The sequence below is a fragment of the Phascolarctos cinereus genome, unplaced genomic scaffold, assembly GCF_003287225.1.
Source record: "Phascolarctos cinereus isolate Bilbo 61053 unplaced genomic scaffold, phaCin_HiC Scaffold_4;HRSCAF=312, whole genome shotgun sequence".
NCBI classification, from domain to species: domain Eukaryota; kingdom Metazoa; phylum Chordata; class Mammalia; order Diprotodontia; family Phascolarctidae; genus Phascolarctos; species Phascolarctos cinereus.
In genome coordinates, this window is record NW_027555847.1 from 484,050,020 (window position 1) to 484,122,108 (window position 72,089).

The 72,089-nt window shown below is 35.1% G+C and overlaps 1 pseudogene; it reads left to right on the forward strand.

Moving 5' to 3' along the window:
* The first annotated feature begins 3,096 nt into the window (after positions 1-3,096).
* LOC144456566 (interferon-inducible protein AIM2-like) lies at positions 3,097-44,503 on the forward strand (annotated as a pseudogene).
* Positions 44,504-72,089: the final 27,586 nt, after the last annotated feature.

The following is a 72,089-nucleotide window of genomic DNA, read 5'->3' on the forward strand; positions in this document are numbered from 1 at the left end:
TCCCAGGCCATGGAAGAGCTCAAAGAGAATTTTAAGAAGCAAGTAATATTATACCCAAATTCCAGAGTTCCCAGGTGAAGGAGAAAATATTGCAAGCAGCCAGAAAGAAACAATTCACGTATTGTGGAAACACAATCAAGATAACATAAGGTTTAGCAGCTTCTACACTAAGGGGTTGGAGGACTTGGAATATGATATTCCAGAAGTCAAAGGAGCTAGGATTAAAAGCAATAATCAGCTCCAGCAAAACTGAGTATAATCCTTCAGGGGAAAATGGACATTCAGCAAAATAGAGGATTTTCAAGAATTCTTGATGAAAAGATCAGTGTTGAATAGAAAATTTGACTTTAATATACAAGACTCCAGAGAAGCATGAAAAGGTAAACAGGAAACAGAAATCACAAGAGACTTATTAAGGTTGGAATGTTTACATTCCTGCATGGAAAGATGATATTTGTAACTCCTGAGACCTTTCTCAGCATTAGGGTAGTTGGAGGGAATACATATATAGACAGAAGGCACAGGGTGAGTTGAATATGAAGTGATGATATCTAAAAAATAAAATTAAGGGGTGAGAGAGCATTGTACTATCAGAAGGAGAAAGGGAGAAGTAGAATGGGGTAAATTATCTCACATAAAAAAGGGAATAAAAACCTTTTACCATGGAAGGGAAGAGGGGGGAGGTAAGAGGAAATGAGTGAATCTTACTCTCATTAGATTTGGCTTAAAGAGGGAATGACATACATGCTCAAATGGGTATGGAAATCTATCTTGCCCTACAGAAAAAAAAAAGGCATAAAAGAAGGGGGATGGTAAAAGAGAGGACAGATTGGGGGATGGGTTAATCAGAAGCAAACACTTTTGAGAAGGGACATGTTAAAAGGAGAGAATAGAATAAATGAGTGTGGTGGTGTAGGGGAAAGGGAAGTATAGTTAGTTTTCCACAACATGTGTATTATGGAAGTGTTTTGCATGTCTACACATGTATAGCCTGTATCTACTTGCTTGCCTTCTCAATGAGGGTGGGTGGGGAAGGAGGAGAAGAGAGAATTTGGAACCCAAAGTTTTAAAAACAAGTGTTAAAAATTGTTTTTACACACAACTGGGAAATAAGATATACAGGCAATGGGGTATAGAAATCTATCCTGCCCTACAGAAAAATAGAAAGGGATGTGGATAAGAAAAGGAGGGGATGATAGAAGGGAGGTCAGATCAGGGGAGGGGGTATTCAGAATTCACACTGTCTTTGGGCAAGGGGAGGAGACAGGGTGACAATTCGGTACTCAAAATCTTGTGGAAGTGAATGCTGAAAACTAAGAATAAATTAATTAAATGAAAAAAAGGAGCTATAATAAAGAGAGCACTTGCTTTTCCATGTAACTAGAAGATGGAGCTGATTTGTATCTGTATTTTAAATGCATTAATTGTGATTCACATTGCAAAAACATTAAGCATTTCTTTAATGAATTGTCAAAAGATTATGAAATTAACAAGCAAACCACTGTCACTGTCAATACTGTTGGGTCATAAGTGAGTTTATTTTGTTTTTCTGTGTATTTGTTTCTTATATTTGCTTCATATATTTAGTATACCTTTCATAAATGGTTGTTCAAAACAAAAAAAAATGTGGAAATGACTGAATGGAAAATATAACTGAAGAAAATAATTCCTTAAAAATTAGAATTTGGAAAGTGGAAACTAATTACTCTATGAGACATCAAGAATCAGTAAAAAAAAAAAAAAACCCAACAAAATAATAAAACAATACAAGAAAATGTAAAAAACTTCATTGGAAAAACAACTGAACTGGAAAATAGATCAAGGAGGGATAATTTAAGAATTATTGGACTACCTGAAAGCCATGATCCAAAAAAAGTACCTGGACAACATCTTTCAAAAACTAATCAAGAAAAACTACCCAGATAGCCTAGAACCAGAGGTTACAATAGTCATGAAAAGAATCTACTAATCACCTGCTGAAAGAGATCCCAAAATGGAAACTGCAGGAATATTGTAGCCAAATTAGAAAATTATCAGGTAAAGGAGAAAATACTTCAATTAGCCAGAAAGTAGCAATTTAAATACCAAGGAGCCACAGTCAGGATTACACAGCACTGAGCAGCTTCTACATTAGAGCATCAGAATGTTTTTCTGGATGGCAAAGGAGTTTGGATTATAACCAAGAATCAACTACCAAGAAAAAGTGAGTATAATCTTTCAGCTGAAAAGATGGATATTCAATGAAATGGGGGAATTTTGAACTTTCCTGTTCAAAAGACTAGAGTGGAACAGGAATGACCAACTAAAAATAGAAGAATACACTGAAGCAATCCATTCAGCTTCTATTCATTGGGTCACTGTTGAAAATACATGCTGCAACAGTTGACAAGTTAGGCTCTTATCAAAAGGAGAGGGTTATTCAACCTTCAATTCTGACGAGTAGCTACCTGATAATTAGTAAGTTATCTAACTCCTTTCAGCCTGTGGTTCTTATCTTTAAAAAGAGAATAATAATACTTGAAATATCTACGTCATGGGGTTTTGAAAGCAAAGTGCTTTAGAAACATAACTCTTTACACATATATTGCTTACATAATTAGGGAATTGTGCTAGACAATTACAAAGTATAGCACACATTGATCTCTCCTCTGAAAGACAGCAGGGATTTAGAGTTAGGAAGATCTTGACTTTCACCCTTATTCTGATCCTGTGTAAATCATTGCACCTTTCTAATACTCTCTTAACTGATCTGTAAAAACAGATGGTAATAATGTTTTAGGTATTGGACTTTTGTGAAGATTAAACTAGATGAGCATAAAGATCTTGCAAAGCTTAAAATACTAATTAAACCTCAGTTATATGCCTGTCATGTAAAAATCATATTCAAGGCTAGAGTAATCTCTAGGCAGAATAAATCAACTAGTAAAAATCTAATGCATGTCAACCTGTCTTCCAGGGCTTGACATTGTCTCCTTTAGAGTTATTAATGGGTTATTGATAATTACCGGTTCCTAAGTCCAATTCTACAAGTACAAATTGGAGCATGAATTATTTTATTTCAACCTTTTTTTTTCAGATTAGTACCAAGTTGATAACATGAGAAATGAAAGGACGAAAGAGATCTCAGGTAAGTATTAGTCATTGCAGAATTGGGCAGCACAATACCATGACTAAGCATAACATAGGTTATAAATCAAGGAAGTCAATCTTAAGGTTTTAGGTTACCTGGAGGAGATCTTATGGGTATGCAATAAACGCCAACTTTCTTTCCTTAATGGTTTTACCTAGGACTGGTTCTGTTTACAGGCACTGATGAACTGTCTCAAGGACTGCAGATTGCATTTTTGATACAACTCTTCTGTCCAAATAAGTGAGTCTTAGAATCCCTAGTGTCAAAAGTGGATTCTGTATATGAGTCTCTATAAGCCCCATTGTCAAAACAAAGGGCACAGCTGAAAGTACTGAATACTCCTTTGCTGAAGTTAATGACAGTACTTCTTCACATGTATCTTAACCCTACTGTTAATAGTAACACTTTCCCAGCTTGCTTCATGCACTCACAGGTAAAGTTTATTCCAACTACCCTCTGAGATTATGATAGGTAAGGTTAATGTTATCTCTATTAGAGAAGGAAAGTCAGAAAGGTTTTCTGATTTGCCTAAGGTCATAATAACTCAGAACCACAGCTAGGACTGAAGTTCAGGTATCCAGACTAGCTCATTATTCTTTGATGACCCCATATGCCAAATGCAAGGAAAGTTCATTAGTTTTATCATGGGCAGGGCCTCACATCAGAAATTAATCTGATCCTGAAGAATCACCTGCTAACACCACTTCTTATGTATTTCTCACATGCAATAGGTGCTGGATATGAAGTAATCAATTAAAGTGCTGGCCAGTCTTCTTTCTCTTGAAATTATCTGCTTCTGCTTGGCTGATGGCTGTTAACTCTACCTATACTTGAGCTGTTAACAATATTCTCTGGGATATGTTAATGATGACTTTTTAATCAGATTACACAGTATGATGTAGTAGATATAGCACTGGATTGGAGTTGGGAGGTCTGATTTTAAATTCTGCCTCATGCTATTATTACTTATATGATTACTGTGGGAGTGGAATTACTTTTTAGCATCTAGATGGTACAATGGATAAAGAGCTGTACCTGGAGTCAGAAAGATCTATCTGCCTGAGTTCAAATTTGGCCTTAGATATTTACTACCTGTGTGATCCTCAACAAGAGGTTGGGCTGGGAAAAGAATATATGTCTGTGTGTATCTATATGTGTACATACACACAGGTGTAAATGTACACATATGTGTATATATATATATATATATATATATATATATATATATATATATATATATATATACACATGTGTTTATCTTTACATAATATTTAGAACTGGATACTCTAGGCTGATCCATTTAGCTTATAAATGAAGGGGGAAAAAAAACACAGAAATGTCAAGTGACTTGTCCAAAATCACTCTTGGGTTAAGTAGGAGAGCTGAGATTTAAAGTCATTGTCTTCTATTACCAAACCTGGGCATTTCCACTATATGTCAGAACCTTTGTTACTCTAAAGAGCACAACTATATCAGGCAGAAGAACATTTATTCCCTGTATTTATACTCAATATATTTACTCCAGTATCCAGAGTTCCTGAATTACATATAAAAATCCAAATTGCTCTAATAATCTTTGCAGAGATCTCCTATGATGCCATTGGAAAAGATAAAACTATCATGTATTGAAAGACTAACATGATTACAAATTTCTATTTATTACATCTTAATACTCACCTGATGCATTTGAATAGAGAGCTGAGAAAAGTACCAGATGCAATAAAAAGTAAGGAGAGCCAGGGATATGCATGCATAGAAGAGTTAGAGAGAGATGTGGTTTCCTATAACTATCTACAGCACACCTATACACACCTCTCATTTCTCTCTCTTGTTACATACTTTTCACAAGTTCTTGGCTTCTGAATAGTTACATTAAAAGGAAAAGGATGACACAAGAGAAAGATGGGTGATAAAAAGGGCTGGTGTTGTTCAATTCTTTATCATGTTGGTTTATTAATTTAGCCTTTTGAAGCGGGTAGAAGTCACTTGAAGACAGTAACATTTTCCAAGCCCAAAGGGATAAATACTTTATCAAAACTGGTGATGACTCTAATCTTTTAAATTTGTCTATAGACAAGCCCTAGAAGAAGAAGAAATTAAGCTTCCTCTTTCTTTTCTCAACTCCTGGTCTGGAAAAAGTCCCATTATCCTCAAGCAAGGTTAGAGTTGCTCCAGCCTAAAATACTTGAATATGCTTAAAGGAAGCTATTATAGTAGATTGAATGTCAGCCTGGAAGCCAGAAAGACCTGAGTTTAAATGCCTTTTTAGACTCTTACTCTCCATGTGATTGTGAGCAAGTCATTTAATCGTTATTAACCTTAATTTCCTCACCTATAAAATAGGAAATAACACCTACTTCACAGAATAATAAAGAGAATCAAAGGAGATAATATATGTAAAACACACCACAAATCTTAAAGTTCTGTATAAAATTAGCTATTACAGTTATATAAATGTTAGCCACTGTTAAAAGAGTTGTGGCTGATTAAGGTCTTGTTAATTTAACAATGTGTATTCTGAATACATGTTCTATCACCCTGAGGTAGAAGGTAAGTATAGGTGACACTACTATATTTTGAGAAATAGACTTCATTTAAAATTCCTGGAAAAAAAAAAAAACAGAGATCACATCAAAGAATCAGTGAGGTGCTGTCAAATCTGTTTCTAAATCACCTGGATAGAAAAGGGAACTCCTGAGTGCCAAGTCATGAATGTCATCTCTTTTTTGGCTTAAATATTTTATTGCCAAACTCAGTATCTTACATCCAAGTAGCATTTTTAGAAATATATGCCACTGGCCATAAGGGAAACCGGGCAAGAAATGCTAGGATAAGAACAAATTCAACAGCCCTACCAGGGGAAAAACAAAACCAACCAAACAAAAAACTGATAGTAAGTCCAACTGGTAATAAGAAACATATCAAGAATGTTAACTCTCTGCACATGTACAAACTTAGTGTGAAAACAAGGGATAGGGATGAGGACTGGACCTGTGAGCTCACGGATATAGAGAATTTCCAGGTGAAGTGATTCTCTCTTTGAAAGAAGTTCAGTGGCATATGTAAATTTCAAAAGCATAATCTAGAGTGATTAGACTATGTCATTCTTTTATGTATAAACTAATGATTATGTAGAATCCCATGTCCATTGGAAGTCTTTATCAAAGCAGAAAACATTCCATCATATGTTACTCTTCACATTTCAGGAAAGCATTGTTCATATTCATATAGCAAGAGTGTCCCATGCTTCTTTAGTAAGTAATTGAAAACCATGTGCTTGATAATATAATTATCTTACATCAATATATTAAATTTATATAATTTTTGTAGGGCAGAGATAGAATGGAGAGATGTAGCCCAAGGGAGGATCGGAGTAGAGACTGCTTAAGTCTAGGTAAAAAAGAGCATTTTTTCCCACCTATTTTTTTTCTTTAAGAACACTGAAAATGGTGGGGCTATAGTTTAAAATAATTACTTATGTTCTAGCTTTTCAAAACAGAGCTTTTGTTAGAAATGAGAGAAAATATGACGTGTGTGTTAATCTATACATAAAATACATATATCTGCATGGATTTTCTCATTTTAAGGGCTACTAAGATAATTCATATTGCTATAATCACAAACTGTGCATATCTATTTATTTTTGTTATTGAAAACATGTAAGGATGATAAATTTGAAAAAAAAATCTAAGCCAGAAGATTTATTTACTGGTTAATCAGGCAGACAAAGGGTATAGTGAGTAATTTAAAAAACCCTTTGAGGAAGAACTGCTCAATTTCTTCAAAGTGTGCTCTACCATAGAGAAACTAGTCATCTTGACAAAATTAAAGACTCAAGAAGCATATTCTTTATTATTTCCCTCTTACCTTGACTACTCTAAAACCAAGCAGTTCTCAAAAAAAATCATCACTAAAACATACCCAAGCTTCCAGAAGTCATAACCTGGCAATAATTCTTCCTACAAATGTGTTTTTTTGGTAATATATGCAAATCAGTTTTGATTCTCATGATTTTGAAAAGGATCATTTGTTAACAAAAAATAAATTATTGGACTCATCTGCAAGTGAAAAGTGTTCAATATAACTCCCACAATGAGTAATCTACTTGACTAGACCCTGGGGATACACAGAAAAAAAATAGCCTCTGATGCTGAGGAACTCATATTCTCTTGGTGACATATAACCTGTGCACGGAAAGGCCAACCAAAGCCATTTCAGGAAGGATAGGTCACTGACACATAAGAGGATTAGGAAAAGTTTCACAGAGGAGGTGGCACCACAAATGAACCTTTAAAGGAGTTAATCATTCTAAGACCCCTTCTCATTAGGGAATACATTCCAGTAACAGACGTCTAGATGGGGAAGAGAGTAAATAGAGATTTCTTATAAAGGCATGAAAATGGATAATACATTGTGGACTGGGTGAGAAATTAGTAGGCTATTTTGGTGGGAATGTATGAAGAGGAGTAATATACATGAGAAAGTGGTAGAAATTTTTTTGAGAACTTTAAATTCCAAATAGAAGAGTTTAGGAGGGAATAAATAAGATTATGGTTTGGAAGTTAGAAGTATCTTAGAGATCACAGACAACGACTTCCTCATTTTTAAAATGAATAAACTGTGGTTTATGACGGTTAGCTGACTTTCTCTGGTTCACATAGCTAGTAAGTGGTGGAGGTAGGATTTGAATCCATATCATCCTGCTTCCAAACCCAGTTTTCTTTTCAGTTCACTATTCTATGCTGCTTCTGGGCTATTAGTTGCTATTCATTTTTTTTCTGCAGATCTTTCCTCATTGGGGTTAGTGGACAGTATATTTTCTTTAAAGTTTCATCTCTTTATCACTGTTCTTACATTTTCCTTCTCAACACAACTTTTATCGAAACCAAGGAATTCTGCAGTCTAAAATGAAGTACATATTGGTCCTATAATGTTCTGTCTCTACCTCAATCATCCTGCATTTTCTTTTGGTAGCTTTGGTAACAATTCTGAAGTGATTATATTTGCTAACATTCTGTGCTGCAGAGAGGGAAAAAGATACAAGGATCATTATTTTTCTCCTCACTTTGAATCAACATTTTAATAAGTGATTTTTTTCCCCTTTTTGACTGTGTAGATAGATCAGTGAAACTGCAGCAGAAGCATCAGATAAACTAATATCATCACATATTTTATAATACAATCCTTTATCTTAAATAAGCTATACACATTTCAAAATGACTCAGATAAGAATCCAGAGACCTTCAAAACAGGAGAACACTAGGGTAATATATATCAGACACATGAATACATCATATTTCAAAGCAGACATTCATTTTCAATATATGTACTTTTATGTATTCATTCTTCTTATCTAATTATCATCCCAAATCTACTCTCTACATGTACATTGGGCCCCTCTTTCTCATGCAGAATTCCAATCTTAATGTCTTTATTGCTACTTTTTTCTTTCATGTTCCCCTGGACATTTACCTCCCATTGTTTCAGTGTTATTTTGCCATGCAAAATACTCAGGACTATATTATATCAATTAAGTAAACCACAAGCCCATGTTGAGAAGCCTTTCTACCCCTTAGGTCTCTTTTTTTTTTCTTCCAGGAAATATTTTATATCAAAAAGTTGTGATTTTATTTGTGTAGGAGTTCTCTTTATCCATGTATCAATTAGAATTCATTTATTAAGTTCCTTCTGTGTGCCAGGCACTGTGCTAGCTGCTGAGGAAAAAACAGGGCATGAAACTTTCCCTACTCTCAAGATACTTTCATTTTAATGAAAGATTCAACAAATGTATATGTGTACACATACATATATGCATAAATATATACAGAGGCACACAAATTATATATGATTTACTTCTCCTCCTAGAATTCTAGTGAGTCCCCATTGTTGTCTTTGCCACTAAGAATTAGCAAGTAGAATTAATTAGTTTGCAGAGATTGTGTTTATTAAGATGTTATTTTAATATTTTAATATTTAATATTTTAATAATGATATTTATTACACATCTCCCTTTCCCTCCCCATCTTACCCAAAGACTGGGACATATTCTACAAATTTACACAGGCAGGTCTCTTGAAAGAGTCGGCCCAAATGTAGAGTACAAGGTTAATGACAGAAGTGAATGTGTGTTGAACTCTTGGTTATTTAAAGTCCATTTCTACCTTTGTAAGGTCCTTACTAGATTGCTCTTAGATGTAACATTCATTTAGGGTGCAAGGGTTTATGTCTTTTAAGTGTAGGGCTGGCATTTCTTTCTGCCACAATCAGGTCATGCTCCCTGAAGCTAACTTCCCTTGGGTGGCTGTAGTTTTTGGATGGCCATGTTGTCTGCTACTAATCCAGTTTCTCTGATCTCAGCTAGGTGCATTGTCTGATACTGATCCAATCTTTCTGATGACATGGTTAATAGCAGTGATTACTTTTAAGAGCTTGGCTGTTATTATCCACTTGGTGTGATTAGAACTATTTTAACTCCGGGCTAGTTTACTACTTCGCCAAGCACTATTTTTATACATTGGCCCAAGAGAATGCTTAATTCAGTCAATCACAAGACATTTTCTGCCTGGTATTATCTATTTTCATCACAATGGCCATATCACAATAATCTTTTAACATACATTAAGGACTTCACATATTTATAGGATGATTTTTAATACCTAGTAGTCTGTTGGTTGAATAAATAATCAATGAAGGTTCAGGAGAGGTGTCTGAGACCTCTGTGATTACACAAATTGTGACAGGAAGAACTGCACATTTGTGCATGTACTATAATGTAAAGAAAATAATTTAAAATAAAATGAAGTAGTTAACTACAAGACAGTCTAGTTTGGAGATTACCAGAAGGTGATGTAGATCATAAAACACTTATAATTTATAAGGTAAATCTCAGAGATGCCTGAGTCTTAGAGATGTTAAATGACTTCTCCATAATGCCAGAGGCTAATAGCTGGCACAAGAATTTGAATAATCTTCCTAATTCCAAGTTCAACACCTTTTTATTAGTCATGCTACTCTGGCACGTATATGTGCTTTCTGAGGATGACTTTCTGATTTTAATGCCTTCATTTTTATTATTTAAATGCAAAAATGTAATATTAATTTTAAGAATACCTGTCTCTGTATGAATGAAGAACAATAGCATTATGGACAGTGTTGGTGTTATTGTTGAGGACTCTATGGAGTACTTCCATATTTGTCAGAGTTGTGGAAGAATAATCAGATCAAAAGGAAATAAAACCATGAGAAAGAATAAAGTGAGTGAAAAAAAAGTCTTGATATGCATTCTGAGCCCATCATTTCTTTACCTGGATGTGGATAGCATTTTTTTTTCAAGAGTCCTTTGTCCTTATCTCAGACCATTATGTTGCTGAGAAGAGCTAAATCAGTCATATTTGATTATCACAAAATGCTGCTGATTACTGTGTGCAATGTTTTCCTGGTCTGAATGGTGCTGGAATGATCCAGGGGGGTGATAGTCACCTTAGGTTCAATTGGGAGGTGTTGAACTAAAAAAAAAACAGGTGGTGGAAGCATAAGGAAAAAAGAGAAGATGACTTTGAAAAAGCATTCATACATGTTTTTTCTGTTGTGTAACAGAGTTAAATAGTGAATACATTATTTTCCAAATAAACACACAATATGAAAGCTATAACCAAACAATGGTCATGTCTGTCAACAGATCTTCACAAGCAAGTGTTGGCAGGTGAGCATGTTGAGCTGGGAAGTCCAGCATGCATCAACAGGAATATATACATGTAAAGCCCTGTTTACAATACAATACTATATGATTGCCTAACATAATATTGCATCATCAAAATGTCAATGCAAGGAAATGCCCCGCAAATTTACAACAAATTACTAAATTTCAGATGCATCTTTTTTTAAAAATTATTTTTGAATGATGCAAAGTTCAAAAAAAGTTAAGTGGTTTAGGATTTCAAGGCAAGCACTGAGTAATTTTTTTTTAAAGGTGTAGTAGGCCAAATAAGTTTGGTAATCTCTGCACAATAGTATTCCATTACATTGCTACTCTACAAGTTTTTCAGCCATTCCCCAATTGATAAGCATCTCCCCAATTTCCAGTTGTTTGCCACTACAAAAAGATTTGCTATATTTTTGTACATATAGGGTCTTTTCCCTTTTTTATTATCTCTTTGGGATATAGATCTAGTAGTGGTATTGTTGGATCAAAGGGTATGCACAGTTTTATACTCATTTAGGCATACTTCTAAATTGCTCTCCAGAATGGTTGAATCAGTTCACAATTTCAGCAACCATGTATTAGTGTTGTAATTTTCCCACATCTTCTCCAACGCTTATCATTTTCTTTTTTTCTCATATTAGCCAAACTGATTCAGAATTGTTTTATTTTGCAATTCTCTAATCAAAAGTGACTTAGAGCATTTCTTAATATGTCTATTGATTTCTTTCATTTCTTCATCTTAAAACTGCCTGTTCATATCCATTGACCATTTATCAATTGCAGAATAGCTTGTATTCCCATAAATTTGAATCAGTTCTTTATATATTTGAAAAATGAGGCATTTTATAAGAGTTACTTGCTGTAAAGATCGTTTCGCAGCTTTCTGTTTTCCTTCTAATCTTGGTTGCATTGGTTTGTTTGTACAAAGGTTTTCAGGTTTAATATGATCAAAATTATTTATTCTATATCCTATTCATCTTCCTGTTTGTCCTCTCTCTCCTTTTACCCTTTCCTACCTCACCACTGTTTTGCTTCTATCTAGTGCTTCCCCTGATCTGCCCTCCCTTTTGTCAGCCCCTCCCCCTTTACTTAATTCCTTCCCCTTCTGCTTCCCTATCAGGTAAGATAGATTTCTAAATTCAATTGTATTTTAATTCTTTTGAACCAATACTGATGAGAGTAAAGTTCAAGTGGTGCATATTGTACACCCTCCCATCTTCCCCTTTATTGTAATAGATCTTTCTCACCTCTTCCTGTGAGATAATTTACCCAATTCTACCCCTCTCTTCCTTTTGCACCCATTGTAGCCTTTTTTCTCATCCCTTAATTTTTTAAAATGTCATTCACACAAATACACATTATACCCACACCCTCTATCTATGTATATTCCTTTTATCTGTACTGTTAGTGATACCATTTTTTTCTTTCTTTTTTTTTTTGCTTTGCTAGGTGATAGGGTTAAGTGACTTGCCCAGGGTCACACAGCTGGTAAGTGTTATGTGTCTGAGGCTGGATTTGAACTCAGGTACTCCTGACTTCAGGGCCAATGCTCTATCCACCGTGCCACCTAGCTGACCCTAGTGATACCATTTTTAAGAGTTAATTAATTATGTTATTATTTTTAGTGGAACTTTGCTCTATTGAATCCTTTATATTGTCTTTTCCCTTTTTACCTGGCTATGCTTCTCTTGGATCTTGATATTGGGGGTCAAATTTTTGGTTTAGTTCTGGTCTTCTCCATATGAAGCCTTGTAAGCCTTCTATTTTGTTGAATGACCATTTTCCCTTTATATATTATATTTAATTTTGCTGGGTAAGTGATTCTTGGTTGTAGTCCTAGCTCCTTTGCCCTCTGGAATGTCATGTTCCATGACCTCCTGTATTTTCATGTTGCAGTTGCCAGGTCCTGTGTGATCCTGACTGGGACTCCCTGACACTTGAATTGTTTCTTTATGGCTGCTTATAGTATTTTTTCCTTGACATTATACTTCTGAAATTTGGCCATAATATTCTTTGAAGTTTTTATTTTGGAAGATCTTTCCTAAAGTGATCGGCGGGCTATTTCAATGCCTATTTTGCCCTCTGGTTCCAGGCTATCAGGACAGTTTTCCTTGATAATTTCTTGAATGATACTGTCCATGTCTTTTTTTAAATTATGGCTTCCAGGTAGTCCAGTAATTCTGATATTGTCTCTCCTGGATCTCTTTTCCAGGTTGGTTGTTTTTCCCATGAGATATTTTACATTTTCTCCCATGTTTTCATTCTTTTGAATCCATTTTATTGATTCATGATATCTCATAGAGTCATGAGCTTCCAGTTGTTCAATTCTAACACTTAAGGCATTGTTTTCCTTGACTAGATTTTGTACTTTCTTTTTCATTTGGTCAATTATACTTTTCAAGGAGTTGTTTTCTTCTGCGGATTTTTGTATCTCCTTTTCCATTTGTCCAGTTCTATTTTCAAGCAGTTTTCCAGGCTGTTGACCCTTTTCCCCATAATTCTCTTGCATCACTCTCATTTATTTTCCCATTTTTTCTTCTACCTCTCTTATATGATTTTTAAGCTCCTTTGTGAGCTCTTCTATGAGATTTTTCTGGGCTTGAGACCACTTCCCTTCTTTTTTTCTTCGGGGTTTTACATAGGTATTTTGACATTATTGTCCTGTCTGAATTTGTGTCTTGGTTTTCATCGTCACCATAATAATGTTCTATGGTCAGATACCCTTTTTGTTGCTCACCCCCCCATTTTTTAACCTTTTCTCTTTCTTTTAAATTTGAGCTCTGCTCTCAGGGTGGAAGGTGCACTGTCTCTGGCTTCTTGTGCTAGTGGCTGCAGGCCCTGGCTGTTTACCTGGTGCTGTAATGATGTTGCCCTGAGGCCCACAGGGAATCATTGTGTCTGATGCTCTGCTATGGGGGTAAGATGGTGTTGGCTGGCACTTCGAGAGGCTGTAGGGGTCTGGCAGCTTACTTGGTGCTGAGCTGGGGTTCTAGTAGTGTTGTCTGATATGTGCTGAGGGTCTGTGGTGTGTTATTGCATTTTCCAGTGGCTGCAACAAAGTACATGCAGTCTGGTCTCTGGAGGCTTCCTTCCTGTTTGCTGGAGATATGATGAAGTATAGTGGCCAGTGCTATCGGCAGGTGCCTATTTGTTTAGGCACCCTTACCATTGGCATCTACCTGTTTGGCCCATGCTGTGCTGATGCATGTGTAGGTTTGCCCCTGGAGGCTGCCTGTTTGCCCAGGACTGTGATGAAGCACACTGTGGATTTCAGAGCTGGAGTCTGCCAGTTCCCCTTTCTATGTATGCTAAATGTGGTGTGCCATGGTGTCAATGTTTTGCCTGCTCCACCACACTGGGGGTCAGGATCTACTGCTGGTTTGCTGAGGTGGGCTTGCTGCAGGCTTTCTGGAACTATTCCCATGCTGGGCTGCTCCTTTTCCCTGAGAGAGATGGACATTTCTTGCTGATCCTCCAAGTTTCTTGGGTAAAATATTGTTTCACTCCATCTTTTTGATTGGTTATGTTATTCCAGGATTTGTTTGGGGGCTCTATATTATGGTTGTTTGGAGGTGATTATGGTAGAATTGCAGCTTACTCCACCATCTTGGCTCCTAAAAATCCTCTCTCTGTAGTTTATTCTGAATAAAATATAAACTGATGTTAAATATATGTATCCATATACTTTTATGTATTTAATGGAGCAATAAAAAAATAGATGTAGACTATTTTCTTTAGAAAAGACAGTGTAGTTTGATTTATGAATGTTTATATATGTGAGGCTAATACTATGTATTTTCCATCATACATCATCCGGAATCCGTGGACATGTTATCTTTTTTCAGGAGATGTATCATCTTGTGAGTTCCAACACAGCTGGAACATGACTAATCCTTACATCTAAGAGGTTCAAAGTCTTTGAACTTAAACGACATTCCCTAAGGTATTTTTTGCAACTTATGTACAAAATGAGAAATGCGGATTTTTGCTTGTGCAACAAAATAAAATATGGAGAGCTCAGTATACAAAGGAGATGTTTTCTAGAGGCTGTGCCAAGGCACTGGACAAGGTATATGAAAATGTAAATTAAAGGGAAATCAATACAACTTGTTATGTATGTCTGTGCTTGTTAGAGCTGCTTTCTGAACTGAATTTTGTGTGAAGACATTGTAGCTTGATCCATTTGAATCCACCCATAGCTGAAAATTTTAGACACATAAAAGTCTTGGTTAAATTATTCGAGGAGATTCATTACAGATAACATTAAGAGCTTGGGTGGGGTTGTCACAGGGATAAGCCAGGATTCATAAGCCAGGAGTCTGAATAAGCATAAACATGGTACAGGTCATCCACAAAGCTTATGACACTGTGACCAAGGTTTTATGTCTCCATTGTGCTGTCCCATTTGAACTGGATGAGAGACAGGGCAATGACAGTGCCCATGCAAAATTCACTTTTTATAAGAGTTTGAGTTCCAAATGTTTTTATCTCTCCGTAACTCTCTTCACACCCTCCTCTGCAAGACAGAAAGCAATATGATATAGGTTATACATGTACAATCTTATTAAAGGTATTTCCACATTAACCATGTTTTGAAAGAAGAATCAGAACAAGGGGAAAACCGTGAAAAAGAAAAAAACAGTTAAAATAGTATGTTTTGATTTGCTTCTGAATTCCATAATTCTTTCTCTTGATGTAGATAATATTTTCCATGGTGAATCTTTTGGAATTGTCTCAGATCACTGTATTACTGAGAAGAGCTAAATCTATCATAGTTGATCATTACACGGTGTTGCTTTTACTATGTACAATGTTCTCCAGGTTCTGTTCACTTCACTCATCTCAGTTCATGTAAGTCTTTTCAAGTTTTTCTGAAATCTGCTTGCTCATCATTTCTTATACAATAATAGTACTCCATTACATTCATACACTACAACTTGTTCAGTCATTCTGGAATTGAACATTCTCTCAATTTCCAATTCTTTGCCACTATAAAAAGAACAGCTACAAATATTTTGTACATATAGGTCCTTTTCCCTTTTTATGATCTCTTTGGGATACAGACCTTATAGTGACATTACTGGATCAAAGGGCATGCACAGTTTTATAGCCTTTTGGACCTAATTCCAAATTGCTCTCTGCATTGGTTGGACCAGTTCACAACTCCATCAACAATGCATTAGTGTTCCAATTTTCCTACATCTTCTCCAATAGTTATCATTTTGCTTTTTCTGTTATACTATCCTGTTTTAAAGGTATGAGGTGGCACCTCAGAGTTGTTTTAATTTGCATTTCTCTAGTCAATAGTCACTTAGATATTTTTTGTGGCTATAGATAGCGTTAATTCCTTCTTCTGAAAACTGCCTGTTCATGCCCTTTGACCACTGATTGTCTTTAAAGGTGGTGATGACTATGTGGCTGGGAAAAAGACAGGCAGATTATGGGAGATAGGCTGTGAATTGATGGAACAGATTCACAATGTCTTTGAGGCACAGACTGGAGCTTCTGAATGAATGTTGTGCCTTTTTGAAGGAAATGATTAGAAAAAGTCCAGAAGGCAAGAAAAATAGGATTTTCTGAGATGCAGTTCAACAATTGTTTTTGATAAAACAATGTCCAAGAGACCATTCCTGAGGGCAATATCTGATTATGGTGGCAGTATTTGAGTATGATGGCAATTAGTGATAGTATATTTTCAGCATATTACAAAGAGCACTTCAAGGTGATGACTTATTGGGGTATATTTCTGTGATTTAAAGAAATTTTTAGAAGACTTAGATAACCCACTTTAACTATGCCTATATCTGAGGCCAGGTGTATAGACAGACCCTGGGGTGAGCATGACCATTTCTACTCAGTTGAAGAGTCAAGGCCAATGTTTTCTCCTAAATGTGCAGTATTCTCTGTATATTCGTACAAACCAGTAAGTGTGGAAAGCAAGGGACATTTTTATTTACTCATGTTTAACTCATAAGCAAAATCTCTGCAGCTTAACTAGAGATACATAAGAACATGAGTGAAGGTGATAGAGATATCACTAGAATAAAGAGAGTTGGGTACAAAGGACCTTGTCACCATGAGACAAATGATTATTAATAACCAATTATGCGAGAAATGCAGGCTTTTCCCTGTCCTACTACCTTGTTCAAAGCCAAGTCTTTGAAGGACATTATTGACCTCTGCCAAAAATTTATCATCTTATCTAAGTGAATTCCTGTCATTGTGTTCTTTTCAGATTTAAGTGAGTATAAATTCTATGACTGAATTGTTCAAGACTGGGGTTGATTTGGAAGTAAATGACATCATCAAAGTCATGTCCCCCAGCCCCTCATTAGAATAAGCCCACCTCTCATAATATTCATTCTTTCACTACTTGTTGACCAATCAGAGTCAATTGCCACCCTCAGGAACACCCAATCTTCCAAAGTCATATAAGTGTTGAGTGGGTTCCATGAGAGGTCTTTGTCATTCAAGAGTGTCACTGACTCCTTTTATTAATAATATATTAGTATTATTAATGAAACGGTTAGTCACCCAGAAACTATGTCTTTTTAAAATTATTTTATTAATTTTTAGTTTTCAACATTCACTTCCACAAGTTTTTGAATTCTATCTCCCCTCCCTTCACGACAAGGTAGTGTGCATTCTGAATACCTCTTCCACCAATCTGCCTTTTCTTCTATCATCACCCCCTCTCTTATTCCCTTCCCCATTATTTTCTTGTACAGTAAGATAGATTTCCATATCTAATTGACCGTGTATGTTATTACCTCCTTAACACAAATCCAATAAGAATAAGATTCACTCATTCCCTCTCCCAACTCCCCACTTCCCCTCCAATATAAAAGCTTTTTGTCATCTGTTTTATGTGAGACAATTTACCCCATTCTGCCTCTCCCTTTCTACTTTTCCCAGTATAATCCTCTCTCAGCCTTTAATTTTGTTATTTAGATATCATCCCTTCAACTCATGCTATGCTCTCTCTCTCTCTCTCTCTCTCTCTCTCTCTCTGTCTGTCTCTCTCTCTCTCTCTCTCTCTCTCTCTCTCTCTATATATATATATATATATATATATATTTATATATACACATATATATAAATATATATATATATATATATTTATATATACACATATATATAAATATATATATACATATATATGTATATATGTGCATATATATACATATATATACATATATATACATATATACATATGTGTTTGTGTGTGTGTGTGTGTGTGTGTGTATTTTACCCCCTCCAACTACCCTAATACTGAGAAAGGTCTCATGAGTTACAAATATCATCTTTCCATGCAGGAATGTAAACAGTTCAACCTTAATAAGTCCCTTATGATTTCTCTTTCCTATTTACCTTCTTGTGCTTCTCTTGAGTCTTGCATTTGAAATTCAAATTTTCTATTCAGCTCTGGTCTTTTCATCAAGAATGGTTGAAAGTCCCATATTTCATTGAATGCCCATTTCCCCCCTAAAGGATTATACTCAGTTTTGCTAGGTAGGTGATTCTTGGTTGTACTGCTATCTCCTTTGAATTCTGGAATATCATATTCCAAGCTGTCTGGTCCCTTAATGTGGAAGGTGCTGAATCTTGCGTTATGCTGATTGTGTTTCCACAATACTCGAATTGTTTCCTTCTGATTGCTTGCAATATTTTCTGCTTGACTTGGGAATTCTGGAATTTGGCTATAATAATCCTAGGGGTTTTCCTTTGGGCATCTTTTTAATTAGATGATAGGTGAATTCTTTTCCTTTCTATTTAACCCTATGGTTCTAGAAGTTCAGAAATTTAATAATTTCTTGAAAGATGATGTCTAGGCTCTATTTTTTTTTTTATCATGGCTTTCAGGTAGTACAATAATTTTTAAATTTTCTCTTCTGGATCTATTTCCTAGGTCAGTTGTTTTTCCAATGACATATTTTACATTGTCTTCTTGTTTTTAATTCTTTTGGTTTTGTTTTATAATTTCTTGATTTGTCATATAATCATTAGCTTCCATTTACTCCATTCAAATTTTTAATTTATTTATTTATTCATTTTTTTAGCTTTCAATATTTACTTACACAAGTTTTTGAGTTCCAAATTTTCACCCCATCTCACCCCTCCCCCCACCCCAAGATGGCATGCATTCTGAATACCCCTTCCCTTAGCCTGCCTTCTTTTCTATCTCTCCCCATCTTCTCTTGTCCCCTTCCCCTTCTATTTTCCTGTAGGGCAGGATAGACTTCTGTATCCCATTTCCTGTATTTCTTATTTCCCAGCTCCATTTGAAAACATTTTTAAACACAGTTTTTTAAAACTTTGGGTTCCAAATTTTCTCCCTTCCTCCCTCCCCACCACCCTCATTGAAAAGGCAAGCAACTCAATATAGGTTATACATGTGCAGTTATGCAAAACACTTCCATAGTAGACATGTTGTGAAAAACTAACTCTATTTCCCTTAATCCTATCCTGCCCCCCTCATTTATTCTATTCTTTCTTTTTACCCTGTTCCACCTCAGAAGTATTTGCTTCTGATTACCCCTTTCCAATCTGCCTCCTCTCTATCATCCCCTGCTCTTTGCCCTTCTCCCCTATTTTCTGTAGGTAAGACAGATTTCCATACCCAATTGAATGTGTATGTTATTCCCTCCTTAAGCCAAATCCTATGAGAATAAGATTCACTCATTCCCTCTCACCTTCCCCCATTTCCCCTCCACTGTAAGAGCCTTTTCTTTTCTTTTTTTTTTTGTGAGATAATTTACCCCATTCTACCTCTCCCTTTCTTCTTCTCCTAGTATAATCGTCTCTCATCACTGAATTTTATTCTCCAGATATGACCCCTTAATCTTCAACTCCCCCTGTGTCCTCTATCTCTATCTATCTATCTATCTATCTATCTATCTATCTATCTATCTATCTACTATCTATCTATATACATAATTTTCCCTCCAACTACCCTAATACTGACAAAGGTCTCATGAGTTATAAATATCATCTTTCCATGTAAGAATGTAAACAGTTCAACCTTAATAAGTCTCTTATGATTTCTCTTTCCTGTTTACCTCTTCATGTTCCACTTGAGTCTTGTGTTTCATAGTCAAATTTTCTATTCGGCAATGGTCTTTTCATCAGGAATGCTTGAAAGTCCTCTATTTTACTGAATGACCATTTTTTCCCCTGAAGGATTATACTCAGTTTTGCTGGGTAGGTGATTCTTGATTGTAATCCTATCTCCTTTGCCCTCCAAAATATTATATTCTAAGCCCTCTGGTCCCTTAATGTGGAAGCTGCTGTATCTTGTGTTATGCTGATTGTGTTTCCACAATACTTGAATTGTTTCTTTCTGGCAGCTTGTAATATTTTCTCCTTGACCTGGGAACTCTGGAATTTGGCTACAATATTCCTTCAGGGATGTCTTTCAGGAGGAGATCTGTGGATTCTTTCCATTTCTATTTTGCCCTTTGGTTCTAAAATATCAGGGCAGTTTGCCTTGATAATTTCTTGAAAGATGGTGTCTAGGCTCTTTTTTTGATCATGGCTTTCAGATAGTCTAATAATTTTAAAATTCTCTCTCCTGGATCTATTTTTCAGCTCAGTTGTTTTTCCAATGAGATATTTCACATTGTTTTCTATTTTTCATTCTTTTGAATTTGTTTTACAGTGTCTTGATTTCTCACTTACTTCCAATTGCTCTATTCTATTTTTTAAGGAAGTATTTTCTTCAGTAAGCTTTTGGACTTCCTTTTCCATTTGGCCAATTTTTCTTTTTATAGAATTCTTCTCCTCATTGGCTTTTTGAAATTTGGTACACTCTGTCTTTCTGTGGGTTCTGCTGCTTTTGAATTTCTTTAGAGACATTTTTATAGGTATTTGGAGGGGTTTTGGGGAGAGTTCAAGTAAGTCACTGCTTTTACTCCATCATCTTGGCTCTGCCTCCTCCATTCTAATGTTTAAAGAATTATTTTCTTCAGTGAACTTTTGGATTTGCTTTTTCCATTTGGTCAATTCTGTTTTTTACAGCATTCTCCTCATTGCCTTTGTGTACCTCTTTCACCATTTAGATTAGTCTATTTTTTAAGGTGTTGTTTTCTTCAGTAATTTTTTGAGTCACTTTTAGCAAGCTGTTGACTGTTTTTCATGATTTTCTTACATAACTCCCATTTTTTCTTACTAGTTTTTCCTCTACTTCTCTTACTTACTTCTCGAAATCCCTTTTGAGCTCTTCCATGGCCTGGGACTGATTCATATTTTTCTTGGAGACTTTGGATGTAGGGGATTTGACATTGTTGTCTTCTTCTGGTTATATGTTTTGATCTTCTTTGTCACCAAAGTTAGATTCTATGGTCTGACTCTCTCTGTGCTGCTTGCTCATGATCTCAGCCAATTGCTTGAATTTTAAACTCTTTGTTAAGGTAAAAGTCTGCTTCCAGGGTAGGAGGTGTACTGTCCCAAGCTTTAATGGTTTTGTGCAGCTGTTTTCAGAGATACTTCTAGGGACTTGTAAATTTTCGGGTCTTCCAGGGTGGCATGATCAAAAGCAAAATGTTTCCTCCTTTCCTGGCCTGGGTTCTGGTCTATGAGTGACTACAATCACTCTTTTCTGCCTGAGAACTATGAGGAGGATTCCTTCTTCTCTGCTGTCACAAGATCCACCACTCCAGCACTCCTCCTCACCCCAAGATCACCACCCAAGACTGGGACCCAGATCCAAGCATGGGCAAGGCAAGAGAATCCTGCCTTAGCACCAGCATTCTGCAATCTGCCTTTGATTAACCACCCAGTCCCCCCACCATCTGTTAGGCTGAGAGCTGTGGAAGCAGCCACCACTCTGAGGCTGTGCCAGGATTGGGGCCAGACAGCGCTCCTCTCTCACCCAGGTCTGACAGAACTTTCCTACTGACCTTCGAAGTTATCTTTGGCATTTGTGAGTTGAGAAGTCTGGAAACCACCACAGCTGCCTGTGATTCAATTTCCTGAGGCCTATTACAGTTTGGCTGAGGCCCTGTCTTTGCCTGCACAGCCCACACTGAACTGTGCTCCTCTCCCAGCCTGTCACAATACACCTTCCCATTAACCATTGAAGTTGACTTTAGCTGGAAAATTGTTTCACCCTGTCTTTTCTTTTTTTTTTTTTGAGTGTGTGCATTCTGGTGCTCTAGACTTTGTTTAGACACAGTTTTTTTGAGGTATATGTAGGGTTTGGGGTTTATATTTACTCTGCCATCTTGGCTCCACCCCCCAGAAACTATATCGCTTGAAGTTTTTAAACATCGCAATAATATCCAGAGGGGAAAAGATACAACCAAAACCTTGTAGAAAACCTTGGGTACCAGGGAAGGAAGTGGCAATTCAAAGTGGTCATTTGACAGGACTTGGTACATCAATACTTGACACTCTCATCAATTCTCATGTCACTCTGTGCATAAGAATAGCTCAGCAATACTAAAAAAGGCCCACTATGTTATAGCAATGTATGGAGTCATGATTATGCCAGTTAATTGGTTTCTCAATTCTGATTTAACAATCATCAATGTTATATGTAAGGGAGAAATTTCTAGCACAAAAGATTCTGAACAGATTCCCCAAAATGTAAACTCCTTGAGGGTAAAGTCTCTCTTTCTGTATATATAGATTCATATACATGTACATACTATATATGTATGTTAATACACGTTTGTGTAGGAATGTATGTTTCAATTTAAATAAGATAATTTATATTTGTTATATTAATTTATTTTTAATTGACTAAAATGTTGATTATTGAAGACAAAGGACAGCATTTCTCTGATCTTTTTTTGTCTCCATTTTGATGACTTCTTATTTTACTTGAACCTTAGTCAAGGAAAGCAAATTAATATCTATCTATCTATCTACCTATCTATCTATCTTTCTATCTATCTATCCATCTACCTATCTACCTACCTACCTATCTTTCTTTCTATATACATATATTTATATGTACATATCATTACGGAAATATCTGTATATGTGTTAAATGCATGTTTTTTCATTGACTAGGAAGAAAATAAAATAAAATAAATCATAAAATTGAAGATAAAGAAAACGAGAGGTAAGTTGCTCCAAGCAGTGTTAAACAGTCAAAATACACTTGTTTTTCTCTAAAAGCTGGAGCATGTGCTATCCCTGAAGACATAGAACGTGGAACTGGTTTCACCTTTGAATTTTGCTCAATGGTTCATAACTAGGCTGCAACCTCTAGTGAAGATGTGCCTCCTCATCCTCATGAATGAGAGAAGTTATATCAAGGTTTACCCTAGATGGATAATACTAGACAGCAGTTTCCTACAGATTGACATTTTCTTTAATGCATATCTTGCCTTCACTTGCTTAAGGTCAAATTGCTTAAACTTTTCTGTATCATTAACCCTTTTGGAAGCCTGTTGAATCCTGTGGACCCCTTCTGATAATATTTTTTTAAATATAAAATAAAATATATGATTACAAAGCAAACCAATTACATTGGCATATAATGCATATAGATAGATAGATAGATAGATAGATAGATAGATAGATAGATAGATATAGATACAGATACAGATACAGATACAGATACAGATACAGATACAGATACAGATACAGATACAGACACAGATATAGATATAGATATAGATATAGATATAGATATAGATATAGATATAGATATAGATATAGATATAGATATAGATATAGATGTAGATATATTTAAAAGATGATGCATGCAGTAGAGGAAAGAGCTAAGACACAGCATCTTGTTTTAAAAGTTCAATAATCATTAAATAAACCCACCAGAACCTCAAATCCTGACTCATACTTTTACTAGTTATATGACCCTTGGTAAGTTAATCTTCTCTCAGCTACAGTGTCCATCTGTAAAAGTAGGAAGTTAGACTCTGAGTTCTCTTTCAGGACTGAATCTATTTTATGATTTTATTAACTTATATGATCTTCAGGGGGATGGTTTGTACATTAAAATGATATTAATCTACCACCAGCAAGACACTGATTATGAGTTATTTTTACTTTAAGATCATTAACCCAGAGCTCCTTTTTCTCTTCTCTTCCCAAACATCACCCAGATAACTTCTGCCACCATTTCTTCCTTCAACTCTGTTTCATATGAAAAGATTGACCCTCTCCTTAAAAATATAAATCCCTTTCCAAGAACAAGTAATCCTTTCCATCTCATCTCCAGCAGATTGCCCCTTTGCCACCCTCTCAACTATTTTCAATCTCTCCTTGTATACTGACTACTTCTGTAATGCCTAAAGACACACTCATATGTTCCCTGTCCTTAAAAAAAACACTCACTTGATACATCCATTCCTGCTATGTGTAATGCCATATCTCTTCTCCATTTTATAGATAAATTACTTGGTAAGATCATTTATAATCAGTGACTCCACTTCCTTTCCCTTCATTCTTTTTTTTAACTTCATCATTCATATCAATCTGTTCTCTCTGAACTTAGCAACAGTCCCTTAATTGTAAAATCTAATGATTTCACTCCTCATCCTTTTGACACTGTCCACCATCCTCTTCTTTTTGTCCTCTGGTATCTAGGTTTCTATGGCACTGTTCCATCTTGGTTCTTCTACCTGTCTGATCACTCTTTCTCAATTTCCTCTGTCTGTTCTTCACCCAGGTCATCATGCCCTCCAAAGATGGGTATCCCACAGTGCTCTTTCCTGGTTCCCCATCTCTTATCCTTGTTGGTAATCTAATTAACTTCAATGGATTCAGATGTCACCTCCATGTTAATGATCTACTTTTCCATCCCTAATTTCTCTCCTAACATCTAGACAAGCATCTTTAATTGAATCTTAGATATTTGAAACTGGATGTCTTATAGACAACTTAAAATCTACACATCTAAAATGAACTTATTTTTTGCCCCAGAACCTTTTCCCTTCCAAACTTCCCTATTACCCTTTGAGAGCACAATCATCCTCCCAGCCAGCCAGGCTTATATCCCAGATGTCATCCTTGATCTCTCCTTCCTTCTCACCACCATATGATCTATCCATTTATTCATATTATTAATAAAAATGTGCAGGATATAGACTCAAGTACAGATATCAAGGACACTTTATGAGATGTTCTTCCAAGTTTAAACCTAAGTAATTCCATCTTGGTTTTAATAGGACTACTGTAGTTTGGTGAATAAGCTCAGTATATAACAATGTGTATCTGAAGAGGTCTTACATCTTTTATCATATTTGAAGATGTAGTTCTTATGTATAGGTAATTACCTATACTATAAATCATCTATATAATAATTGTCTGTCTCATATGTCTTAAAAAATTACCTGTATCTTTTTTTTAATCTGTATGTTTGAGAGCTCTATTTCTTTCACGGCATTAGTACACTAGAGTGAACACCTGAAACGACTTTTCCTATATTTGTTCACTAGTGACATGATTGAGTGCAAAAACTAGCTTTCAGAGACACATATACAGATACAGTAGAGATGGGGCAGCTAGGTGGCACAGTCAATAGAGCACTGGCCCTGTCAGGAGGACCTGAGTTCAAATCCAGCCTCAGACACATAGCGCTTACTAGCTGTGTGACCCTGGGCAAGTTACTTAACCCTGATTGCCTCACCAAAACATACAAACAACAAAAAAAACCAACCAACCAAACAGATACACTGCAGTGAGTAAGCCAATAAAGTGTGTAGTATATAATTGCTAGTGCATCTGAGGTCTTGCTAATGAGTTCAGCAGTGTGTTGGCTGTCATCCAGTATAGGATGCTTCTGTCATGATTTTAGATCTAGAAAGCCTGAGATGAATACATGAGGGAAGTTAACATGCCTGACTTTGCTTGTAATCCCAGAAAAGTCAAGGACCCCTTCAGGTGTGAGCATAGTTCCTGGCAGTGTCCATTGTAGGGTGACCTTTGTTGCAGAACTCTAGGACAGAACAGCCTAGTGGCTCAATTAACTCAACCTATAGCTTTTAAAGCAGATGTTTACTGATTGCTTTTAGTATAGAGAATCAGAGCAGAGTAAGAATTTTATTTGATTTTGTTTGTTTTCTGTATAAAATATATTTACATTCAAATCTATTTAAGTTTGGGGATAGATAAACATTTTTGTGTATCTCTTTTCACTACAAATAAAAAAAATCATGTGTATATACAAAAACTAGTGTCTACATATGTTCATATGCATATACATATATACACACTTAAATATCTTTGTGTATATGTTCACATAGATAAATATAGAAATATAAATGATGTAGATATAGGCATAGATATCTATAACATTCCTTATATCTACCAGTTTAGTAACCTTGTTAAAAAGGCATACTATCTACCTCCAGAGAAATAATTGACACTTTCTGATTACATATTGAAGTATTCTATTTTTCATTTTCTTTCTCTCATTCATTTTTTTATATTTGTTTTCCTGTACAAAATGAGCAATATGGAAATTGTTTTATATGATTGCATATGTATAAACAGTATAGAACTGCTTACCATCTTAGTGGGGGGAGGGGAATTCAAGAAGGAAGGATAGAATTTGGAATATAAAACTTTTTTAGAATTTTTAAAATTTGTTTTAACATGTAATTGAGTAAAAATAAAATATTATGTTATTTTAAAAAGTAAATAAGATTATTTTATTATGACTTGTTCTTGATAAAGCCGTGCTGTATCTTTGTAATCATCTTTTTCTAAATACTTAATAATCTTCCAATTAATAACATATTTTAGATTTTTTTTTCCAGGAATCAAATTCAAGCACATTAACATATAATTACAAAATTTCATTCTCTCCTCACATTTGAAAAATCAGGAAAATGCAATTTGACTTTCTTCAATTCTGTGGCATTCCTTTGTTGTCTAAGGTCCTTCAAAATCTTTGGCATAGATTCAACAATCAAATATGCCAATCCCTTCAGCACCTGAGATTGTAGTTTATCTGGTCTTGTGACTGAATTAATCAAGAATGGCTTGTTGCTCTCTGATTATTTCCTCATTTCTCTAATGTGAAAACTTTCTGTTGTCCATTTTTTGTTCAGAATTTTCCAGTCCAAAGAGCATTTTCCTTGGCAGAGGAAGAAGGGCAATAAGAGTTATGCTTCTGCTTACTCTTTTTCCTCAATAATTGTCATCCTATTCACTCTGAGATATAATCCTATCTTTGATTATCTTCTTCAATGAAACTAAATAAATAAGCAAACAAACAAACCCCAAACAAAATGCCTTTGATTTTTTTACCTATCTGTAATAGTCTTAACTCACTCTGAGTGCTGGTATTCTTTATGCATTTTTTAAAAATGATTCCACACTTGGGGATACATCCTCTGTTTACCTGAGTTGTTTTCATCTTCTTTATGCATTTTAAAAAATAGTGATGGTTTGTAGTTTCCCTGAACATAAATATTAGTTTATTTTGACAAATCTCCCTTTATCTTCTTCATTATACTTACTATTGTTTGTAATTTCATTCTTGAAATCTTTCCATCACTTTTGGCCTGACATCCCCTATAGAAGTTCAGTCTATTAGATCATACCTAGACTTACTCTCAAGCCTTTAAAATATTCTCTCTGGAAATCTATGGTAAATGCCTATTATGCTCATTTTTCTCCCTCTCTCTAGCTAGTGATCAGTTCGCTACAAAGTTCCCATAATTTATAACCAGAAACTTCTTCATTGTAAGCTTAAGTTATTTCTTCTTATTGGTTTCTCCCTCTATTGTAAGAAAAAACTGTCAGTCAGAGAAGTGAAGAAATTATTTCAGTAAAAAGAGAGAGAGAGAGAGAGAGAGAGAGAGAGAGAGCTAAGAGATTTAAATAATTGAAATCCCTCCATTACTACTCTATCATGCTTCTGTCTCAGGCTTGTTATCTCTTTCTTAAACTGCCACATGTTTGTTGAAATGAATGAAAACCTCAAGATGCAGAATCTCTGAGTAATTAATAGTCAATTCATTAATTATGCTAGCCAGAAATCAATACATTGATGGTCAGTGGTTTCTTTTTGTAACCCAAAAAAACAAAACAAACTAGGAGACTCTGAAATGCTTTATAACTCTTCTGAAAGGGAACTCCTGTAAGAAGTGAAAATTCACTCTGATTGATGGACATTTTGTTTTTAGAAAATTGGTGTTAAGTGACTTGCCTTGGGTCACACAGCTAGTAAGTGTCAAGTGTTTGGTCTGAGGCTGGATTTGAACTCAGGTCCTCCTGAATTCAGGGCTGGTGCTCTATCCACTGTACCACATAGCTGCCCCTGATTGGTGGACATTAATGAGTACATGGGCTAAAAGCCTTTAGCTCTCTCTGCTGAAAAATTGACTTGATCATAAGACTCAGCAGCCTAAAGGCACCTGGGCAGGGTTAAGTCATCTCTATCCAGCTTCCTCCTTCATGAGGTGGAATACCCTAAATTCTAATGTAGGAGAAGGAGGACAGGGGGTTCTTACCCTAGGCAAAGGCTCACCCAGGCTGGATTCTGTTTATATTTTAAACAGAAATTAGGTCTTCCAGTTGGGTGGGGTCTTGCCCACCTAGTTAATTATCATGTGCCTTGGGGGCTAAGAGAAAATTGCATCACAGAGCCAGGCCCTTCAAAGATCAACTGACTTTTCCAGCAGTTGGGTTTTAATAGGAATAAAAGGAAAAGAATGGATCACAAATTAAAAATTAAGTATTAATATAATTGTATAGTATTAATTTCTCTTCTTGTTCCTTTCTATATTAATATACTATACCACTTTGTATACTACAGGCCAGGAGATATGTACACTGAAGATGATATATATACACACACACACACACACACACATATGTATATATGTGTGTATATACACACACATACATATACACATACATACATATATACATATATGTATATAATTTTTCTTTTTCCTCCATTCATCTTTATCTATTGTTTTTCATTATACTTTTGTGGGACCATTCATAGATCTTCTTATACCGATGAATATTTTTAATATTCTATAGTTCCTTGTGCCTATCCTGCTATTTCTGAATAATTTATAACTTTCCAAGGCCACATTCCAACCATAAGATTCATCCTGACAAATTTCAGTTTCACCTATTTTTCTTCTTGTTGTAAGATTTCTAGTTCTTCTTTGCTGTTGTACTGTGTGAATATCAATACAGAAATATGAGACCATGGATATAATTGCTGGATTTTGTCTTTTGACATTATCTTCACTGACCTTTTGTTTGGCTCTAATACTATTTTCCTACATTGTAGGCTTTCTCTGTGTTCTTTTGCTTTGTGGGAAAAATACACACACAGACACGCACAGACACAAACACATACACCATTTTCTTCCATTGTAGTTTAAAGCTTTATCATCACATTTTTAAGGGTCTAGGCAAATGCATTCTTACTAGTCCTTAGTAGGTACATTCTGTCCCAACCTGTCATTCTTATATTGTAAGCTTTGGTTTAGAAATTCAAATCTTATTTATAAATACTAAATTCTTTAATGGCTATTCATTTCATAAACCACTTATTTTCTAGTACCCTTTAATGCTTTGTTTTATCCTATTAGAATGTGAGCTCCTTCTCATATTTGTATTCTCATTGCTTAGCAGAAAGCCTGTCAAATAGCCACCACTTAATAAATGCTCTATGTACTTTCTCTCTCTCTCTTTCTCTTTCTCTCTCTCTCTCTTTCTCTTTCTTTCTCTCTTTCTCTCTCTCTCTCTCTTTCTCTCTCTCTCTCTTTCTCTCTCTCACACACATACACACATGCTTCTATCTTATCTTTAAATTTGTAAACTAACATACATGGGATTACAAAGGAAACAAATTATTTTAAATAAAATTATCAATATCTGTTTATATATATACATATACATACATATACAAATTTATGCCTGCATGCACACATGAAGGCCTATACACATTTATTCATACATAAATACAGTCAATCCTCAACTTTAGAGAAGGTAATATTCTTAGAAAATGGCAAGAAAGTAAAAATCTCAAATTCTGCCACATTGATTCTTTGGGAAATAGTGGACTTCTTTCCCAGGACCAACAAAAATTAGAATCTTTTGCTAGAGATTGCTGAAAATATATATTTTTTTCTGCATATAATTCTTTATAACAAAACATTGATTCTGATATCCAATTTTTCCAATACTATAATCATGAGATAACCCATAAAATGCAGTATACAAAATAACATTGGTAACATATAAAACACTTTTTCTTGCTAGTTATTCTCTAGAATTCTATGACCTTTTGTACTGTCATCTCAATTTAACAAAAAAGACAAAACATTGATTTCAGATAATATTCACTTTTTATAACACATGAAATCTACAGTACCTTAAATATTTTACAGTAATAAAATTCTTAAAAGTAAAACATTTTTTAATCTGAATCTTACCTTCCACTATGTCAGATGATAGTGTGAGTTGTACTGTGTATTATACTACTGTAGAATTCTCTATTGGCCTTCCTCTGAAAACCAAGGGAAAAGTTACTTAGACTTTTTAGTGGCTGCTGTTGAAAGATTCCAAGACTGGTAATTTCTCGATCACCTCAGACACTCTGTCCTTCTAGGCTAGTAGATGGCATTAGAGATTTTGAAGGATGTACCAGCTTAAAATCATCTGTCAGCAAAGTCTGCTTTGTGCACCTTTTGAGATCCTTAAGGGACTACTTGTTGACAGAGTAGACATTACAGCATGAAGTTTATCTAACAACTTTGTCTTCTCACTAAGCCACATGACTGACTTTAAGGTCTTGGGTTTAGAGAACAAAAGACTTGCACTATGCTTTGGGGCCATAATTGTAATATAAAGTTGGAGTTTTAAAGGCAAACAATGAAAATATGCAAAGAATGCATAGGGAGAGCTTTACAGTGGTAGGGTGAACAATACCAGTAAAGCCCCAAATTGGATTCTAGCCACTTCACAAACTTGCCAGGATAGGGACTCTCATTTTTCTTCTCTACTAAGGATATTTAGGAATGTGTGGAAATGACAATTTGAAACTGAAAATGAGATTAATGATATCATACATACACTTGAAGGCATGTGAAAAACGAGCAAATTTTGAGGATTGATTACAGATATGTATATACATGTATGTATATGTATACACATGCATACATATGTGAATGATACACCCATGTGTGTGCATACACAGAGATACATATATAGATATTCCAGGTTAAGAACCCCTATTATGAAGTGGAATGAGAATGAAGGCAGGATACAGAGACAGAGGAGCAAAACAGAGAGATAGACACAGACATAGAAAGCTAGAAACATAGAGAGACAGAGATATAGAAAGGAGAAGAGGGAGAGAGGTCAGAGATTTTGTGTTGGGGAAAAGTAGGAAGAATGAAGGTCATACAGGTACTGTATAGAACTAATTTCCTACCTATAGGTGAAATAGTCACTTTAAATGTAGAACATAATTTTGTAGAAATTAGTTTTCATATGGACATAATATCATACTAACAATTGATTTGATTTGTTTAGGTTGCTACAATATTTGAAATTTAAAAAAATACTCACAGTAGCATGGAGTATATAAAGTAAACTTTGAAAATCTATAGTTAGACTGCAGATCTAAAAGTTCCCTCTAATCTGGCTGTCCTGTGTCTTCTCTGTGTCCCTGCATTTACTCCTTCAGAACTTAGAAACTGTATAATTTTGATCTTTTAAATATGTGCTACTTGTTAAGCACGGAACAAAATTAATTAAGGTGTGTGGAATAGGTTTTACTTTTTTAAGAAAAAAATACAATAACAAATCCCCCTGGAACTAATAAAACGAATCAGACCTTTTTACTGCTACATAATAGAAAAGTTCTCACTTTCCAGATGTCACTGGCCATTACTTTAAGAACATGATCAAAAGAATTAAGTTTTTAATGTTTAAATGTTATAGTTCTTACCACTACTTCCCATGCCCTAGTAGAATATCAGCTCGTTGAAGTCAAGTACTATTTGTACTATCTTTTTTTTTACCCTCAGTCCTTACCTCATGGCCTTATATATAGTAGTTGAATAAATGTGTATTGAATGGTTGTTGTTCTTCATTCTCAAAAGAAGTCCAAATGATATCACTAGGTTAAAATCAAGTTATACTGCATCTGACTATGACTGATCAGACTGATATGAGCTTGTAATGTAAACATGTTAGGCACAAATATTTTATGTGGATTATCTAAATTTGGGCATCTCAAGTTTCTTTTGAGCTACTTCAATTACTCTTTGCTTACAGAGCACAAGGCCTTCTTTGATACAAACACACAGTGCTGGGTTGTCCTTTTCCAGCATCTCCCATGTCACTTAATCAATTTCAAAGTTCTTCAGAGAGACCTTTAAAGTGTCCTTGTGTCACTTCTTCTGACCATGATGTGAGTGCCTTCCTTGCGTAAGTTCTCTGTAAAATAGTCTTTTAGGTAAGCATACTTCGGGCATTTGAGCAATGTGGCCAGCCCGTTGGAGTTGCACTCTCTGCATTAGAGTCTGAATGCTTGGCAGCCTCTATCTGACCCACCCAACTTTCTTATATATAGCTCCAAGAAGCTATAGCAACATCCTGGTTTAAAAAAAAAAAGTTTTGGCAGATAGCTAAACCAGATTGAGAGTAACCAAGGAGTCTCAAGTCCTTTAGTGAGTTAGGGGAACGGATGTCTAACCCAAGCATATAAAGACTTCCCCCTGGTAAAATGATAGATGAGAACAATTTGTTTCAATGGCTATGAAAAGAGCTGAAACAGGTGTTGTGAACTCTTGGAGCTTGGTTAGGCATCTAGAACACCAAGGTCATCTACTGTATCCTGAGCCATCACCAGTCATCTTGACTCTGTACTGCTACTGGAATGTGAAAGCTTATTGAAAAAATGAATACTACACTAGAAACAAACAAACAAAAAGTTGGGAAAATTATACCTAACAATTACTATTCAAGATAAAGATCTTGTTATTACAAATAAATATTATATATATATGTTTATATTTTATATATATATATACACACATATGTTTATCAAAAACAAAACAAATCAAAACAAGACAAAAAAAACTCCATTTAAACAATTTCATTTTGGCTTTTTACATTTATAGATGACATACAAAACATGACCCCTATAACGCAATGCTAAAGTACTCATTAATTTATGTGAGGTGACAATGGCAACTTACGCAAAATTTTCAAAGCCCAAATGTGCTAAGTTGTTCTAATGGATATGTTAAAAGTAATTTTCCAGTTAGAGCAGTCTCCCTTTTGTAATTTCACCGTAATTGGAGCTGCTATAACTGAGCACATATGATGTTAGTTTGCTGCTGTGACTAGTGAAGCCTGGAGGAGAACACTCCTATTCCTTCTAAGACAAACATTATTAAGTGCCATTTCTTGAAGTGGTTTGAGTTTAGTTCAAATGAGATACAAGTAAAGGTGAAGCACTAAGAGACAGTGCTCAAGACAGGTAATAAAAAATTAGCTTCCCAGTTTGTGATTCTAAAGCAGTATGGATGTTGTATTATATTTTTTTAAAGTGGAAGCATGATGTGAGTAAACAGATGGGAGGTTTGGTATCGTTAAGGTGTAGCATGTCTTCAAACTTTCTATAATATATATTTGTTTATAGAGCCCTGTTAGAACAAGTTCTTCATCTATTATTATTCCAGAAATTTATGCATTTAAGTGACAGATTTTTTTAATAAAACAAAATAAACAAATCTTTCAGTGTTATAATCAGAAAAAGATGTTTGCCATTGTGTTATATGAAGAGCATATCACAATATTCTGGAGATTTGACATAGAATACCAACTATGAATCTAACTCTATGGCTAAGGGGAGGTCACTGAAGAGTAAATCATGTAGCATTCTAAGGTTGGGAAAGGTCTTTCCTTATAATAACCTTATTAAGTAATTAATGCAAATATTGTTATATTCATTTTACAGATAAAAAAGCTGAGGATCTGTGAAGTTGAATAACATCCATATAATGACAAGAGTTATGAGTAGTTTGAGAGGGGAATACCTCTAACCCAGGATTCCTGGCTTCAAGTCCATTATGTCCATAAAGCTATAATGCCTTTCTGTGCCTTTTTTTTTTCTTCATCTGAAAAACAGGGTTAATAATAATTAGACTCTTAAATGTACAAGTAAGGTAAATTTGTTATTTGCTGTTAATCATCAAGAAAGATTGCCTTATATTTGGTTCTTGTATATTAGAGTAAGTTTCAAATATCTGAAAGGCCTTCTATACAAAGGAGATTAGACCTGTGATTTCATCAGTAGAGAGAAATCTGTGATGACGGAATTTTGTCTTACTATGCCAGTCCCCACCTTCTCTGAAACTTGAAGTCTTTTTTTTAGATGTATTTTCTTTTTGCTTTTTTTTGTTTTTTTTAAATATAAATTTCTTCATTTTTAGTTTTCAACATTCACTTCCACAAGTTTTTGAGTTCCAAATTTTAACCCCATCTCACCCCTCCCCCCACCCCAAGATGGCATTCATTCTGAATATCCCTTCTCATAGTCTGTCCTCTCTTCTATCTCTTCCAACCCCCTTCTCTTATACCCTTCCCCTTCTATTTTCCTGTAGGGCAGGATAGACTTCTGTACCCCATTTCCTGTGTTTCTTATTTCCCAGTAGTATGTGAAAACATTTTTTTAAACATATGTTTTTAAAACTTTAGGTTTCAGATTTTCTCTCTTCCTCCCTCCCCATCCACCCTCATTGAAAAGGCAAGCTATTCCATATAGGTTGTACATGCACAGTTATGCAAAACGCTTCCATAGTAGAAATGTTGTGAAAAACTAACCAACTCAGAAGCATTTCCTTCTGATTACCCCCTTTCCCAGTCTGCCCTCCTCTCTATCTTCCCCTTGTTCTTTTGCTCCCTTCTCCCCCTATTTTTCTGTAGGGTAAGACAGATTTCCATCCCCAACTGAATGTGTATGTTATTCTCTCCTTAAGCCAAATCCTATGAGAATAAGATTCACTCATTCTCTCTTACCTTCCCCCTTTCCCCCTCCACTGTAAGAGCCTTTTCTTTTCTGTTTTTTTTTTTTTGTGTGAGATAATTTACCCCAATCTACCTCTCCCTTTCTTCTTCTCCAAGCATAATCCTCCCTCATCCCTTAATTTTATTCTCCAGATAAGACCCCTTAATATTCAACTCCCCCTGTGCCCTCTCTCTCTCTCTCCTCTCTCTCTCTCTCTCTCTCTCTCTCCTCTCTCTCTCTCTCCATACATATAACTGTTTTCCTCCAACTACCCTAATGCTGACAAAGATCTCATGAGTTACAAATATTATCTTTCCATGCAGGAATGTAAACAGTTCAATCTTAATAAGTCTTTTATGATTTCTCTTTCCTGTTTACCTCTTCATGTTCCACTTAAGTTTTGTATTTGAAAGTCAAATTTTCTATTCAGCTCTGGTCTTTTCATCAAGAATGCTTGAAAGTCCTCTATTTCACTGAATGACCATTTTTTCCCCTGAAGGATTATACTCAGTTTTGCTGGGTAGGTGATTCTTGGTTGTAATCCTATCTCCTTTGCCCTCCAGAATATTATATTCCATGCCCTGCAGTCCTTTAATGTAGAAGCTGCTAAATCTTGTGTTATCCTGATTGTGTTTCCACAGTACTTGAATTGTTTCCTTCTGGCAGCTTGTAATATTTTCTCCTTGACCTGGGAACTCTGGAATTTGGCTATAATATTCCTAGGAGTTTTCCTTTGGGGATCTCTTTCAGGAGATCTGTGGATTCTTTCAATTTCTATTTTGCCCTCTGGTTCTAAAATATCAGGGCAGTTTTCCTTGATAATTTCTTGAAAGATGATGTCTAGGCTCTTTTTTTGATCATGGCTTTCAGATAGTCCAATAATTTTTAAATTCTCTCTCCTGGATCTATTTTCCAGGTCAGTTGTTTTTCCAATGAGATATTTCACATTGTTTTCTAATTTTTCATTCTTTTGGATTTGTTTTACAGTGTCTTGATTTCTCATAAAGTCACTAGCTTCCAATTGCTGTATTCTAATTTTTAAGGAAGTATTTTCTTCAGTAAGCTTTTGGACTTCCTTTTCCATTTGGCCAATTTTTTTTTTAGGGCATTTTCTCCTCATTGGCTTTTTGGACCTCTTTTGCCATTTGGGTTAGGCTATTTTTTAAGGTGTTATTTTCTTCAGTATTTTTTGGTCTCCTTTAGCAAGCTGTTGACTTGTTTTTCATGATTTTCTTGCATCACTCTCATTTCTTTCCAGTTTTTCTTCTACTTCTCTTACTTGCTTCTCAAAATCCCTTTTGAGCTGTTCCAAGGCCTGGGACTGATTCATATTTTTCTTGGAGGCTTTGGATGTAGGAGCTTTGACTTTGTTTTCTTCTTCTGGTTGTTTATTTTGATCTTCTTTGTCACCAAAGTAAGATAATATAGTGTGACTCTTTTTGTGCTGCTTGCTCATGATCCCAGCCAATTACTTGAGTTTTAAACTCTTTGTTAAGGAAAAGTCTGCTTCCAATCTGGAAAATGTACTGTCCCAAGCTTCAGGGGTTTGTGTAGCTGTTTTCAGAGATACTTGTAGGGACCTGTAAATTTTCAGTTCTTCCAAGGTGGTATGATAAGGGGCAGGTGTTTACTCCTTTTCTGGCCTGTGAGCACAAGTATTCCTTTCTGTCCTGTAACTGTGAGGAAGGGTTCTTCTCCACAGACACTACAAGCTCCACCACACCAGCGTTCCTCCTCTCCCCAGCACCGCTGCTCAGAACTATGACCCAGATTCAAACATGGGCAAAGCAAGAGACTCCTGCCTCAACACTGGCAAAGAGATCCCTTCAATCCCTCTCTGATCAGCCACTGGATTCCCCCTAACTCTGTGGGCTGGAAGCTCAGGAAGCAGCTGCCCCTCCTAGGGCATGCTCTTGTGGAATGGAGCTGAGACCCCACCTTCCTCTCTCATAACCTACAGAAACAGACTTTTCTCACTGACCTTCTAAATTGTCTTTGGCATTAGTGGATTGAGAAGTCTGGAAACCACCACAGCTGCCTGCAATTCAGTCCTCTGAGGCCTGCTCCAGGTTTTCTGTGGCCTGCACTCCCACGCTGCATTGCACTCCGCTCCCAGCCCTGCACGATACACCTTTCTGGTTAATCATCCAGGTTGTCTTGCGCTGGAAATTTGTTTCACTCTGTCTTTTTATGGGTTCTGCTGCTTCATAATTTGTTTACAGCCATTTTTTATGAGTATTTGGAGGTGTTTGGGGGAGAGTTCAAGCAAGTCACTGCTTTCACTCTGCCATCTTGGCTCTACCCTGAAACTTGAAGTCTTATATAACTATATAAAGCAGTGACAGAAGGATACCCAAGAACACATAGCCAGTAAATATCAAACACAAGAACTGAACTAAGGACTTCCTAGTTTCCAGATCAGCTATAAGGTCCTGCCTCTCAAAAGATCTGATATTCATTTCATATGTGTTTTGGTTAAATGGGAAAGCGGCAATATTCAATTATGAAAATTATATTTAATATTATCAGGTATCAGTCGTTGTAGGGTGAATATAAAAATTTACTGAGTAATTTATTTGAAGACAGAGCTAAAACAATATCTGGTGATATTTTGATCATAATTTCACTGACTCCCAAAACTTGTGACTTTGCATTATAAGGTTCCTCTGAATAACAAAGCTAATAAGAAAAGTGGTTGTGAAGTCAAATATGGTTATGTCATTTGTATTTTGAAAGTGCACCAATTAATTGAATTGGCCTTCAATAAAATGGTAAATAATTCAAACTACAATTGAACAATAAATGCATGAATATTTATGAAAGTATATAATAAAAACATTTACCATTCCTCTAGTTGTTTTCATGCACACATATATTATTTATATACTATACATGTATGTATTTGAAATTCATGTGCCTTCAAAGATACAGTAATCAAAAACAAGTTTCTTCTGTTTACTGTTATTGCTATTGAGACAAGTACCTGTTCCAGGAACAAAGATATGTGTTATCCAAAACATGTTTTTACTATACAGGCTAAATATTTTAGAATAGTGGTTTTAATTGTTTTTGCAATATCTAATTATGGAACTATGACTAAATAATTGGCATTGGCTCTATTTCTTTAGATACATTTTTTTTTCATTCTTAAGATAACTTTTGATGTATAGATAAAACAACCATATTGGTTAGGAAAAAAAATAACAACAGCATAGATGATGAAAGCTGAAAAAGACCTTACAGCATAGCACATTTTCTGGAACAGTTAATAATTAATAAATTATTGATGACTGATTGGTCTATATTCTCTCCCCACCTTCAACCCCATTTTACTGGTCAACAAAATAAGGGCTAGAAAGGTTAAATGATTTTCTAAAGAATACAGCACCCAGGAATGGCAGAGCTAGTGCCAGAATCTAGCTCTAGCTGGGGATTAAGGACTTTGATTCTTTATGTTGGTATCATTAGTGGGGAGCACAGTGGTTAGTTTAATAGAGTAGGTGCTTAATAGGTACTTGTTAATTTAGTGATTTTTCCTCTCCACTATATTGTTCCTTCATGTACATGATATATGTGTGCAGTCTCTATTGGCTTTTTTGCAAGGACCATAAAAACGTGCTTTCTCTTTGACTCTTTACTCTGCTGTATCCCAGGCAGTCCTCTTTTCCATTGCAATGTATTTTGTCTTAGTATGTCCTACATAGTACCTCCATCTTAGTAGGTTCTGAAAAGTGATTGAATTGAATCCATTAATTTCTATGCACATTGAAATATTGATATAAATAGACAACATATTTGTGGAAAAATAAATATAACTTGCTAGAATTTCTGTCATAGCCCTAGAGCTGTCAGAGACTGAACAGGCCAGTTCACTCATTTTATGGCTGAGGAGACCAAGGCCCAGAAACCTTCAGTGACTTGCCCATTGTCACAAAATTTGTCAGAAATAGGATTAAAAAACAGATCCTCTGGCTTCACTGCCACTGGTCTTTGTACTGTAATATGCTTCTTCCATAGCAGTAATTAGGCATTAATCTTTTGGCCAAGAAAAACAACTACCCTCCCTTATAATGTAATTCCTATGTGAAAATTAGTTTCAACTTACATAATTTTAACACATAATTGGTCTTATAATTAATAACAGATGAAATGCTTTATAAAGTAAAATATAGCACCAGTTTATATTTTTGACAAGTTAACAGGAAAAATATAATTATAATAGTCTGTTCATTATTGCATTTTCATTTTTAAATGAAAAATAATTTTAATGGTTTCAATGCATGGTTATTTGCTTGTCCAAGTTACATTGTAAGCATGGAATTACATCTTGACTCACTTGCAAAATAACCAATGGGGAATGATTCTTTAAGCCTTTTTGCAAACACAAATGTTCAATTTTTATTATCATTAGCTTAATTTATATAGCATTTCTATTTTCAGTAACTGTACCCCTTTAGAAGCAACAATTATATAAACAATGTACATAGACCCTATTCTGAATGATAAAACAAATCTAATGACAAAAGAACTACTGAGACATGTATGATTGGATTGTTCTCTAATTTTGCCAGCGACTAACAGTGCAGCTAATATGACAAACTAAATGATTGCTTTTAAGCACAATCTATGTTCTGTACCTTTTCCTGTAAGTCAAAGGCATGACTATACACAAACATTTTTAGTAGAGGTAATTGACCATTTTAACTATACCTTAGCAAACATCCACTTCATCAGCTGTAGCAAAAATAATTCACTGGATATTCCTATTATGAGCTCCACAGTTTTTGAGGCCAGCAGTGTGCCATAGACAGTTTCACAATGTAATACCTTGTAAACAAAATCAGTGAACTAATTCCCAACACCAAATTTAGTACAGATTAGAAAATGTAATTTCCACTGTAATGAAACAGAATTTTTTATCTGATAATCAGTAGTGCCATATAAACTTAATAACTATTATTTGATGATGGCAGTTCTAATTCTAATAAAATGTTTTTCTTTTATGTCTAGGAAAGCAAATTTCTTTTTGTGTATTTGGACTGTTTTCATCTACCTAGATAAAAAGTATACTCAAAACTGTACCAAGTTGGATGGCCATTCATCTAACTGACATATCATATTGGACAGACTTGTCAGCATCCTTAGAACACAAGATCTAAATTCCAAATAACCTTGGCAAGTTGGAGGAGCAGAGATATAGCTCAAGAAATTAAGTATTTTCATCTAAGAAGTTGGGGGGTGGGAAGTGCTCCATGCACGCATAGGCTGGCAAATCTTTATCAATCTAATCTAAAAGACAATGCATATATGACATATGTTTAAGTTTAATCTTCAATATTTACATGCTCTCTATCACTTTTTTAAGTCTAGTCAACCAGCAAAATAATAAATCAAGCTCTAGCTTGTATTTTTTTGTGAATTTCTGAATTGTAAATGCTTATAATGAAATTTAATATAGGTTTTCTGATTTTTTAAAAAATGAATGAAGTTCTATATTTATGAGGAGATAGAAATAGAAAATATCCTAAGAAAATATAAGAACAATGATGAACTAGTAATAAAATAGTTCCTTCTCTTATGACATCTAATATTTTTAGAATCACCAAAAATTCAGGCTATAGCTACAATATAAAATATAAATTGGAACAACTACATCAACAATAAAACTGTGTATATATTATACTTTCATGACTCATATTTCCACTTTCTATTTCTCCATTGGGCAAAATAGATCCTCCATTCAATGTAAGATGGAGGAACAAGTTAAAGGTCATTTTGAAAAATAATGGAATCTACATACACCATACTTTTGGAAACAACCATTTTGACCTGGTTGAGTAATCTAGTCAGTAAATATTCATTAAACAAATATTTCATCAGTATCTGTTATATATAAGCCAAAAAAAAAACCTGATATCCCAACTGCCTGTTGGGATATGTTCCCAGAATCTTAGAGAAATGATGTTTTTACATAGATTGCCAATGTAGGGGTATTTTCCAATGTCATTATAGTCAGCAATTTTTCTGATTTCAGATAGGATAAAAAACAGAGTTGAGTCTTCTTAAAGATCAAAGGGAATGGGGCAATATGGTCGGGGGCAGAGGAATTGAATTTAAATTCTGAACCTCACAAGTCTTCCCTGTGTGACCTTGGATGAATAATTTTCTCTCCTTGAGCTTCAGTTTCCTCATTTATAAAATCAGAAGGTTGGATTAAATGGCCTCTGAGGTCCTTTCTAGTTTTAGCTCTCAACTGGCTTGCCTGACCTTTGATGATGGGGAGCCTTAATATAAACATACTTAATGTGGTGATATGCACACATATCTTTTAAATTTATGCCTTTGGGTTATTGGTGAAGAATTCCCTTTCAGTGCTAGATTAGCAGAGGCAGATCATTTTATTGAGCAAGAAAAATACAAAGGTCATAGTAAGGTACAACACTCTGTAGAGTTTCTGATTCCTTACAAAGCTTACTTCTGTCAGTAACTTTGTTATTTCTCTAAATTGTCCTGTAACAATCCCAGAGGGTTTTCTCTCTTAGTCATTGCCAGCAAGATTTTTGCCCAGAATCCTCCTTAAATTGCTCATTCTTCACCTGGAAAATATTTATTTAGCCAAGAGTTAGTGTGGCTTCAGAAAGGTCCAAGGAATGGTCCATGTGGTGTCTCCTGTCCAAAACTCCAGGAGAAATGCCAGGAGCAGAACAAAGTTCTGTATACATTTGTTGATCTAACCAAGCAAGATTTTTGAAACTGTCAATTGTGAGGGCTTAGGGAGGATTATAGCAAAATTCAGTTGCCTAGTGAAGTATTATACTTCAGTTTCATGATGGCATGCTTGCATGGGTTAATGGATGATGCTTTTGCACTTACTGGCAAAATGAAGCAGGCCCGTGTGCTTTTGCCATGCATTTTAGCATTATATTTTCAGTGATGTTGTCAGAAGTTTTCAATGAGGATGAAAATGGCATCAATGCCAGCTACTGCACTGATGTTTTAACATGAAAAGGATGCAAACCAAAACTAAAGTGAAAGGAGAGTTGGTGCATGACTTTTTCTTCATGGATGATTATATGCTCAATGCAGCCTCTGAGGCTGAGACACAATAGAGTATTGATTGATTCTCTTCTGCTTATGTTAATTTTGGCCTGACAACAAGTGAACTGGGTGAATATTTACAAAAAAATATATAACTTGCCTAGATTAATAGAACAGGAAATAGAGAGATTATCATGCATGCACACTCAGTTGGCCATAAAAATCTGTGTAACCTAACAGAGAAAAAGGAAGATGAAAATATGCGAGAGGGAGAGAGAGAGAGAGAGAGAGAGAGAGAGAGAGAGAGAGAGAGAGAGAGAGAGAGAGAGAGAGAGAGAGGAGATAAAAAAGGTGAAAAAAGATTAAAAGATTCATGGAAATTTACAGCTATTAATTATAACTATGAATTTGCATGGGATGTCTTCACTCATAAAACAGCTAATGATGTGTTTTTTTGTTTGTTGGTTTTTTTTACAAGAAACACAGAGACAGAGAGATATACACAGAGTAAAATTAGGAGACTGGGGCAGAATCTTTATACTTCAGGTGAGGCAAAAAAAATCAGGAGTAGCAATCATGATCTAAAACAAAGTGAAATCAGAAATGGACCCAATTTGAAAGAGATGATGATCAGCCAAAGTACTTTTTACTCAAAGGTACTATAGACAATGAAGTAATATCAATACTAAACATAAGTGCACCAAATGGCATAGCATCCAATCCTTAAAAGAAAAGTTAAATGTGTCACAGGAGGAAATAGACAGTAAAACTATACTGGCAGGGCACCTCCACGTTGCCCTCTAAGAATCAGATAATGCTAACAATAAAATATATAAGAAAGAAGTTAAGATGAATAGAATTTTAGAAAAGTCAGAGAAGAAAGAACTCTGGAGAAAACTGAATGAGAATAGAAAGGAGTATACATTTTTCTTAGCTGTTCACACAAACTGACCATGTTTTAGGGCATAAAACCTTAAAAACAAATGCAGAAAAGCAGAAGTATTAAATATATCCATTTGAGACTATGGCTCAGCAAAAATTAACGTTCAATAAAGGGCTTTGGGAACATAAGTTAAAGATAAATTGGAAATGAAATTATCTATTCCTAAAGAATGAATGAAGCCTTTGCCTGCTACAGAAAGCAGGGGCCACTCTGATCTCTTAAAGGAGCAGAACCTGCAGCCTATGCTCTGCCTCCCTCATGGAGTAGAGTCCACTGGGGCTCTGCCTCATGTGGAACAGGCCCACTTGTTTGTATCATCCCAATAAATACCTTTCTTTAACTTGGAGACTGAGTAAATTCATTCAAGACACTAGGACCCACACATCTATTCCTCATCATCTCAGATAGCACCTCAATATTCTTAGGGTCCACCCTGAACTCATCACCAATGACTACAGAGAAGGTCTAAGTGAATTCTTTCATACCTGAACTACCTCTCCCAACTCTAACCTTAACATAATATGTTGCTGAATCCTGGGATGTCCACATATTAATTGGAATCCCCTGACCTTCTCCTAAGCCACTGGGATAAACAAACTAAATCCAACTGATGAGATGAAGAGTTAATTTGGGAAAATTTTGCTAAACACATTAGAAGAGCTGGATGTTGAAGATTTAAAAAAATGTAAATTCATTCTGAAGATTAGAAAATTGATGACCAGGAAACAAGACAAAGCTAATCAAACTGACCTATATAACTATATGGTAGAAAGGTTTGGTGCTTTCTTTGCTCTGAACAAGGTGATTGAAATATTCAAGGATGAATATTAATGAAGTTCTCAGACCCTTCAAAGAAAAAAAAAAGCCAAAGTTGAGAAGAAATGTGATAAGAAAAAAGAGAAGAAACCAGTGACAAGAAACAATAGGCTCAAATGAGACCAGCTTCTAAGGGCAACAACACTGGTAATACTCAGCTGACCAAGAAAGATAACCTGAAACCCACCAATGAGTCAAAGAAAAATCATGTTGCTAAGAAAAGAAAAGCAACAACTAAAGAAAGGCCAGAGAGCAAGAAAATGAAGACATGCCAGTAATCCTCCCAGAAAACAGAACCAGAAACTGGAAGAGAAGATTGTGCACAGACAATGCCTATGGTAGGGAAGGCACCCAAAGTGAAACAGATGTTTGATTATTATACCACAGGAGAGAAAGAAAAGCAATATTTCATGCTACCATGGCAAGTGAGCATGAATTTATTCAGGTGAAGGTTTTCAACACAAGTGTCAAGGAGCACTTCAACAAAAACGAGGTCATTGAGATATCAAAAGGTCATTGGAGAAAAGATTTCCTGGAAATAAACAAACAACCTAGAGGGAAAGATGTGAGTATTGACAAAGAGATCACAGTCCCCAAAAATATCAAAAGAAGAGCACATAAAATTACAAAGAACCAAATGCTTGGGAAAAAAAAAAACTAGGAAGCTATGTAGATGATGTCTATGAGATCAGTAAGAAAACTGAGTCAGAAAAATGTACACTCTTTGAAGTGAAGGACAACGCAGGAAAAATTAAAGTAGTAACATTTAGCAAATGGGAAAATATAAGGTGTGAGATAGGAAACAAACTTTGGCCCACCTGCTTAAAGCTATCTTTTTGGAATAAAGTGCAACTGAAATTTGTAACTCATAGTTATGCCCAGGTCATCAAGGCTAAGAAAAATTAAAAAGACAGCTCAAGAGAGCTGTCCCTTTCCTAACAACTGGATGTTTCATATGGTAACACAAGAGTTCAATAAATATCTTTAATGACAAAAAGAAAAAGAATGAATGTGTTGAAGAAGAAATCATAGTAATAATTTAATTAATTAGAATGACAACAATGAGGCAATATAACAAAATTTATGACTTATAGGATACAACCAAAGAAATACTTAGAGAAAAGTTATATCTTTAAATGATTACATTGTTCAGCTTCTGGGAGCCAAGATGGTGGAGTAAGAAGTAAGTTGCTCTCACCATCTCTTGTTAATCTCTGCAAGTCCAGAAAATAGTGCCCCATGATAAATCCTGGAACAGCTGAAGCTGCAGAAAGATGGGGTGCAGTGGTCCTGTAGCCCAGGAAGTTAGAGAGATTACTGAGAAAGGCCCCTTTGCCCTGGGGGAGAGCAGTACAGAAGAGAAGATGTCCCAGCAAACCAGCAGAAAGCTTCACCTCAGCATACTAGAGGGAGATCCTGAACCTCAAGTGGTGGAGTAAACACCAATACCAGAACCCCTCAGTAAGTGTGGGGGAACCAGTGGAAACAAGCTTAGAAAACCACTATGTACCACAGTGTTCTATGGCAGCCAAGTCTCCTAGTACCTCAGCAAAACTCTGGGAAGCTCTCTAAGGGTTCCCACCAGGCAGGGAAACATCCAGCAGCAACAAAACATCCATTTGAAAAGAGCTGAAGAAAGTGAAAGGAAGGAAAGGCCCAGGTGAGTAGGCAACCTCCAGGGGCCTGACTACATAATCCTACCCCTAGAGCCCCAGTCTTGCTGATACTGGACCAACACCAGGTAATCTGCTAGTATCCTATAGCCTCCAATGGCCAGAATTGGAAGCCCCAGCACACAAAGCCAGTGACCAGGCCCTGGGCTTCCAACACAAGAATCTTGGGTAAGCTCCCCTTGCTCCCCAGAAGGAGAGTTCAATCTTTTTTTAAAGGCCAGGAACTAAGCAAACACCATGAGCAAAAAGAAACGTACTATAGATTCTTATTATATGAATAGTGAAAATCAAGGCAGAAATTCTGAAGAGGGCAACATTATCAGCAAACCCACATCTGGAAACTCAAAAGTGAATATGAATTGGTGTGAAGCCCAAAAAGACTTCTTGGAAGAGCTCAAGAAAGATTGTAAAAGTCAAATAAGAGAAGTAGAAGAAAAATTGGGAAAATAAATGAGAGGTATACAAGAGAGAGTCAATAGCTTGGAAAAGGAAGGACAAAAATTATTTGAAGAAAACAACTCCTGAAAAAGCAGAATTGGAGAAATGGAAAAAAATATATACTGAAGTAAACAAAGCCCTAAAAAATGCAATTGGCCAAATGGAGAAGGAGGTATAAAATCTAATAGAAGAAAACATTTTTTAAAAAAATTAGAATTTGGCAAGTGGAAGCTAATGACTATGAGAGAGCAAGAATCAGTCAAACAGAACAAAAGAATGAAAAAAAAGATGAAAACAGAAAACACTTCTTTGGTAAAAACAACTGACTTGGAAAATAGATCCAAGAGAGACAATTTTAAAATTATTGGTCTACCTGAAAATGACCATGAAAAAAAAAAAAAGAGCCTGGATAACATCTTTGAGGAAATCATCGCGAAAAACTGCTCTGAGATCCTAGAACCAGATGTAAAACAAACATTAAAAAGAATCCAGTGATCACCTCCTGAAAGAGATCCCAAAGGAAAACACCAAGGAATATAGTAACCAAATTCCAAAATTACCAGGTCAAAGAGAAAATACTGCAAATAGCCAGAAAGAAACAATTTAAATATCAGGGAACCACAGTGAGGATTACACAGGACCTTGCAGCTTCCACATTAGAAGATGGTAGGGAGTAGAATACGATATTCTGTAAGACAAAGGAGTCTGGATTACAACCAAGGATCAACTACCTAGCAAAAATGAGGATAATCTTTCAGGGTAAGAGATGGACATTGAATGAAATAGGGGACTTCCAAAACTTCCTGATAAAAGACTAGAGCAGAAAACTTGATCTTCAAGTACAAGACACAAGGGAGACATAAAACACAAAACAAGAGGGAAAAAAATAACATGTTATTAATAAGAGCAAAGGGTTTACATCCCTACAAGGGAAGATGAATAACTCGTGAGAACTGAATGGTTTTCTTAAAATTTATTTTACTAATTTATTTTGATCTATCAACAATCACTTCCAAATGCTTTTGAATTTAAAACTTTTCTCCCCCTTCCTTCTCACCATCCTCCTTAAGACAGCACACAATCTGATATAGGCTATACATTTACATTCCTATCAAACATATTTTTCACATTAGTGATGCTGTAAGTAAAAATTAAGACCAATAGGAAGAACCATCAGAATGAGGACACAAAACTCAACAGAAGAGAAAAAAAAGGCAGCAATTCAACTCCCATAGTTCTTTCTTTGGATGTGGATAGCATTTTCCATCATGAGGCCTCTGGAGATGTCTTAGATCCTTGTATTGCTGAGAAGCATTAAGTTTAGCAATATTAGTCATCGCACAACATGACTTATTGTGCACAATGGAGAACTGAATTTTTATTACAGCACTTTAAAGGAGTATACATAGAGAGAGTGGGTATAAGTTGACTTTGATGTAATGATAAAAACATCTAATCTAGTGGGTTAAATGGATCTAAATAAGTGGATTAATCTGATGTAACTACAGGAATGTACTGGGAAAAAGGAAAGGAGGTGGAAGACAAGGGTAAATTATGTTACATGAAAAGGCACAAAAACCTGCAATGCTTAAATATTAGGAAAATTATCAGCATAATTGCTCATATCAACAAGAAAACTAACAGAAACAACATGATCATCTCAATGGATGAAGAAAAAGCTTTTGACAAAGTACAACAACTATTCCTATTAAAAACACTACAATAGTGTTAATAGAAATATTGTTAATAGGAACAGGTTAAGTATGCAAGACACAGAAGTTGATGACTATGCTAATCTACTATTTGATGAGCCCAAAGAATCTAGTTTCCAGATAAGCACTCACTATTTGACAAAAACTGCTGGGGAAACTGGAAAAGAGTATGGCAGAAATCAAAATCTCCACCATATATTAAATTAAAGTCAAAATGAGTTTATGATTTAGATATAAAGGCTGATACTATAAGTAAACTGGGAGACCAAGGAAGAGTTTACTTATCAGATTTATGGAGAGCAGAAGAATTCATGACCAAACAGGAGATAGATAATATTACAAAATTCAAAATGGATAATTTTGATTATATTAAATTGAAAAGATTTTGCATAAACAAACCCAATGCAAAAAAGATTAGAAGGACAGTAGAAAATTGGGAAAGAATTTTTACAACTAGTCTCTCTCATAAGGGCCTCATTTCTAAAATACATAGGGAATTAAGTAAAATTTATAAGAATCCAAGTCATTCCTCAATTGATAAATGGTCAAAGGATATGAACAGGGAGTTCTCAGAAAAAGAAATTAAAGTCATCTATAGCTATAAGAAAAAAAATGCTCTAAATCGCTGTTGATTAGAGAAATGCAAATCAAAACAACTTTGAGGTACCACATCACACATATCAGGTGGGCCAACATGACAAAATAAGAAAATAATAAATGTTGAAGAAGATGTGAGAAAACTGGAACACTAATGCATTGTTGGTCTAGTTGTGAAATGATTCAACCGTTTTGGAGAGCAATTTGGAACTATGCCCAAAGGGCTATAAAAATGTGCATACCTTTTGACCCAGCAATATAACTTCTAGGGCTTTATCCCAAAGAGATCACACAAATTGGAAAAAGACCCACATGTACAAAAATATTTATAGCAGCTCTTTTTCTGGTGGCCAAGAATTGGAAATTGAGAGGGTGCCCATCATTTGGGCAATGGCTGCTGAATACTACTGTGTCATAACAAATGATAAGTAAATGGGGCAGCTAGGTGGCACAGTGGATGGAGCACTTGCCTTGGAGTCAGGAAGCCCTGAGTTCAAATCCAGCCTCAGACCAAATACTTGACACTTACTAGCTGTGTGACCATTGGCAAGTCACTTAATTCCATTTGCCTAAAAAAAATATTAAGCAGGTGGACTTCAGCAAAAAATCTGGAAAGACTTGTATGGACTCATGCTGAGTGAAGTGAGCACAACCAGAAGAATGTTGTACACAGTAATGGCCATGTTGTGCAATGACTAAAGTTGATAGATTTAGTCCTTCTCAGCAATGCAAGAATGTAAGACATCTCCAAAGAAGATGATGGAAAATGCTACCCCAATCCAAAGGGAGAATTATGGAGTTTGAATGCAGATTGAAGCATACTATTTGTTTTTTTTTCTTCTGTTTTGTTTTGTTTCCTCTTTCTAAAGGTTCCTCCTATTGCTTCTAATTCTTTCTTACAACATCATTAATGTGAAAATATGTTTAATAGGAATGTGTGTATATATGTATATATGTATGTGCATGTGTGTATATGTATATGTATGTATGTGTATGTGTGTGTGTGTGTGTATGTGTGTTTGTGTGTGTGTAGCCTATATATAGTCATCTAGAGAAGGGAGAGGGTGAAAAATTTAAGGAAGTGATTGTTAGTAAATCAAAGTAAATTAATTTTAAAATAATGCTCACATCAAAAATAGAGAAAGAGCAGATGAATGAATTGTATATACAATATAAAAAAAACTAGAATAAGAACACATTAAAAATCCCTAATATAAACATCAATTTGTAAATGAGATTAATAAAGTGAAAGTAAGAAAACCATTGAACTAATAAATAAAACTAAAAGCTAGTTTTATTTTTTTAAAAGAGCAATAAAATAAATACACCATTTGTAAATTTGATTTAAAAAGAAAGAGAGCAGAAAACCAATTTACTGGTATCAAAAATGAAAAAGCTGACCTGACCACCAATGAAAAGGAAATTATAGCAATTATTAGGAGCTATTTTGTATAATTATAAGTGAGTTAATCTGATGATCTAAATGAACTGGATGAATATTTACAAAATTATAAATTGCCTAGATTATTAGAAAAGGAAATAGAATATGTAAATAGCAGTATCTTGGAAACATAAATTGAAAAACCCATCAATTAATTCCCTCAGAAAAAATATCCAGGAACAGATGGATTCACAATTGAATTCTATCAAACATTTAAAGAACAATTTATCCCAATGCTTTATAGATTATTGAAACAAAGCAAGCAATGAAGGAATCCTGCTATTTTTTTTTAAGACTCAAACCAGGAAGAGCAAAAACAGAGAAAGAAAATTGTAGAATAACTTCCCTAATGAATATCAATGCCAACTATTTTTAAATTATTTTTTTTAATTTTTATCAATCACTGCCATAAGTTTTTGAGCTTTAAATTTTTTCCTTTTCCTTCCCCACCTCCCTTCCCAAAATGGCGTGTAATCTGATATAGCCTTTACATATATATTCTTATTAAACATATTTTCACATTAATCATGTTGTAAAGAAGAATTAGAACCAATAGGAGGAACCACAAGAAAGAAGAAACAAAGTAAAACAGAAGGAAATAAAAAAAGAACAAATGGCATGCTTTGATCTGTATTGAAACTCCATAGTTCTTTCACTGGATATGGATAGCATTTTCCATAATGAAAATGCTCATCATTTCTCATCACACAACAGTATTTCATTACCAAGAAAAGTATTTTAAATACAATATAAGCCAAGAAATTTCATCAATGTACCACAAGTATCATATGCTATGACCATGTAGCATTTATGCACGGATGCAGGACTGGTTCATAAATAGCAAAACTGTTAGAATAACTGACTATATCAATGCCAAAAAAAAATTATACTACAATCTCATTAGATGCAAAAAAAGCTTTTGACAAAATGCAATACTCCTTCCTATTAAAAAACAATAAAAATAGGAATCAAAGGAGATTTTCTTAAAATGATAGCAAGTATTTATCTGAAATAATTAATGAATATTATTTGTAATATGGATAATCCAGTATTCCCAATATCATGAAGCCCTTTTTGATTCCTATACTTATTAGTTCCTCCTCACTAGAAATCAATTTGTATTTACATGTCTATAAATGTTGCTTTCCCCTCAGTTAAATGTGAGCTCATGAGGGCTGGTAAATGCATTCGTCTATGTATCCTCTACACCTAGTACAACTTCTGGCTATAGTAGGCAATGAATGCTTGCCAAAATTAAAATTTTAAATCTTTAAATAAATATGAAATGTCTTAGTATGTCTAATGTTGTGTTTAAAATCTAAGTCCTAAGTTATTTCTATTAGCATGGATATAGAAATTTTTTTGAAGTATTACATGAAACTTTTCCTTTTTTAGATGAGATTGTTTTTTTAATATAAATTTGTCTATTTTTAGTTTTCAACATTTACTTCCACAAGATTTTGAATTCCAAATTTTCACCCCACCTTGCCCCTCCCCCCACCCAAGATGGCATGCATTCTGAATACCCCTTCCCCTAGCCCTCCTCTTCTTCTCCCCCCCTTCTCTTATCCCCTTCCCCTTCTATTTTCCTGTAGGGCAGGATAGATTTCTGTACCTCATTTCCTGTATAATTTATTTCCCAGTTGCATGTGGAAACATTTTTTTTAAACATGTGTTTTTAAAACTTTGGGTTCCAAATTTTCTCCCTTCCTCCCTCCCAAACACCCTCATTGAAAAGGCAAGCAACTCAATATAGGTTATACATGTGCAATCATGTAAAACACTTTCATCGTAGTCATGTTGTGAAAAACTAACTCTATTTCCCTTAATCCTACCCTGGCCCCCCATTTTTTGTAGTCTTTCTTTTGACCCTGTCCCTCCTCAGAAGTACTTCCTTCTGATTACTCCTTTCCCAATCTTCCCTTCTCTCTATCATTCCCCTGCTCTCTTGTCCCCTTCCTCCCCTATTTTCCTGTAGGGTAAGACAGATTTCCATACCCAATTGAGTGTGTCTGTTATTCCCTCCTTAAGCCAAATTCTATGAGAATATGATTCCCTCATTTCCTCTCACCTTCCCCTATTTTCCCTCCAGTGTAAGAACCTTTTCTTCTCTTTTTTTGTGTGAGACAATGTGCCCCATTCTACCTCTCCCTTTCTCCTTCTCCTAGTATAATCCTCTCTCACCCCTTAATTTTATTCTCCAGATATCACCCTATCTTCAACTCACCCTGTGCCTCTCTATCTATCTATCTATCTATCTATCTATCTATCTATCTATCTATCTATCTATCCATACATACAACTTTTTCCCCTCCCACTACCCTAACACAGACAAAGGTCTCATGAGTTATAAATATCATCTTTCCATGCAGGAATGTAAACAGTTCAGTCTTAATAAGTCTCTTATGATTTCTCTTTCCTGTTTACCTCTTCATGTTCCACTTGAGTCTTGTATTTGAAAGTCAAATTTTCTATTCAGCTCTGGTCTTTTCATCAAGAATGCTTGAAAGTCCTCTATTTCACTGAATGACCATTTTTCCCCTGAAGGATTATACTCAGTTTTGCTGGGTAGGTGATTCTTGGTTGTAATCCTATCTCCTTTGCCCTCTGGAATATTATATTCCATGCCCTGCGGTCCCTTAATGTAGAAGCTGCTAAATCTTGTGTTATCCTGATTGTGTTTCCACATACTTGAATTGTTTCTTTCTGGCAGCTTGTAATATTTTCTCCTTGACCTGGGAACTCTGGAATTTGGCTACAATATTCCTAGGAGTTTTCCTTTGGGGATCTCTTTCAGGAAGAGATCGGTGGATTCTTTCAATTTCTATTTTGCCCTCTGGTTCTAAAATATCAGGGCAGTTTTCCTTGATAATTTCTTGAAAGATGATGTCTAGGCTCTTTTTTGATCATGGCTTTCAGATAGTCCAATAATTTTTAAATTCTCTCTCCTGGATCTATTTTCCAGGTCAGTTGTTTTTCCAATGAGATATTTCACATTGTTTTCTAATTTTTCATTCTTTTGGATTTGTTCTACTGTGTCTTGATTTCTCATAAAGTCACTAGCTTCCAATTGCTCTATTCTAATTTTTAAGGAAGTATTTTCTTCAGTAAGCTTTTGGACTTCCTTTTCCATTTGGCCAATTTTGTTTTAGGGCATTCTTCTCCTCATTGGCTTTTGGGACCTCTTTTGCAGTTTGGGTTAGGCTATTTTTTAAGGTGTTATTTTCTCCAGTATTTTGTGGGGTCTCCTCTAGCAAGCTGTTGACTCGTTTTTCATGATTTTCTTGCATCACTTTCATTTCTCTTCCTAGTTTTTCCTCTACTTCTCTTACTTGGTTTTCAAAATCCCTTTTGAGCTCTTCCAAGGCCTGGACTGATTCATATTTTTCTTGGAGGCTTTGGATGTGAAAGCTTTGACTTTGTTGTCTTCTTCTGGTTGTATGTTTTGATCTTCTTTGTCACCAAAGTAAGATAACATAGTCTTACTCTTCTTACGAGGTTTGCTCATGATCCCAGCCAACTATTTGAGTTTTAAACTCTTTGTTAAGATAAAAGTCTGCTTCCAATGTGGAGAATGTACTGTCCCAAGCTTTGGGGGTTTGTGTAGCTTTTTTCATAGATACTTGTAGGGACCTGAAAATTTTCAGTTCTTCCAAGGTGGTATGATAAGGGTTGAGGTGTTTACTCTTTTCCTGGCCTGTACTCTGTTCTTTGAGTTACCAGCCACAAGCAATCTTTTCTCCCTTGGAACTGTGAGGAGTGTTTCCTCTCCACTACCACTACAAGCTCCACCTCACTAGGGATCCTCCTCATCCTGGGACCGACACCCAGAACTGTGACCCAGATCCAAGCAGGGGCAAAGCAAGAGATTCCTGCCTCACCACTGGCAAAGAGATCCCTGCAGTCCACCTCTGATCAGACACTTGATTCCCCCTCAGTCAGTGGGCCGGAAGCTCAGGATGCAGCCACCTCACTGGCACCTGTGCTCTGCATTCTGTAACTGGCTCTCACCTAGCTCTTCTCTCACCGTAAAAACGACTTTTTCCACTGATCTTTCAAGTTGTCTTCACCATTTGTGGATTGAAGAGTCTGGAAACCAGAACAGCTGCCTGTGATTCATTCCTCTGAGGCCTCCTCCAGGCTTAATGGGGCCTGCATGCCATGCAGAACTGAGCTCCTCTCCCTGCCTGGCGAGATATGCCTTTCTGATCAACCATCCACACAGTCTTGGGTGGAAATTAGCTTTACTCTGTCTTTTTGTGGGTTCTGCTGCTTTAGAATTTGTTTAGAGCCATTTTTTTTACCTGTATCTGGAGTGTTTTGGGAGAGAGTTCAAGCAAGTCACTGTTTTCACTCTGCCATCTTGGCTCTGCTCCCTTGACAAGATTGTTTTAAAGTTTTGCTCTCTCCCTCTCTCCCCTGTTTTCTCTCTCTCTCTCTCTCTCTCTCTCTCTCTCTCTCTCTCTCTCTCTCTCTCTGTCTGTCTCACTCACTGTCCTTCTCTCCTTTTCTGTCTCTCTCCCTCTCCCTCTTTCCCTCTCTCTCCCTTTCTCTGTCTCTCAATCTCTTTCTCTGTCCCTCTTTCCCATCTCTCTCTTTTCTCAATACTGTCTCTCTATGTCTGTCTCACACTGTCTCTCTTTTTTCTGTCTCTCTCTGTCTCCATCAATAAATTATGTGCTTGTAAAAAAAGTAATGACTCGTCCTTTATGTATTTGGAGTCTTAATATTCCCTCACAGATATTACTAAGTCACACAAGGCTGACCTAAAAAAAGGTAGATTTTCATCAGTATCATTGTTGATTAGGAATGGGAGCTTGTTTAAGCTTTCTTGTCCTGGATCCAGGTCAGATCACTGTTCTGTTGGCTGTAGACCATTTATCAAAGTGGAATAGATGGCTCACAAAATTATTCTCTAAAAATATCAAGAAACAAAAAGAGTCAGGAAGTTGGTAACATATTTAAAGTAAATTATTCAGTTAAAAGCTGGTGGGTCATCTCAAGCTAATCCTTATAGGTTAGGGACTATTACATAGATGACAAAACTGTAAATCATGTACATCTGTCCTGGTGCTTTTGATTGGGCCAAATCAAAATTTCATTACAAAGAATATTTGGAAAATTAAAATAATATTGGCAGGGTATAGAGAATATTGGAGTAATTTTATATCCTTATGTTTAGGGGACTAATGTTCTTTTGACTATAATATTCTGAACTAGCCCCCATAGTCATATAAACATCAATTTTCAGGAAGCCAAAAGCAGTTTCTTGTATGGATATGAATTAAACTTTGATTGGTGTCTTTTGCCAAATTGTTTAAAACATTTTAATAAAACATTGACTACTGCACATGATCAGTAAATCAATGCTAGCCAATTCCAATCACCTCTTCTGTGTCTTCATGTTTTTGTTTTTATTCCTGTACTGGCTTTGAAATATTTGATCATAATTTCCTGAAACTTTTCTCCCTTTCATTTTATGCTAGCTTATTTTATTACAGCCTAGGTCATTGACCTCTTTATTTCTGTTTCCTGGTTAATTTTCTTCCTAAAATATTAGTGTTATCCAAGGCTCAGAACATTTTTCTCTGATGTCTTTGGGCAGTAGATGTTTTTTAGGACTTCAGCTTTTAAACAATATTGCTTTGAAATTTCTCTGTGGTCCATCACATGGTCTACTTAAACGTAGAAGAAACCATAATGAAAAATGGTATCCACCTTCAGAAAGAGATCTGTTGAATTCTGAGTACATATCCACTTTCCTCATGTTTCTTGCTTTTTCTTTTCTTTCTTTTTTTTGAAACATGGTTAATATGGAAATAAGTTTTGCATGACTTCAAAAGGTAATTGCTATATTGTTTGCCTTTTCAATGGATGAAGGATGGACAGCAGGGAGAGGAAATTTGGAAGTCAAATTTTTTTTAAATTATAAATAAATTAATTTTAAAAATATTCTTTTATCACAAATGTGCACCTCTCCACCTAAGGGAACAAACTTAAATGGTCATTTTTACTTTTAGTTGCGTTACAGACCTTTCCCTCTTTACTTCTCACCACTACCACACTTTTGGCATTTACTTTGTTTTCATGCATACCACTAAAGTTTTGATACTAAATAATTGTTAACTCTTCCCTGTTCACCTACAGATTTGTTGGGGATGTATTACTAGCTACCCTCTTAAGTTTTATCTCTTCTTCCCCATTTTTATAATTTCTGACAGTGGTATCCTCTCCCCCAAAAATGTTGATTCAATTACACTAATAAGGAGCATGGAATTCAGTCCACTGATCGTTGCTTTCTTTCTTCTATTTGCCTTCCCCTAATACTTTAAATTTGCTTCTTATCTTTAACCTCTTCAATTGTTTTTGTCCTCGTCAATCACCCTTTGTTCTTTATTTCACCTCTCAGTTCAACTGATTTTCCCGTAAATATCTGACAGATAAGTATGACATAATTAAAGTACTTATTTTTTTTGGTGACAATTGCACTTTTTACCTTATTATGGTACTTTTATTTGGAGTTTTTGCAAGTTGAAGATTCTTATAACTTTTTTTGTTTTCTTTTTTTGTTTGTTTTGTTTTATACCTTTCACTTGTTGAAAGTTCAGGTTTTTTACATTGATAAATAAGTTCAGTTTTCAAGGATCTATTATTTTGCATCATTGCTTGCTCTTTTTTAAATTTTGGAGCATTCTTTTCCATTTTTATTGCCTTTGCTTCCTCAGGACTTTGAAGTATATTGGTTATTTATATTGGCATTCTTATTGACTGAAATTCTTTTTCATGGCTGCTTACAAAATTTCTCTGTAGGGGCAGCTACGTGGCACAATGGATAGAGCACTGGCCCTGAAGTGAGGAGTACATGAGTTCAAATTTGGCCTCAGACCAAACACTTGACACACTTACTAGCTGTGTGACCCTGGGCAAGTCACTTAACCCCAATTGCCTAAAAAACCAAACAGACAAAAATTTCTTTGTTAGTGGAATTGTGATATTTAATGACAATGATTTCTAGCCCTCTGGTGCAAATACGCAGAATCTATTCACATTCAAATATTTTGAGCAGGTTTCATTTTTTTTTCTTGAAATATAGCATTCAAGCTTTTATTTATTTTATTTTTTTTTATTATATTCTTTTGGGAAACCTGTAATCCATTAGTTATTTCTTTCCATCATGTATTCAAGATGAATCACTTGAGGTAGTATGGAATTCACATTTTTTAAATGTTGTATATTATTTTTCTTCTAGCAAATCTCCTTCCATTTCTTTACTTTTGAATTCCAAGGTTATAATTCTGTTTTTAAAGACTCTGTTTTTGTAGATGTTCAAACATAATTTCTATTCTTACTTTATTGTTCCTTTTCTTTAATTTTGGAATGAGAGCTCTGACTTCTGCCATATTTTCATTACTATTAAAAAATAACTTTTATTTTCTTTTTAAGTCTTTCTGTAGTTTCTGGATTTTATTCCATGATTTTTTGGACTCCTTTTGACCTCAGCAATTTTTTTTGTTTCCTTTTCATTTCTAGAAAAATTCTTGTTCTTGTAAATATCTTCCAAGTAGAGATAATTAGATTTTTTTATACTTGTCTACAGCCCTTACTATAATTCCTGTACTACACTAGGTAGTAAAGAAATATTTGTTGGTTAATTGATTCATTCTCTTTTTTTTTACTTTTTTAAAATGAATTTTTCTTCTTTCTTTATGAGTGGATCTATTGTCTGCTTAAGGGCTAGGTTTATGCTCAGATTTATTTTCCCTTTTGACCTTTTGTTTTTTAAGCCTTCTCTTGCATTCTTAGATGAATGTCTCTGTTTATCATTTCAACTTTTTGTGTCTGTCCCTTTTCACTATGGTACAAACTCTTGAAGCTTGTTGTTTTCTTCCTTGTGGGTTGTCTGATGATCTGGCCCCAGACAATTACATGGGGAAAGGAGTTTAGCCAACCATTTTGTTCTGTTTTGAGAGTTTTTTTTGTCTAGTTTTTTTTTCTTCTCTTTGCCAATAGTTCTTTCCCCTCTAGCAAATTAAATCTGTCATATCTTCTGTTCCTCACTTACAGTTATTCTTCTTTTTTCTTAAGTGATTGGGCACAGTCCTTGTATTCCATTTTTAATAGGATATGTGGAAGAAGGGGTTTAAGGCTGATTCACTTTCAGACGTGGTACAACATGTTGAAGTCTGAATTCCAAGCTTGTGAAATTTGTTTCAGTGTTTACTCTAGTCAATGATATGAGTTAAGCTAAATGAGAACTCTAATATTTTTCTTTTGTTATGTTATTTCACGAGGCTCTTACCTTGTGCAGTTTTTGTTTCTTTATCTTGAGAAATTAATCTTTGTTTATTTTTTATATAAAGCCTAATTCTTTTACCTGATATTTATCATCGGAGAGGTTTGCATAAAATATCCATTCAACCTCCTTGCCTATCCTTCAACCCCATTTTATATATGAGTAAAATAAGGCTCAATGAAGTTAATGAAGTTGCCTAGGGTTGCAAAGAAATTAAGTGGCAGATCAGAGATAAGAACTTAGCTCTCATGATGTCACGATTATTTTTCTTCCCACCGTATGCCCTGGTTTGGAAAGAAAAAATTGGAAATTGAATTTTTTTTATTCTGTCTGGTATAAGGAATTAATACATAATAAAAATTGACTAAAAACAGGAAATGGAGTCACCTCCAAGTCTGTATAAATACATATCTATGTACAATATGTGTGCACGTGAAGAGGTCTAGAGGTTTGGTGTGCTGCTGGGAACTCCAAAGATTGCAACGAGGGGTCCTGCCTGAATGAATTCAACTCAAATCTTCTTCCACCCAGAGAAAAAGTGTATTAGTGATAAATCATATAGGCCAGGTGACGCCCATAAGTACAAGAGGGCATGAGAACTTCTCAGCCTTTTGGGCATGAGAGATTCCTGGGGTCTGAATGGGGGCCAGGGCAGATCTTATATACACTGAAGTCACTTTGGGTGGTCAGAGGAGGGAGCTGGGAAAAGGGTCTAGGTAAGAATTTCAATTGGAAGGTCTCAGTGATTGAACAGACAATGGGAATAGACAATGAAGAAAATTGGAAGGCAAAAGTTTGAAAGGCATCTGAATAAAATCAAAAGGTGGGGCTAAGGCTTTCAAAGGGAGATAAGGGGAGTCCACAAGGAACCTAAAAGTGTAAAGGTTTTCTGGGGCCTGTAGACAAATGGGAATAGATAATGAGAGGAACTGAAAGGAAGAAGTTTGAAAAGCATCTACACAAGATCAAAAGGTAAGGCTAAGGCTTTCAAAGGGAGATGAGGGGAGTCAATATGAAATCTAAAATTTAAGGGTTTTCTTGGACCATAGACAAAAGGGATCCAGATTATTTTTAGTACAAGGGGTAAAGGTGCATCTGAATAATATCAAAAGGTAGGGCTAAGGCTTTTGAAGGAAGATGAGGAGTTAGGGCTTGTAAACAAAAGGGAGGAAGTTACCGTTTGGGGCAATGGGCTAAGATCTCAGCTTGGGCTCACACCCCATCACATGTATGTGTATACACACATATTTTTCTATTTATTCATGTATATACGTAGTAAGTACACATATGCATAAACACTCAAGCAATATTTAATTATTTAATCTAGCCAATGCTATGTAAAATAGGTAATAAATGTGATATTAATAACAACAACATGTTACCAGATAAAAATAAAATTGTGAACACCTAAGATACTCAATCTTCTAATCAGTTAGGAAATGTACGTTTGAGAAAAGAAGAAATATATATAACCAAGTGGGTTAAATGGATCCAAAGAAGTGGATCAATATGATCTTAGAAAATGTACTGAGAAAGAAGGAGGCAGACAAAGGTAAATTACATTACAGGAAAAGACACAAAATCCTATTACAGCAGAGAGAAAGGTGGGGAGCATTGCTTGAACCTTACTCTCCTCAGATTAGGCTCAAGAAGGGCGTAATATAATCAGTTAGGTATACAAATCTAACTTGCTCTATAGGCAGTAGGAGGGAAAAGGGGAAAGAAAAGGGGGGGGAAAAAGAAAAGGGAGGGGGAAAGAAGGGAGGGAAGAAGCAGTAAGAGTAAAGGGGAAGAAAAGGGAAAGGGATAATAAAAGGGGGAAGGGACTGAAGGAGGTGTGGTCAAAAGCAAAACACTAGTGAAGGGGAAAGGAAAAAGGAGAAAGAAAAGCATAAATAGGGGGAAAAGGATGGAGAAAAAGACACAGATAGTAATCATAACTGTGAATGTGAATGGGATGAACTCTCCCATAAAACGGAAATGGATTGCAGAATGGATTAAAAACCATAATCCTACAATATGTTGTTTACAGGAAACACATTTGAAAAAGAGTGACACATACAGGGTAAAGGTAAAAGGCTGGAGCAGAATATATTATGCTCAGCTGAAGTAAAAAAGCAGGGGTAGCAATCCTGATCTCAGACAAAGCAAAAGCAAAAATAGATCTAATCAAAAGAGATAAGGAAGGAAACTACATCCTGCTAAAAGGCACCATAGACAATGAAGTAATATCATTACTAAATATATGCACCAAATGGTATAGCATCCAAATTCTTACAGGAGAAGTTCAGGGAGTTACAGGAAGAAATAGACAGCAAAACTATACTAGTGGGGGACCTGAACCTCCCCCTCTGCACTAGATAAGTCTAACCACAAAATAAACAAGAAAGAAGTTAAGGAGGTGAATAGAACATTAGAAAAGTTAGGTATGATAGACCTCTGGAGAAAACTGAATGGGGATAGAAAGGAATATACTTTTTTCTGCAGTACATGGCACATACACAAAAATTGACCATGTACTAGGGCATAAAAACCTCACAATCCAATGCAGAAAGGCAGAAATATTAAATGCATCCTTTTCAGATCATGATGCAATAAAAATTATATGTAATAAAGGGCCATGGAAAGATAGACTAAAAAATAATTGGAAACTAAATAATCTAATCCTAAAAAATGATTGGGTCAAACAACAAATCATAGAAACAATCAATAATTTCATTCAAGAGAATGACAATAATGAAACAACATACCAAAACTATGGGATGCAGGAAAGCAGTTCTTAGGGGAAGTTTTATATCTCCAAATGCTTACATAAATAAAATAGAAAAAGAGGAGATTAATGAATTGGGCATACAACTAAAAAAACTAGAAAAAGAACAAATTAAAAATCCTCAACTAAACACCAAATTAGAAATATTGAAAACCAAAGGAAAAATTAATAAAATTGAAATTAAGAAAACTATTGAACTAATAAATAAAACTAAGAGCTGGTTTTATGAAAAAAACAATAAAATAGATAAGCCTTTGGTTAATTTAATTAAAAAAAAGAAAGAAGAAAACCAAATTACTAGTATCAAGAATGAAAAGGGCGAAGCTACCACCAAGGAAGAGGAAATTAAAAAATAATTAGGAATTATTTTGCCCAACTATATGCCAACAAATTTGACAATCTTAGTGAAATGGATACATATTTACAAAAATATAAATTGCCCAGATTAACCGAAGAGGAAGTAAAATACTTAAATAACCCCATCTCAGAAAAAGAAATTGAACAAGCCATTGATGAACTCCCTAGGAAAAAATCTCCAGGGCCAGATGGATTTACATGCGAATTCTATCAAACATTTAAAGAACAATTAATTCCAATACTATATAGACTATTTGGGAAAATAGGTGAAGAAGGAGTCTTACCAAATTCTTTTTATGATACAAATATGGTGTTGATACCTAAACCAGGAAGAGTCAAAATAGAGAAAGAAAATTATAGACCAATTTCTCTGAAGAATATAGATGCAAAAATTTTAAACAAAATACTAGCTTGCAACAACTTATCATAAGAATAATACACTATGACCAGGTAGGATTTATACCAGGAATGCAGGGTTGGTTCAATATTAGGAAAACTATCAGCATCATTGAGCATATCAACAACAAAACCAACAGAAACCACATGATCATCTCAATAGATGCAGAAAAAGCTTTTGATAAAATACAACACCCATTCCTATTAAAAACACTAGAAAGCATAGGTATAAATGGAGTCTTCCTTAAAATAATAAATAGCATCTATCTAAAACCTTCAGCAAGCATTATATGTAATGGGGACAGGCTAGAAGCATTTCCAATAAGATCGCGGTGAAACAAGGATGTTAAGTTATCACCACTGTTATTCAATATTGTACTGGAAACCTTAGCTTTAGCAATAAGAGAAGAAAAAGAAATTGAAGGCATTAGAATAGGCAAAGAAGAAACAAAGCTATCACTCTTTGCAGATGACATGATGATATACTTAGAGAATCCTAGAGAATCAAGTAAAAAACTACTTGAAATAATAAAAACTTTAGCAAAGTTGCAGGCTATAAAATAAACCCACATAAATCATCAGCATTTCTATATATTACCAACAAAGCCCAACAGCAAGAGATAGAAAGAGAAATCCCATTTAAACTTACTGTAGACATTATAAAATATTTAGGAGTCTACCTCCCAAAACAAACCCAGGAACTCTATGAACACAATTACAAAACACTTTTCACACAAATAAAATCAGATCTAAATAATTGGAAAAACATCAGTTGCTCATGGGTAGGCCGAGCTAATATAATAAAAATGACAATCCTACCTAAGCTAATTTACTTATTCAGTGCCATACCAATCAAACTACCAAAAATTATTTTATAGAGTTAGAAAAAATAATAACAAGATTCATTTGGAAAAAAAAAGGTCCAGAATATCAAAGGAACTAATGAAAAGAAATGCAGGGGAAGGTGGCCTAGCAATTCCAGATCTTAAATTGTATTATAAAGCAGCAATCATCAAAACTGCTTGGTACTGGCTAAGAAATAGGGAGGTGGATCAGTGGAATAGGTTAAATATGCAAGACACAGTAGTCAATGACTATAGTAATCTATTATTTGATAAACCCAAAGACCCCAGCTTCTGGGATAAGAACCCACTCTTTGAAAAAAACTGCTGGGAAAACTGGAAAAGAGTATGGCAGAAACTAGGCATAGACCCAAATCTCACACCATATACCAAAATAAAGTCAAAATGGGTTCAGACTTAGATATAAAGGCTGATACCATAAGTAAACTGGGAGAACAAGGAATAGTTTACCTATCAGATCTATGGAGAACAGAAGAATTCATGACCAAACAGGAGATAGAGAACATTATGAAAAGCAAAATGGATAATTTTGATTACATTAAATTGAAAAGTTTTTGCACAAACAAAGCCAATGCAACTAAGATTAGAAGGAAGGTAGAAAATTGGGAAAGAATTTTTACAACCAGTCTCTCTGATAAAGGCCTCATTTCTAAAATATATAGAGAATTAAGACAAATTTATAAGAACACAAGCCATTCCCCAATTGATAAATGGTCAAAGGATATGAACAGACAGTTCTCAGATGAAGAAATTAAAGCCATCTATAGTCATATGAAAAAATGCTCTAAATCATTATTGATTAGAGAAATGCAAATCAAAACAACTCTGAGGTACCACATCACACCTATCAGATTGGCCAACATGACAAAACAGGAAAATGATAAATGTTGGAGAGATGTGGGAAAATTGGAACACTAATACATTGTTGGTGGAGTTGTGAAATGATCCAACCATTTTGGAGAACAATTTGGAACTATGCCCAAAGGGCTACAAAAATGTGCATACCCTTTGATCCAGCAATAGCACTTCTAGGGCTATATCCCAAAGAGATCAAACAAATGGGAAAAGGACCCACATGTAAAAAAATGTTCATAGCAGCTGTTTTTGTGGTGGCAAAGAATTGGAAATTGAGAGGATGCCCATCAATTGGGGAATGGCTGAGCAAGTTGTGGTATATGAATGTAATGGAATATTATTGCGCTATAATAATGATAAACAGGCTGACCTCAGAAACATCTGGAAAGACTTATATGGTCTGATGCTCAGTGAAGTGAGCAGAACCAAGAGGATTTTGTACACAATAAAGGCCATGTTATGCAATGACTAAGATTGTTAAACTGAACCCTTCTCAGCATTATGAGGATCTAAGACATCTCCAGAGGCCTCGGGATGGAAAATGCTGTCCACATCCAAAGAAAGAACTATGGAAGTTGAATCGCTATCACTTATTTTTACCTTGTGTTGAGTTTTTTTTTTCATCTTTCTGATGGTTCCTCCTATTTTTTTTTATTTTTTACTTACAACTTCACTAATGTGAAAATATGTTTAATGGGTATGTAAATATAAAGCCTATATCAGATTGTGCGATATCTTGGGGAGGTTGGGGGGGGAGGAAGGGGGAGAAAAATTTTCAACTCAAAAGCATATGGAAGTGATTGTTGATAAATCAAAATAAATTAATAAAATAAAAAAAAAGAAATTCAAATAAAAAAAAGAAACAGGAAAATTAGAACCCAGTTTTTATGCTTTGATTTAGTTCATTATTCATTCCACCATCAGAGGAGATGTCAATAAGGATTTAATAACAGAACATTTTTTACAAAAAGATGGATTCCAATATATACATAATGCATTGAGTGATCAGTCTTAAAACAGTACATATCAATCAATAAAACAGTTACAACTTATGGTCTTATTCAAATGAATAACCTCTAATTAAAGTGGATGCTTTTTTAAAGGTATTTACAAGATGGACCATAAGCCATTCCTCTTTTAACATTAACTAATTATAACAAAACTGAGATAGGTATGATCTTAACTAAGTAGCATAGTAATATCCTGGCTTCACAAGTCCTTGACTTAAATGTCCCCATGCCATTAAGAGGAATTAAAGGACCCTAACTTACACAGGAATATATACTAGTAACATATGTCAAGGCTAAATACTTAGTTGTTTGGGCTAAAATTCTAGGCCAAATAGCTCAAGCGTGTACTTATATCTTACTAGAATAAACTCAGATATTCCAGCATCAATATATTATTTAATAGCTGTAATATTGTTCTTATAAAACTTTTTTATTATAGAAATTTGTCATAAAAGAGTAAGTACATAACTAAAGTAAGGAAACATTATTTCCTTCACTTCATGTCAATTCCAGGTAGAAATTATATAGAAAGCCAACTGCATTGAGCCAGGCTTAAAGTATGCCAGGTGTCATAGTAGGGAAATTGAGTTAGGAGAGTCACACCTCAGCTCATATGGAATAGTCATTCCCCCAACCATTCCAATGAGAGCACCCTCTGCTGTTCATAGATACAGTTCACAGACCCCATAAGGATGCTGGCACCATGGATCAGTGGCTCACTAACATTACTAGATAATCATACCTGGAGTCAGACTCAGAATGACAGTCAGATAACAGTCCCATAATAGCAAGTTCCAATAATCAGAGTTTCAGGTATGCGACTATAATCTCATATTTGTTCTGAACATCTTTAAAGTGAGCTATATATAGTTAATCTGAAAGAATGAGATGCTTCAGGAATTGAATCTTATACATATATCATAAGTTCAAACACTAATTTTAACTCATATTTAGGCCACAAAATGAATTCAGATCAAAACAGCAAAATCTTCCTTACTTATAGCTCATTGTAGCAATTGCTTTAAAATTAATCACTAGCCTTAGACCTCTGATGGTGCTGCCACTGAGCAACTGACTCTATTTCTCAGAAATCACCTATTTAAGGCCAGTGCAAAAATACAACAAATCTAGGAATGACACTTGAAATTCATAGTAGGTTTGGACATAATTGTCATCAATATCAAATTATTATTGAAACAAATTAGCTTGCAAATGGAAATTTAGTAGGCCTTCTAAAAATCACACAAAAGATTTTGCAAGACATTTCTTTATAAAAGTATTTCCCTTTATTAAAAACAGCTTACAATTTATCCTGATGTTACTATAGCACACTAAATTAATTAAAATATTTTACAAGGTCCTTTTTTTTTTGCATAATTACCAACTCTCCTTTCAAAAATGCTTTTGTTAGTACTTGATTTAAGTAATACCTCCAAATAGCTTAGTTAACAATCTTAAGCCAAATAATTTTAGCTGAGACTTTCTTTTAAATAGAGACAAAACTTGGAAGTTTATAATTTCCTAAATTACAATACTTTAAAATATTACAACACATGGTCAGATAGAGTGACCTAACAGCTTCCTGATCCATTTTTTCCCCTGACAGTACTATTTTAATATAACAGAGACACTGCTTTTCTAAGAACATTGGTGTTACGATTGTTACCAAATTACACAATATAAAAAATTTTTAGAAACATAAAATAACATAAACAATTATCATGTATTTAAAACAAAACCAATTGATTACAATTAGGTGGCCTTAATTTAAACAATTACATTTAAATAGTTAGCATTCACATAGCATTTGTCTTATGCCAAGCAGTGTGCCAAGTACTTTATTATCATGAGATCCTCATAACATCCCTGGAAAGTAGGTTCCACTGTTATCCCCTTACAGAATAGCAAACTGAGGTAAATAGAATGTTCTTGGGGCCATATAGTCAATAAATTTCTTTCTTTCTGTTTTTCTGTCTGTTTTTCTTTCTTTCTGTTTTTCTGTCTGTTTTTCTTTCTTTCTTTCTTTCTTTCTTTCTTTCTTTCTTTCTTTCTTTCGGCAGTTGGGGTTAAGTGACTTGCCCAGGGTCACACAGCTAGTAAGTGTCAAGTGTTTGTCTGAGGCCACACTTGAACTCAAGTCCTCCTGACTCCAGGGTCGGTGCTCTATCCACTACACCACCTAGCTGTCCTAATAAATTTCTCAATGTCAGATGACAGTATCTTTTTGTGCATTCTGATAGGAAGAACACTCTCAAATGCTGTTCTTATTCCTTCAGGAGAGATTTTGATATAAATAAAATCTGGTTTATAATCACTAATTATGGACATTTAAATTTGTTTAAAGTCCAATGCTCTTGTCCCTTTTTAAGGAAATATTGTTCATAAATTCATACATTTCCTTTAAAAGGCACAAGGATCATGAAATATGTATAAAGTTTTACAAACAGTTTGAAATCATGTGTTATCATCAGGTTAGTTTAAGGGTTTTGCCCCAGGCCAAAGGAATAACTCATAAAATAACATGGTGTAGTCAGCCTTCTCAGGAAGGAACTTTGAGAGCCAACCCAATAATTAATTGAATAGTACAAGGAAACATCTCAAGATTTTATGTAATAATTGAAATCACAATAACCAATATCTTGACCATATCCAATATTTATGTAATGTTAGATTTAGTAAGGCTTTCCTGCAGATTTATTCTAAAAGGCGTGTAGATATAATTTCTTCTAACCTTCTATAACTTTGACTATTGGTTTTCAAATCAAGCCACAACATTTTCATTTTCAATCTTTCTGCTTAAAACAAAATTAACTTTTCTTACACCCTCCCAACATGCCCAAATTATCTGAACCTGGAACAAAAGCACCCCAAACAACTATCATAAGATGGGGATATGGGGGGTGGGGAGCTTAGAGCACATGGGCTTGCTGCTGACCACTCCACTTCAGTTTAACTCCAAATTTTTTTTCTCTGCATTTCATATTTTCACTTAAGCTTTACTTCTCTTTCCTAATCTTTCAAACCTATTACTCCGACTATCTCCACTTTACATTCCAAACAAAAAATTATACTTAGTCCAAATTTATCCTGCTTCTCTGTACCTGTTAGAATCTGGAGGGAGTTAAGGCCTAACAATTTACAAATCAAGAGAGCTGTATTTCTCCCACACCCTTCACAAACAGCTTTTATAATGTTAATATATATTTTAAACAAATTACTGAAATCTTAAAGTAATTTAAAAGACAGAACAACCCCTATTTTTGCAATTTTAAACACAGTGCTCTGATATCAGATACATCAGCAGGAGGGGTGCAAAGACAGTTTAATTTAAATAAAGAACAAACTTAGATCCTAAATTAGATCTAATTAAACCTGAATTCAAATTCTCAACTTTCTCTCTCTTAGCTATCTTGGGCTGCCTGGTTTAGAATCTTATTACTCTAAAAGGCTGCTTGCTGCTGGCTGATTTCACCTTCCATCAGCTTCTGGGATAGTCTCACCCTGCTTTTGAATATAGTCTTAATCTCCCACTGAAAGCCTAAGGTGGGACTTCTTTCCCAATATTCTCTCTAATTACAGACCATAGAAGTTCCTTAGAAGATTTTTATGGCTGCATTTTAAATCTTTTTCCACAAACATGAAACATTTTACAAACACAGAGACACAACAGCTTGACAAGACAAAGGGCACATGAATCTAATTCTCTTGTTGGATTTTTAGGCTTAGTTTGTTTTTAAGATAAACCAATTTAAAATTAGAATTAGAGTGGTCAAAATTCAGTTATCCTTTAGTTCCACATCCTTCTAAAAACAACCAATTCAGATTACAATACAATTTATCACATATCAATTTACTCTGACTTACCCATAGTCAAATTATAGAGGATATCCTTTCTGAGGAGGCCTGTCTTGAGGACTCTATCCTCAGAGCTGCTTTGAGAGGAAAACAAAAATGGACTGCAATGAACAAGTGGAGTCTGTTAGGACCAGGAGTAGAGAAGGGACTTATCACACCTGTCCGGGGTGGAGCAGGAGAATAAGTCCTGTGGCCACTCAATCCCAGTACTATCTGGGGGAAAAGTTCCGATCTCTAGTACTTTCCATATAAGTCATCACACCATTTAATGTCTAACTCCAATAAATGACAGAGTCTGTTCTAAGAACAAGACAAATGAAATTAGGGGGTGTGTGTCCACTCTTTAATTTCTCTCAAGCTGGCTTATCATGCATTGCATGGGAGTTATAGCCCAGAACTAGGTCCCCCTAAGGGGACAGTCAAGAACTGGTTCAATCTGGGGCTGGAGGTACAGGATTATATGCCCTTTGAAAAGCAGGTGTTCCAAGGGGTACCAATCAACTCTGATTGGTCAAACACCCTGGGAGGGGGTTCTGTGAGTATGTGATTAAGGTCACTTAACCCTGATCAAAGAGACATCAATTTCCATATCGCCTGCCTTGACAAAAGAGAGGAAACAACATTTTCCCAGACATCTTTGGGCAGCACAATGAGCAGGAACAGACCCATTTAGATCAGATCTTAATTTCCTTGTGAAGGACTGAACTTTGAAAGGAAGCGGGATAGGGAAGCTCTGAGTCTCCAAGATAATGGTTATTAATTTTTTTTTCACTAATATCTATAATAACAATGATGAATAAATTCAAGGAGAAAGATTGTTTGCTTTTCAAAATACCATCCAATCAGATGGAATATTTTGTAATCAAAACTAGGGACACTAAAGCCATAAAGGCATATAATGACTTACAATAATTGATATAAATACATGCTATCCCAGGAGGAAGCTAATAATGATTGCTTTTGGGGTCTTGAGAATAGTCATAGTTACATTTTGAGCCACTTTGCAGGCTGGAATTAGCATTTTGTGATTAAACTTGGATGAAATTACTTGATAATTATGTTTTCTTAATTTCTAAATGTATTATGTAGACAGAAATGATCCATGGAGAGAGATGAAGTACTGACACATCTGAAGGAAACAATCAGAAAGAACATTACTTAGAAAGGTATTCAAGTCTCAGTTAAACATTTGTTTAAGGTATTCTGCTGATGAGAAAATAATGTATTTGAATAGCCACACAACTTCATAACTAGGTTTCTGGCAAAGCCAATACTTTTATCATGTTAACAAGGTTATAATGCCCCAAAAGAATCTTGATTCACTTATTTATTTAACATTCTTCCCCATGGATTACATTAATCAATGATATCAAATTTTTAGTGGATTAATTTTAGAAGTCTGATATAGAGCCTAGAAATAAACTAAGTAGGACTAGGATAGTTTGAGGGAAAAGCATATCATTGGAAAAATTTCAAAACAAAAGTGTTAAGCCACAAAACTATGTTAAAAGCACCCTTTAAATGTTTTCCAACACTAGGCCTCAAAAATCATCTGTCCATATGCATCGCTTTTAATCTTGCCACCCATTACACTTAATATCACATGATTCAAAAATACCTGCTGGAATGAATCACAAACTGCCATCGCATCCTTACAAAGAGTGAAGATTACAAAGTTATATAGAAAAGGTAATGTAAACGGAAATTCTTATTGGATCAGAATCTCATTTTTTACCACTCTGATTCTCATTGTGTCCAAAATTTTTCTTTTAGGTACCGGGCATTATTAGTTTTGTTGTTGATTTTAAAATATTAATAGTTTAAGTTAGTATGATGACAGCTAACATAATACAAGATCAAACTAATTATTCCCACTGAATCAACAAAGGAGAAGAAAAATATTCATATTTCCCAGACTATGGCACACAAACCATAAAGTTAGCCATAGAACTAGTTGATCAATGCATGTGACTAGGGTTGGTACTTCAAATTCACAATCAATTGTGCCCAGACCCAAAGGAGAAATTGAAGCTGGATTGCATTTTAGAAATTGGTCTATCATTTCAATGATTCCAAACTTCCTAACTTTGACACAAAGATCATCAAGCTAATTCAGATATTCTGTGAAGGCAATATTGCTACACCCTTGGAAAACCACTGTCCTGGATGAGTTAAAATTGAAATGGAACAAAAATATAATAGAAGTTGTATGGTTTATTTAAGTCCTCTATGAGGCACTTCCAATCATGACTTTTATATACAAATGCAATGAAAAACATAAGCTCATAGATTTAGAATTGGATGATACCTTAGATGTCATATAGTTTAAGACCCTCATTTTGTAGGTTAAAAAAACTGTGGTGGAATAATATATATATGTAAATTCATATAGATAAGCAGTGACAGAGGCAGCACCCAGATTTAATCTTGTGATTCAAAATGCAGCATACTTTCCATCACAACACTCTTCCACCATTCAATATAGTATATTTAAAATAGGAAGTAGGCCTGTCATGTAGTGTGAATTGGATGGAGACAGCATAACAGCTGATATTATATGTGGGTATCCCTGAAATATTTAAAAAAAACCAGTTTTGAATGGATCATTTACATAGGATTTACTTTAAGATATTAGTAAGACTAACCATGCTCTCTCTCTCTCTCTCTCTCTCGCTTCTCTCTCTCTCTCTTTCAGACTCTTTCTTTCTCTTTCTCTGTGTGTGTGTGTGTGTGTGGTGTGTGTGTGTGTGTGTGTGTGTGTGTGTGTGTGTGTCCTTTGGCAGTCTTATAAAACATATTGACCCTCTTCTCAGAATAATATTTCTTGCCTACTTTTATAATTGAAAAATGCTAAATCGCATGTAGAGCTTAGTGAAAATAAAGATCCAATTAAAATTCATGAATCCCTTAAAGTATATCCATATATCTCCTGGGGGTCCCCAGGTTAAGAACATCTGATATAGAAAGAGAAAGCAATGAGAGGTCATGATCTGCATTTCTGGAGGGAGCATGTGTTACGATAAGAATAATAAATCCATCAAAGTTTGCCAGAATTTTTGGTAAGCCAGAATAAGTTAAATCAGGTCTGAACTAGCAAACTTTCCAAAATCCCTTCCCGTTGTTCCCTACACAAAACCTATCCTTCAGCCAAATTGATCTGGTCATTTTCCCAAGAGCATAGCATACTTATTGATCTGATTCATTGCCTCTTCCCCTTAACCTCCCTCTACCTTATCAATGTCCAGTCAGTTCTTCGGAGATGAAGGCAAATTCTAATACATCTATGAAACATTCCTAAATATCCCAATCTACAATATGATCATTCCTCCCTCTTTTGAATTCATAACACAAATTGCAAGCAACCTTCATTTAGTAATGTTACTTCATAAATTGCTATGCCTTTGTATATTTCCAGATAGATTACAATTGTCATAAAGTCAGGAATGGCACTGCTTATTTCTCATTGCATGTGAGAGAGGACAGAGGCTTTGTGGTCTAGTAGAACAGATGCGTCATTTCATAGTTCAGTTCTCACTTCTGACACTTATTGACTCCATGGACATGATCAAATATTGTAAAGCCTTCTGAACTTACATTTCTCCATCTATAATAAAGGATTAACAGGCCTTTCACACCTACATTAAATGATTTCTGTCAGGAACAAATAAGATATTACATGCATCTCACTTTACAAATCTTAAAATAGTATATAAGATCAGCATAATCAATAATGAATCTATCAATGAGCATTTATTAAAGACTTTCTATATGTTAGACTTTATGCTAGCCATAAAAAAAACAAAAAAAGGAACAGTTCCTGTCCTAAAGTACCAACACTAGTGATTAATGCATACTATACCTGAACAAGGATTCCTTCTACAATAATCACTCAAACTCCATTAGAGAGAAGTGAAAAGAAACTCACTACCTCCCTAAACATCCATTTCCACTGTGAAGTTGTTCTCATTGTTAGGAAATTTTTCTTTATGTCATCTCTAAATCTTCCTCATTGAAACTTCTGTGCATTGTTCCAGGTTCTGCTGACTTTGATCTGAAAAAGTTTTGAAACTATTTAGACCTTTTCATCTAATGTTGCCACTCCTGGGCATATGGACTGATATATTCATAACAATATTTATGGGTTTTAAATAGTGGAAACAAAGTGGTTCATTATCAATTGAAGAATGGCTGATTAAATTGTTATATATAATGAAACATCATGGCATAAGAAA